The sequence below is a fragment of the Oryza brachyantha genome, chromosome 9 (genome assembly GCF_000231095.2).
Source record: "Oryza brachyantha chromosome 9, ObraRS2, whole genome shotgun sequence".
NCBI classification, from domain to species: Eukaryota; Viridiplantae; Streptophyta; class Magnoliopsida; order Poales; family Poaceae; genus Oryza; species Oryza brachyantha.
Window position 1 is genome coordinate 10,357,251 of NC_023171.2, and position 70,806 is coordinate 10,428,056.

Here is a 70,806-nt window from a genome sequence, read left to right on the forward strand (position 1 = left end):
TCAATATAACTATATTTAATATTCATATATTGAAGAAATCAGTTATATAACCTCTATTAATTGACTATTTCACTTATGTTATTTTTTGGCACTACAATATATGCTTCACTTTAATATAAAAAAAGTCACTTGCTTTTATAACCACCTATATGCTCTCACACCATGTTAGGTCAGATATTGTCTGCCCTATATTTCTTGATGTGGCTTTTCATTCGCAGTGATATACGTTTTTTCTCCTAGTGCTAATTAATTGCACACGATGATTCTGATGTAATCTAAGTGAAATTTTATTTAAGATCTTAACTGAATCTCAACCGTTCTAATTTAGGTTTAGGACAGTCAAATGGTGAACATATTTTTTTTCTCCAACTACTATTGTAGTTTGTGTCCCTGGTGAAGTGGTACTTTCTTTATCAGCTATCTTTGTGTTATAATAAAAGAGATAGACAGAAAATATATTATTGTATGTTCTCACAATTAAACAATATATTTTCTTTTTTATCAATTAAAATGATAATTTGTTGGCCAGGAGAGCGAATGAAACATTGAAAAAGTTAATAGTCCTACAAAATTTCATGAACAAACAAAAATGTTTAACAAAAATACATATACCATGTATTACTTGTTTTTTCACTACACCACAACACCATAGAGGAGGTCATGGTCTACCGGTAAAAAAACTATTTGGTGCCACTCAGTCTGCCAGTATAGGGAATGGCACACTATCTGCCGGTAGAAAAATAAATTTTCAGCACACTCTCTATCGACAAAGATTGATGACAAATTATCTGTAACTAATAGGATAATCATGTCAATTTGTGTGTCACTATGTCTATATACACTGAAAAAATATGGCGCCGAACTGCATATTCTAACTAAATATATTTCTATTTTTATTTTGTATGAACTTATTTTTTATGCGGGAATGCATCTTCTAATTAAATATATGGTCCCACATTGGGAAGTAGGTTAGCAGACAGAAATAGTTTTTATTTATTTTGCTATATTAATTGAATCTAATTATTCGTCTAGAATTAAATACCTCATAAAGTGCTCTTGCCTGAATGTCTGGTTGTCATGTTGCCCGTCTTATACTTCTACGTAGCTTTATGTGAACAATAATTCCTCAAGAGAAACACCAAATTGGACAGCTCAAGGCCAAGTCCAACTCATTCTCCTGTCTCATCCATCAAGCGTACCAATCAAAGATTCTAAAGGTTGTTTTCCTCTCTTAAAGTTACTACTATACTATTATATTTAGGACTTCAGAACAAGCCTTAATTTAAATCTATGCAATCAATCTACACCATTATACTCAGTGTTTTTCTCGTTTTGTTGCCATCTACCGTTTGAAGTTTTTTTTTATTGAATTAATGCGATAATTTCTAGCCTTAAGAAGAAACATGATGGCATCTTTTCAAGCTATATTTTTCAAATTTACAAGATTGATGTAAAAATGCACCCTAACAATTTTTGGTAGTTTTGTTTTGAAGATAAAGTAGGATTTGGCCGTATAACAGTTTGTTCTATATCAATAACAAACCAAACATAAACAATGTACCTACGAACATAAATTTGCCTAGGTTAAGAATTGTTACGTAGCGATCCAAACATACTTTGCAGGCCCCCACGTTTATAATCTCTTCGAAGAAAAATAAACTCTACAAGTGGTAACAGGATTGCCATGAATACATCTGTACATTGTTAATATACAATGCCGTCCAAATCACAAGATCATACAAATTGCGTCAGCTTCTACTGAATGAAAAAAAAATACATTACAATGTCGATTCAAAACTCAAAAAATTTTAGCCATGAAACAAATAATGCTTCTACAAAACTCCCATGCTTTTTTATAATTTCAATTTAATCCTATCAGACCATTTGAATATATCAGAATAAACCTGGTCACCGCCAAGTTCTTCACCAGTTGCCCCAGCAGCAATCCTGATAATATCCTCGATCAAAGCAAAATTGCCCATGATATCAACGTGCGCACCACTCTGGGTTCCCCTGCCTTCCAGGAGATTTGAAGGTGGAGAATGACTATATTCTCTCACGTACGTCTTGCTGCCAGAAGGGTTGAAGCGTGTTTTTCCTCGCCAGCCTTTTGCGCACATATATCCTGCACTAAGAACCGGTACGGTCTCATCACCATTAGCCAGGTAAACCCCGCCTTTCAGACAGCTATTCTCGTCGCCACCCTCCGCTGAAGTGTCTATCTGAAAAGGTATATAACATTCTGCTTGCGGGGCTAATTTATAGACATATGCTCTCTCTGTTGGAATGCCAACTCCATACATTGAAAATATTTCCATTTCAGGTGCATTCGGTAATCTGCAAATGAAAGGATTACAAGGCATAAGGTGAACAGAATGTGCAGATAGAAAAACTATACTTGATTCGCAATGAACTACATTACTAAATGTTCATCTTTTAGCTTGGTGGTGTAATGGATCTGTTCATCCTCAATTGGTGCAGAGGCCAGAAGTTATATACTCCCTATTCCAAAGCTACATGTTCTGCATAAATCTAAACCGCATGTTTCGCAAGAAACGAAACATACTAGAATAAGAAAGTTGGCAAAAGACTCTTACTTTGTCTCCAAGGGGTTTGACCAGTATTTGTAGTGGCCGTACTTTGGATCATCCAAGTTGTCAGCAATCCCATATGAGAAGTGAACACTTCCACGCTGCATCATCCTTGGAGCAACAAAGCGAAGAAGGTCTATAATGGAACCAGCAGTGTAAACTTTGTAGTCTGCAACTGCCTTTATTCCACCCCATCCTAATTCATGGTACTCTGTCCATATATCCCGGCATGATGTGTTGGAATGGGCAATATTATTACCTTTGACAGCATCCTGCAACAAGTATAGCATTAAGGTTCTAACTATAATCATAAACTTCTTACAACCCCATCTTTAGAAAATCAAAACACATTGAAGATAAACATAGAACACTACATAGCATGATGGAACTTAAAATTATTGAATGGTGAAATGAAACTATAAAAAATGGAGATGCATAAGTGTGTAAAACTAAGAGCATAAAAGCCTGTAATTACATAAACAAGTAAAAACTAGTAGAATCTTCTAATGCATGTGCGGACCGGAAGCGCAGTGTAAACACAGAATGGTGAGAGCAACTTTCTTTGGACTCATTTTCTAATAGCATGTAAGCAAAGAAATACCTGAACCATGGGTTGAGCAAGGTGAGTTAGCCATAATTACACAGGTAATTATCACTAAAGGAGGAGGGATGTTACAGAACGAATACAAAGGAAACACAAGATTTCTGGGATATCTAAAGCAAACTACTAGATGAATTGACAAGTAGCATGTGAAAATACTACAAACCTAGCAATATAGTGATCATAAGACTGATAGTCCTAATAAGCAAGAGATGGTAATATGCTTCTGAATACTCACGCGAAATTCTATCTGCTCAATTTCTGAAGATAGAGCTTCTGCTACATCTTTACCAAAAGAGACAATTCTTCCATAGTTAACAGGCTCTGGATGAACTTCGTTTTGCCCGTTAACATTCTTAGAAACCTCAGAATCATTGGTTTTCTGATTCTTAGCTTTACACTCAAAACCATCTTCTGGAGACCAATTCAAATCTCCCCAAATAGTGTCACCACCCTTAGGAATCATTGACATTGTTGAATCCCATGTCCGAGTCATACGCATCAAATGGCGTAAGGTCTGAAGTCCAAGGAAGTCAGAGTCTAGGACTTCTGGTGCAATAGCTCTGTGTGTGGATACTATAATATTAGATGAGGGGCAATAACCATTTCACGTAACGTAAAGGATAATATACCATGCACAGCAGAAAATTTGTTGTTTAAGTGAAGCCAGAAAAGTAAATACTACTCGTACTACAGCAATGGTATAAAATTTCACAATTTTGAATAAAGGACAATCTTCTATCTCAGATGGCACATTGTAAGTAATAATCTAGTGATATTTCATTTGAGCTAGAAAGAAATTACCTTATAGGATGATAAAGATGTAACCCTATCAAACTGGTCCTAAGGTAGTAACATGCTAAGTTGGGTTCCTGGACATTCATTGGCATAGGAACATATAACATGCAAACGATATGCATTGATGATTCATTCATACAATTGTAAAGCACATGGAGAAGATTTGAAAGGATGAATGGCACTGCTATAGAGAAACAGTTAAAACTGTGACCAGTTTAGAGAATAACAACATCAACCAAATTTCTTTAGATAAACACAAATGACCAATTGCAGCAGGTACTTCTCAAGCGCTTCCAATACTATTAGCATTAAGAAGGTTTCTAGTTTTATCATCTAGCATTTCATTGATATATAAAATGCTATCATGTCTTATTTATATTTCACCTCCAAGAAAGTATCAAGAAGGCAGCTAATCAATTACTCAAAAGATTTATGCAATGACATTTCTAAGCTAAATCAAGTACTTCAATGGCTCCTGCTAACTTTATCAGAGAGCACAGGTCATCATGGTTAAATCATACAGTATGCAAAGTGGAGTATTCAGTATTGAAAACTTCAGTACTTACTCAAATCTATTTCTTAACACAGTTAAATACTAATTATATCTGACTAAGGTTCGAGGAAAAAAAGCTTCACTCGATGGATAACTGGATGCTACAGGCAGAGTTGTTAACTGAGTTAAATTCAGGATTATCTCAGTTAAACTCAGATATTAATCAAACTAATGACAAAGCTAGAGGGTGTTGCATGTTAGCAGTTATGAATTGAATTCATAAGTATATAGTACTATAAACAACTGCATTATGAACTAATATGGTTTCAAGATAAAACCTCATAACTCCTGACAATTCTATGGCGGAGCTACAGACTTTTGATTACAATTACCTTGCAACAGCAACATCTTTAGCTTCAGACGAGAAAAGACCAGCAACAGCCTTAGGAACTCCTAAGAAAGGTCCACCAATATTCATTACAGCTTTGATGTGCTTTGCACACCAATTTGGACCACCACCACCACCCATGGGAGGAGGAGCCTCAACCCACTTCATAAAATGCAGAAAATAGAGAACCCCCATAGAATGTGGGATCACCACAACCCTATTTCCACCATTAGTCGCTACCAGGAGTTCAATGTTACTTTTTATCCTGCTCAGAGTTTGATCACGAACCTGCAGGCGGCAATTTATATTACAAATAAGTATCATCTAACCTAATCTTAAGCTCTATGGAAAACATAGCCAAGCATCAAAGGATATCCATGTTTTTAAGTGCACTAAAAATTGTTTACCTCAGTGTTCTGGAAAGATAACCTCCAATCATATGCAGCCATGTACATAGTCTTTTCTTCATATCCAATACGAGCTAAATTTGCAATCAAGACAGCCCAAACAAAATATCCAGGAACAAAATAGTCTGCTGCCACTAGGCCTGTGACAGGCCGAACTCTTATTCCCGGTTTGTCTAATCCGGTTTCATTGTCCAGTGACATATGTTCAACCCAGCATAAAGGCCTGAAAATGTTTCACAAGAACTATTGAGAAAGTGGGTGCATGACTATGCAGCCCAAGTAATAGTGCACAACAGCACATGTAGCTAACATGTGTTGCACTAACAGAACACAATAGGTCATTACACCATGCTAACTTCTAGAGTGAAAAACAAAGATTTGATGACTGAAGGCTGAAACACAAAATGGACAAATGAACTGAACAGTGCTATATGCAGCCGGCCCATGTGATGGGAGGAATAGAACAGTAGCTATGCCTTCTAGTGTTGGTGTTAATGTACCACATTTAAGTAACCACCACACAAAGATTAGGAACATATTATTCATTTAGAAATATGTCTATCAGGATATTTGGTATCTTCATTTTCCCATAACTAGACAGCAGGGCGGATCCAGGAAAAAATTATAGGGAGGGCTGAATAAACCGGCTGCCCTGTGCGGGTGCGCCCCTGTCGCCCTCCGCCGTGCCACGTGTGCCGGGTTCCCTGTCATGCCACGCGCCTCTGCCGACCCCTACCGCGTGCGTAAGCCACTCGCCGCTCGGCCCGCTCCTATGCGCTCGCCGTCGGCTGCCAGCTGACGACCGCCTCTGCCGCTCCGTGCATCCATCGTCCACCGCCAGCCGCCTAGAATTGGGTGGGTGTGAGTGAGGATTAGGGTACTGTGGTGGGAAGGGGGTGTGGATTGGGATGAGAATAAACGGTTTGGATGGAAACAGATGAAAATGGATGGCTGAATGTCGATGGTTGTGTTCTAAGTGGGCTAGGCCAAGGAAACAAACTTGCTAGGCTTCGTTTTATAACGGTCCAACTAACTTCATCTTCTACCTCCAACCACGAACTGAAGAACTTCATCCCCCATCCCATAAAACCATGGAGAAAATTTGTAGGGGGGGCTTAGGAGGGGGGCTAAGGGGGGTCTCCATGGGATAGGCGCCGGTAGTGGGGGCTGAAGACCCCCCAGCCCCCATGCCACCTCCGCCGCTGCTAGACAGGATATTACCCAAATCAATCTTATCTATATATGTTGGCCCACTATAAAGAAAAGTCTACTGTAACCGTTACTGGGCAAGCAGGAAATAAACAAGAGCACTTATTTCTCTCTTGGTTCATTGTCCATGAGGTGCAACTATCATGATGCCACTATCACACCACTTTGGGCAAGGAACACTTCATTTAGGCCTAGCATGCAAGCATTACAATGAGACAACTCATATCGTACATAGAGATTTTCCTTGAAGAATTGGCTGGGTAATAAAAAAACAAAACATCTAACAATCTTCAGAACTAACAGGTTGTATTGGAGAATGCAATACTGTATCAAATAAAGAAACAAATAATGATGCATAATTCCTTACCCAAATCATTATAGTTTATAACAATTATATTTTTGTGCTTAACCATCAACCAAAACATCAAAGCAACGAAAATTGCTGTCACAAAAACACAAGATAATTACAACAATAACACCACTTTAACGAGTCAGGTTGTGTTATTACACTACATAGTGCAGCATATTGTCCTCTATTGTCTATTCTTTTTATGGATGTTTTTAGGCAGAAGCTATGGCATAAACATTTAGGTGATGTTTTCAATATGTACAACTATGGCAAACAGTTGGGGACAGGGTATGGTTGCATTTATTGTAAAGAGTACACCAAGGTGCTAACAAACACTGTAACCACATGACTTTATCAAAGCTCACTGGTTAATCGTTCAAAGTTATATAGTTTCACAATCCCAAATTTTGCAAAACAGCAGTATCACCACCCCTAAAAAATAGATAACCAGTTTATGTAAGATTGTTTCTCTAGTTGCAGGTATACATGGACAGCTATAGCTCAACAACTCGAGGCTTAGAAGCAAGGACTGGAAGGTAAGTTATTCAGAAATCTTGTGAGTACTCTCAACAGAAAGTAGGCAAGATGGATCTTTCAAGAAAAGAATACTTGAATGATGGAACAGTCAAGGTCCCTTCAATCAAAACCTATAAGGCATGCCCATAAGAAATCATGCCAAAAGCTCCTTCTCATTCAAATTACAGTTCACTTCTAAAAACCCTATAAGTACACAGTACAGAAGCATTTTGTTTGTTTTGATCAAAACCGTTTCTACATCTGGTCAAATCATCGTCTAATTGATTTTGCTAGTAATAGTAAAAAGTGAAATCAAATAGTGAAAAAAGAGAGAGCATGGTTCAACCTCAGAAGTTTACCGTACGGCCCTAAAGGGAACCACTTGCCTATTCACAGTCACACTTTCCTGATACTGCCAAGAATCACAGAATTTCAAGACAAATGAAATAAATTGCTGTCCCAACATTTCAACTTTTTCCTGGTAAATCAAATTTGAGACATCTCAAGCAATTAGAAAGCTGACCATTGAGGAAACAAGGGCAAAAACTTTCTTATCAAGCACCATTCCAAATTTGTACTTACCAACAGAACCCCAATCCTTCAGCAGTAACAAAAAAGAATCACAATGAAAATGAATAGTTATTCTTTGTATTTAGCACCCGACCAATTTGGAATCATACAACGTAGTGATTTTTCCAAGGCATACTACAGAAACTTGAAAAAGGGTACCCCGAGACCAAGAAGGATTGAAATAAGCTAAGCCTCCTTCCGAAGTCCTAATTCACAACTCACAAAACAAAAGTCACCCAAAAAGGAACAAACACTTCTCAAATTGAAGCATCACGGCATTATAATTTCAAAAACCAACACTGAACCAATAGATACAACCAATGACAAACCAAAGATCAATGCTCTATAACTCGAAGAAGAATTCCAATGGTACTTGCGTAAATTAGTGTTATGGCCAATGGTAATTCGAGAGAGGGAGGGAGATCGATTGAGGGAGAGAGAAGGCGGAGGAGGAAGCAACCTCTTGTACACGTCGCCGAATGTGCCGCCCCAGAGGCGCTTGCGGAAGAGCCCCTCGGCGCAGTGGTGCCCCTCCCAGAGCTCGAGGCCGCCGGTGACGATGCCCGGCACGAACACGACGGGGTGCTTGGCGCGCAGCCCCTCCTTCTGCAGCTTGACCCCGGGCGGGTCCGGGAGCGGCCCCGTGATCGCCTCCGTGACGTACTGCGGGAACGACGCCGGCATCGCGTTGTAGAGGAAGAGCAGCAGCCACCACGCGGAGCACACGCACCCCACCAGCCAGCAGCAGCTGTCCACGCACGACCACTTGGCCTTCGTCCGCTTCGTCGCGTCCTTGGACGGCGGCCCCGGCGGCGGCGGGGGAGCACCCGCCGCCGCTGAGGAGGACGAGGACGACGGCTTCTTCCCCTTCTCGTCGTGGTCGGAGCCATTGCTGCCCTCATCGTCCTGCGCGGGTGACGGCCCCGGCGGCGGCGGCGGCTGCTGCTTCCGGCGCCGCAGGAGCGACATGGCTGCTGCTGCTGCGACGGGGAGAAGGGGGTGGGGGGATGGGGGAGACCTACCGGCGCGGGCGCACGCGCATCCCGGGCGGTGGAAACCCTAGGCGGCGCGGCGGAGGGAGCGAGGCGAGGGCGAGGCGGCTTCGCGGGGTTCGCGCGTGTGAGGTCGGGGAGGGAGAGAGGCCACCCGCCCGAATGCCACCGGCGCACCGGAGCTCCCGTGCACCCGGTGCACGTGGGGAGACTACTGTCGATGTGGGCCCCGGGGGCGGAAAGCTGAGGGAGCGGTGCAGAAAGACCCCGTGCAGGCAGGTACGCTTTGCGGGGGGGACTGCGAGCTTGGCTGGATCGGGAGGGATATCTGGGCCCGACCCGTCGTGGGGCCAGGTCGTCGGTCAGAGGCGGTGGTGGGCCAGCGTTGGCTGCTAGCGAAATAATGGCGATTCCGTCACCGAAGAATCCGACCCAAAAAGTAGAGTATTTTTTCTCTCTCATGCACCGGGCACTGACGTAACTACTCTCTCTGTCCCGATAAAAATAAATTATTTGGTTTTGATCGTAAGTCTTATTCGAAAAATTTTCGAAATTTAAAAAAAAAATAGTCACACCTAAATTACTAATCATAATTTATCATCTAACAAAAATAAAATATTAATCATAATTTTATTTTTAAATAAGACGAAAAGTCAAATATTATAAGTAAAAAGTGAAAGATAGATTTATTTTAGAAATACACTATTAGAGCAGTATAATTTTAAGGATATATAAGTCAACTGAAAATATATTTTAAGGAGATAAGAAAAAAGCAGCTAGCTATAGTAGCACATACTTCAAGATATAATATACATATGACAGGTGAGACGAGTATATATTTTATTAGTAACTATTGTATAAATTAGCTATTAGAATGACTATAGATAAATTAGAGTTAGCAGTTGACTATACTATTGAACTTGCTCTTAGCCTGAAATCCTGAATAATATCAAGATTTTATTGACCATTCCAGTGCATAAATACAGTGAGTGAACCAGCAGTCAATTCAACATCAGTGGTCAGTGCTCCTGTTTAGGGATGTAAGTCCGCGTTTGAAATATATTATTCGAAAAACACCCTAATTGAAAAAACACAGTATTTAGAATGTCATGCTAACTTGATTTTATAGAATGCCAAAACATAGAAATTGTTTCGGTTGCTTCACGCGAAAATCATACATGAATTTCGAGAAAGAGTGCCACAAAGAAAATTTTCTAATATGTTTGAGCTCACGTTAGATTTCCTGAAAATTTTCTATATTTTAGATCATTTCATAGGAATTTTTAAATGGTTCATAGATCCAAAGGAGCATATCTGATAATCTGAAAATTTTGTGGATTAAAATCAGCTATACCGGGATTTGTGGATTATCCCACTTGCATCCCTGCTCCCGTCTTTAGCTGAAGACTGATGATGCAGGTTGTATCTTGGCTGTTCATGTCATCAACTGTACTGAGTCTGACTGTACACAAATCATTTTCTGGGGAGCAAAATCGCAGTCGTAATCTCGCGACGTGAAAGTTCATTTTTTTTTTTTAATTTTAGTTGTTGCCTGTTCCACACGGGAAATGTGATGTCGCATTTACAAATGCGTCGGCAGTGGGCCTTGTAGCATCGATCCTAGTTCCAATATGATTATTAGAATATTAGGTGATACTCTTGTTTATTTGACACAGTGTCTGGAATAAATTCTTAGGCTGTCCGGGGAGTTTTAGATTATAAGAAACAGCTATAGATTAAACAGCTATTTAGCAGCTAGCTTTTGAAAATCTGAAAAAACTCATAAACCTAGTTTTTCTAGCTTCTGGATTTTTAGTTTATTTTTTTAAAATTTGTAATTATAGATTCTTAGACGCTATGAACCGTTTGAGGCAACTTATGACAGAAGCAGCTTCTGAAAAAAAAAAACAAGAGCTCTCCAAACATGCCCCTTACATGATTAAGCTAATCGAAGTTTTCTCCCGTTTCATTTTATCACGGTTGCTTGCAGATTTTGCTGTCTCGGTTTTCTTTCTAATTGTTTCCTGCACATTTTGTTATCGCTAGGAATGTATGGTGTGGGTAAGTAACTTGTTTAATCAAAATTTAATTTGAGCGTGCTCGCTATCAGTTAGATCAGGTTGCTATCTACTTAAATATGAAACAATTTAGTGTACGGTATACATCTGTTACTCCATTTACTTGTGGATACATATTACTTTTTTATAGGCCAACTCCGGTGCATATTATTTGTAGTGTAATTTAATTCAGGCTGCTGATCTAATTTTGTTGGACGGTTGTAATTAAATTATACTACAGTAGAATTCTGTGAGGTCAATATCGTCTTTTTACTATGATAGTAAGTGGGTCTTGCTGGGCATTTTTTGATCGTACATAATGTAATAAAAAATAATAAATACAAATCAAATATTAATCAAAGTACGAAAATACTCTTTTAAATCAATGAACAAGATTAGTTATACTGGTAGTATTATACTACAAGTAATATATACCGAAGTGTTGTGCTACTTTTTAACTTTAGTATTGTTTTTCTCATCTAATTCCACAGCAATAATGTCAATTCTACCAGGATTTCGCTCTCGTTAAATATATGGTCGCCTCAACATTTTTTATGATGTGATAAGGAGTTAATGATGAGAGGGATAAAATATGTTTCATCTAGATGAAACTCCGCTACACGTTTTCAATGTAACTTCTCTCTGTCATATATTACTTAGAAACAACAAAACGATATGCTTTCGACTTCTGTGCTTCTCAGTTTTAAAATAATCCAGACACATCCCTAGCTAGGTCATGACTTTGGACTTTTTGTAATGACAGAATATTAAGATATTGTGAAAATTTATGAAACATTCTGAAAAACATTCTCAACGTATTAGTAGCAACTAATTCTTTTTTGCAGAAAACAGACTATGTAATTTAGAGATTGTGTAAATTTATCAAATATTCAGAAAAACAAATGGAAATCGAGAGAAGAGCGGAGGTGTCATGGGCATTGGGCCGATATGCTGAGGCCAACATGCAACCCAATACCAAACAGTGAATAGTAGCACATAGGTTTAGGGTTTGGGATCAGATTCAAGTTATATAATATATATATAATGTGATTTTATTTCATTAGAAAGCAGTGAATCAAGATTAATCTAGTTTTTCCCTGATGTTTCTTCGCACCAATTTAAACCTACGTCACATTCCTAGCAGCTGAAAACGTCCGTATATATCATGTTTGAAATTCAAATGCCTAGATACTCGCCTTTGGAAAATCAAATGTGAAATACTGGTATCTGAAAGTCCGGATTCCGGCTATGGAGAGGACAATGAATCTATTAATCATATAAAACCCTCGTATTCTTGCTATTCATGGGATTTTGATCAACCTTAGCAAAATTGCAGTAGGCGATCAAAAGGTGATATCTTGACTCATTGCAAGAAGATCCAAAAGAAAAGGAAGGAAAAATAGAAAATAAACTCACACCACAGAGCTATTGGGGGAGTTAGCAGACATGTGCATAAAGTAAATATGAAATTAAATTACAGGATTTAAAGCACAAAGAAATCACTTGACATAAATTTGCTCCAAAATTTATTCTTAGATCAACTGAAGAGAGTTTACATTGAGAACAAATTCAAGTGAAGAGGAATGATAAAAAAACAACTTAGGAAAACTTAAATCTAACACGGACTACTCTCTCATCGAAAGCCCTATAGGCATCTATCTGTGTGCTTATCTCAAGGTGCAAGTGAAACCTAGACAACAGCCTCAGGTTTTAACAGGTGATTAGTTGTAGCACGGAGCAGGTTTTCACCTTGTAATTAATAACTTGGAGAGAGTGGTTGATCCAGATACGAAAGAAATTCAGGCTTTGTTTAGTTTCCAAAATTTTTTTCCAAAAACATCATATCAAATTTTTAAACATCTAAATAAAGCATTAAATATAGATAAACTAAAAAACTAATTACACAGTTACGGAAGAAATCTTGAGACGAATCTTTTGAGCTAAATTAGTTCATAATTAGTCATAAGTGCTACAGTAACTAATATGTGGTAATGATGGATTAATTAGGCTTAAAAGATTCGTCTCGCAGTTTCCAGGCTAGCCGTGAAATTCATTTTTTTTATTTGTGTCCGAAAATCCCGACCGACATCGAACCTACATTTGACATGACACACTCCTAAAAATTTTCTCAATCTAAACACCCCCGGCCACAATCTGAAACTACAGATGTCGTTGCCGCTATGGTCTCACGCGATGATGGGCCGAATCCGCCACAATCTGAACGCTGCCTGGACATGTGCCGATGTGCCGCGCATGGCCCATCCAAGCGTAGCCGTACATTCCGCTAAAAAACCAGAATCCAACGACCCTCCCCAAAATTCTCATAATTCACACACACGCCATGCACCCTTAGATATAACGAGTGTGTGGTGCACGCCAAGCTGCAGACAAGATGAGCTAAAAGTAGTTCCAATATAAGACTAGAAAGGCACACGAGCATGAGTGCATGACCACCATAACATAATAGCTGTTAGAGCAGCATTTAGCCACTCAATCAGCGACCTAACCCCACCCCCGGAAAAGAACCCGTTAACAAACTCATAATAAAGCTTTGTACGTAGCAGCAGGGGGGTGCTATCATTAGCGATGACAGTAGGGCGCATCAGTTTGTCACCACCCACTAGAGCCAGCCACCTGGCTGCTCGCTCGCTCGGCTTCGGCTCGATCATTCGCGGCGCGGCGCCCGGTGTGTCCTCCCGTCGGAAGGGTGGATTACGGCCGGTGTCACAGCCGCGAAGAGGAGGGCCAGGATTACGTACGGTGTGTCAAACCGCGTGGCCGAGGCGGCGCGCGGTTGGGTTTGTGACGCACGGCGCAGCGCGCGTTATTCGGTCGGTTTCCGCCGGGGGTGGGGGGGGGGGGGGGGGTGCGGGGGGGTCCCCGACCGGTAGCGTGGGCGTAGCGATGGCCGATGCCCCCATGGTGGGGGGGTCCGATGGAATGGACGTGCGTGGGCGTGCGCGAGACCTTCGAATGGGCGTGACGGCTGGCTGCCGCGCCGTCGGATGGATTGGGTTGCGCGTGCGACGGCGGGAGGGCGGGCGCGTGGTTGTGGTGTAGTCGTGCTAGCGGGAAGGGGTGGGAGGGGGGAGTCGGCGGCGACACGGTGCGTGCACGGACGGCCCGGGCCGGGACCGATGGCCCACGAGGGCGGCGGGAACGCGGGGATGCGAGATAGGAGCAGTAGTATCATACGAGTATATGAGATAAAAGAAAAAGACTAATATACTGTTTCACAACGGGATATATCTATACTTAGATATTAGGTCTGTTATATATGTATCAGACTATTGTGTTCTAACAGAATACCGCTTTATAACATTTTTTATAAAAGAAAAAAAACAGGCAGAAATAGCGTCTCCGACTTAACTGCATGACTCATACATTAATGACACAATTGCGTAATATTAAGTTAATTATTTTCTGATTTTATATCCCTCTTCAGTTAGACATCAATTCAAGACGACTATGTGAGCAAATTCAAACATACATATCCACCGATGATTTCAAAAAATTGAGCAAGTTCAAGGTTATGGTTGTGTTAGCTTTAAGTTAGAAAATCACCCATATTAATTTATTATCTAAGGTCACCCTTGCATGCATATGGTAGATGTTCTTACTCTTCTCAAGCCATTCGCAATGTGTATCTTTAAGATTTTGGCCTCATCTGCCTGCCACCTAGGCTCAAATACCACAATACAGGCAACAAGTTCCCCATATAGCGTCAGCATGCCAGCTACACTAAGAAGATAGACCCTATATTATTTGTCATTTTAGGCTCTTCAGTGTAAAATATTTGACTATTATATAAATTGAGAAACATATAAAATAAATTGAGAAACATATAAAGATCAATAAAAGTGTCACATACGACACTAGGATCACCCTAAAGCCACTTTATATTATGCTAGATTTTTTTTTTCTTTTTTACAGTTCGCCATAGCCTATGTAGCATTTGATGTTTTGCATTGTCCATGTCCTCTCTAGCCATGAAAAAGCCAAACAACGTATTTACAACTTAAAAAAAATATAAATAAAACTTTTATATACGTTATTTTTGAATCTAAAAATAAATACTAAAAAATAAAATTCAGTCAAAAACCCTAAAATAATCTTTAAATTTAAGATTAAAAACTTAAATTTAGGCTTATAAGTATAAGCTGAAAAAAAAGATAAGACTGGTTGACCGTCACTATTTCATTTTTACGTGGCGCTTTTATCCAGCCAGGCACATGTGCTAGGTACATAGATCCAATAAAAAAAGAACGGAAAAAAGAAGCACCGATCAGACAAATGGTTTCTGTATTTTCCCCCGTAGAATTGGCGTGGGAGAACCATTTCTTTGCTTTACTGAAATTGCCCCCACACTCCTTTTTCACTAACGTTCAGAGGATTCAAACGTGCAACGAGACGCCTGCGCCAGCAAAACACTGAAGAAAGGTTTTCTACCGCTGCTGCTGCTGCTGCGCTCCTCCTCACACCGCCCACACGGCCGCGGCACGTGGGACCCGGCGCGCGTCGGAGATGTGTCAGACAACCCTGCATCGATCCATTGATCGATCGATCGATCACTCTTGAGATTTTAATGGCGGCAGCAGTGGCGTGCAGCTGAGCGGAGCAGCCGCTGGCGCCGCTCGTAAATAACCCCCCACTTGGTGGCCATGGCCTCCCTCCCCGTCCCTGCCATTAAGCACCAGATCCTAACCCGCCATTAATGCCCTTAACTCGAGCTCGAGATCAGAGGAGGAGGTGCGCCGTGCGCGCCGCCGCCTGCTGCTGTGCTACGTGCCGTGCGACGAGAGCCGGCCGGCCGCCTCCACCGTTCTAGTAATTGATTGAAGCTCACGCGCCGCTCGGGCGATTGGTTCCACCTCCACCTGTTTTGTTGGCCGCCTCTCCGTGCGGTGTGGGGGTGGGGTGAGGTGAGGCGAGGCCGTGAACCTGTCGAGGCGGAGGGAGGAGGGATGCTGACGTGCATCGCGTGCTCGAAGCCGGCCTCCGGCGGCGGCCCGCTGCACGAGCCGCCGGAGGACGAGGACGCCGTCGACGGCGGCGGCGGGGGCGGCGCCGCGACGCCCAGCACGCGCCTGGCCATCAAGGCGCTCACTGCGCAGGTGGGTTCTCGAGACTGTCAGTGGGGGGAGTAGTTCTTGAACCTTTCCTTTTTCTCCTCCTCCCCCTGATTAATCGAAGGGGAAAAAAGATATATTTTTTTTGGTTACGAAGATTATTCTTTTTCTTTGTTCAATTCTGCTTCGTTTTGATCAATCCGTCGAAACATGTATGAATGTGGAGTCTTGGATTCGAGGTCGTAATCAACAGATCGGGTGGGTTTCGAAACTGGGAGTGATTTTGACGGGAGGTTTTGTTTGGGTTCCAGATCAAGGATATGGCGTTGAAGGCGTCGGGCGCGTACCGGCACTGCAAGCCCTGCGCCGGCTCGTCGGCGGGGGCTTCGCGGCGGCACCACCCGTACCACCACCGCGGCGGCAGCGGCTTCGGCGACTCCGACGCCGGCTCCGAACGGTTCCACTACGCGTACCGCCGCGCCGCGAGTTCGGCGGCCTCGACGCCCCGGTTGCGCGGCGGCGGCGGCGCCCTGTCGAGCGGGGACGCCACGCCGTCCATGAGCGCCCGCTCGGACTTCCCCATCGGCGACGAGGAGGAGGAGGAGGACGACGACGACGACGAGGAGATGGTGTCAACCGGCGGCGGCGGCAAGGAGGAAGACGCGAAGGAGTGGGTGGCGCAGGTGGAGCCCGGCGTGCTTATCACCTTCGTCTCACTGCCACAGGGTGGCAACGACCTCAAACGCATCCGGTTCAGGTGCGTTCTTGAGCCTACTCGAGCTAAAAATTTGCATTTCCAGTGCATAACTCGGTTCATTCATCAGTGAAATGCAGAAAATTCCTTTTGCATCTTGTCCTCAGCATAACATATGAATGTTTGAATTTTGAGTTGTCCTGCACCTGAAACATGCCAAAGTATGTATTGGATTGGGACTTGGGATAGTAACTTTGCAGAGTGATGGGGCAGAATGTAATGCTTAGGAGCTTGTCCTGAACCTGCCTATACATTTTCTTTTTGTAACAGTACGCTCCCACCTAAAATCCTTACAACCTGAACCTGCTTCTTTACTCAAGCAGCAAATGGAGAAAAGCGAGTAGTTTTGACTTCTGATAGCTAGTTAAAATTCCCCAAGTAGCTACGAATGAGGCAGTAATCTTTTTGATTGATCATTGCCTTCGTTCACTAGCAATAGGATTGTTAAATCTTCATACATTAACTGGTCTTCTTTTAGTTTTACTTCTGTTTGAATTGAAAGGAAATTTTCATTGTGAGTTAGATGATGGCAATAGATGAAAGTCAATTTGAAATTCTTGATTGTGGGTTGTGTGTTCTAAAATTCTTAAAGAAATAATTGTACACCTGGTTCTCACCTTGCCCGAATTCTAATTTTACTTAAGGGTGGATGAAAAGCACATCATACCATTGGATATGCTACCCTGTATATCAACGTCACTTTCCCCTCCTATGCAAACCTCATAGCTGTTACGTTTTCGCTAAATACCAAATCCCTCATTATTTTAAATTTTATGGCTGGTTATGCTCATAACTGGAACAATATGGTGTAGGGTTAATAGAGATTACTTTAGAAAAATGTACCTTGATTGTCAACTCTATGATAATGAACCTCATTTTTAACCCCTCATGTGCAGCAGCCAGGTCGAAGTCCAGATGTGTCGGCATGCATGTTATGTGCAGTCAGTAGGCTCAGAATTTTAAGCATGCATTATTAAAGTTAGGGGATCATGTCAGTTGTTCACCCTAGAGAGTGTATAAGGCTAAAAGATTCAGTGAACAATGGGTTCTATGATATTTGAATTTACAAGTACTATGTGGGCCAAGTCCAGCTTGCACATTTGTACTTTAGTCTATCTATATCATTCGTTTGCTGTAGAGGCCTACTTCTGCTCAAGGAAGAGGTAATATTAGTGTGGGATAGAGACAGGAAAGGCCCACAAGCCACATATCATCTAGGTAGTCAATAAAGAAGCTAAATGGAAAGAGAGCAATGGAACAAAGAAGTGTAACTTCTTCAGCTCTCTCTTCTTTGGCCGTTTGTTATTGAGGAATGGTAGGTGTTGGCTTGGGGTCTTATCAATATGTATAGGGTCCCTCCACACCGGCTTATCAGGGAAACCATCCAACCTGGACCTCTGGTTAGCAGCAGTTTTCCTAATCCATGGACCTTTAGCTCTTATGTTTCTGCATTTATAATTAGATCTTTAAAACTATCTTTGCAGACTTAATCTGGACACTATAAAAGAAAATGTGCATGTGAAAATATGCCCATAATAAATTTGTAGTGTTCAGATTGAGTTTATAACGATTGTTTTAGGATTTGTCTCTAAGCATGGTATATTGTTAAAATAATATTCTTGGGGGAGTTCCTCATGGCCAACTTGTTGATTGGCCCCCACTAGTATTAGATATAGAATACTAGTTTATAGATGGAACACAAGCTGGATCTTAAGATGGGTGCAGTGTTCTTGTTATTTAGTTTATTGGTTCTAGATCTAAGGCAAGTAGGGGATTTTAAAATTTGTTAATGAGTGGATCCATGGTTGGGTTTGGTAACATTGGTTTGGCTGCTAATGTTGTCATAGACGCTTAATCAGTTTATTAGTATGCTTTAGACTTACTGATCTACCTCTTGGGCATAGCCACGTGTGCTGTGCAGTTGATTGTGGATTTCTGTTGCAACTATGAGTCTGAGTTGAGTGGGTCATGGAATGTGAGCGGTTTTGTAGTGAACTATTGAAATGATTTCATTCTCTGATTGACCTACTTGGTTTATAATACCACATTCCTTCACTTAAGGACATAGAAGGCTCGTTCCTTGTAAATTAATCTCTGCATAAGTTCTTTCATGGGGAAACTATTGCAAGTGGTTAAGCTAATCATTGTCTCGTTGATGTACGTTAAAGGCTGATTGTGTATAATTTTCTTTGACTTGATTTTCATACAATTTTAACTCCTTGCAGCTAGCTACGTGTTGACAGATAACTCCTGTTTATCTGTTAATTACTCATTGTTTGGTTATGTGCACAGAAAGATTGCCATCACTCTATGGATCATCCTTTATTTACTTCATACAATACAGTGACTTGCACAAAGATACTAATCTAAATGAGCGAATGTATAACTAATTTTAGAATGTGAAAAACCGAAACACAAACAAGGTAGTCCATATTTGAATATGATTGTGCATTCTTTCTTATAATTATCAAAAAAAAATCTTTTTGCAGTTATAGTCTTACCTTGTGAATTTTGTTTGGTGATTAAAAATGTTTCATTACAGCCGTGAGATGTTCAACAAGTGGCAAGCACAAAGATGGTGGGCTGAAAATTATGACAAAGTTATGGAGCTTTATAATGTACAGAGATTTAATCATCAAGCTGTTCCTCTTCCTGCTACTCCAAAATCTGAAGATGAGGTGACGAGACTAGCACTCCCCCAAGTTCTCATTTCAGTTAATCGCAGTTAGTAATATGGCTTTGACATGGTTCCATGACTTCTTTCCTTTTCACCACAGAGCTCAAAGGAGGACAGCCCAGTGACACCACCCCTGGGCAAGGAACGGCTACCTCGTTCTTTACATAGACCAATGTCAGGTGGTGGTGCAGTGGGTTCATCTTCATCAGATTCTCTTGAGCATCATTCAAACCACTACTGTAATAGCGGCCGCCACCACCAACATGGACACCAGTGCTATGATTCAGTGGGGCTGGTTTCAACACCCAAGCTCTCAAGTATAAGTGGAGCCAAGACAGAAACCTCATCAATGGATGCATCAATGAGGACAAGTTCATCTCCTGAAGAGGTCGACAGATCTGGTGAGCTCTCTGTGTCCATCAGCAATGCAAGCGACCAGGAGAGGGAGTGGGTTGAGGAAGACGAACCTGGCGTATATATTACCATCCGGGCTCTGCCTGGCGGTATCAGAGAACTCCGGCGTGTTCGATTCAGGTTTTTCTTCCATCCTCCTTTATATTAGTAAATAATGTCTTGGTAGTGTTCCGGATCCCTGAATTCACATAGTAGAAAAAGGTTAGTCATCTGATAATTCTGAGCATGCACTAGGCTGCAAGTAAGAACAACAGCTTGATGCTAATCGCCCAGGTTGAATCCCTATGATCAAACAATTTGGAAGCAACTGAATTACTAGCTAGCAGGTGATCACGGCAAGAGACTTACCATCCCCTTTGCTTTGCAGCCGAGAGAGATTCAGCGAGATGCATGCCAGGCTATGGTGGGAAGAGAACCGAGCGAGGATACACGAGCAGTATCTCTAAGATGAAACGCTTGTCAAGCACAGGTGGTTCTTCAATGAGCAATGAATCCATGTTGTACATTTGGCGCTAACAGTACGCCCACTGTGGGCAGCAGCAGCAGCAGCAACAGCCGTCACAGTTGATACTAATTGTGCACTGCATGTGTGACTGTGAGCTTTAAAACTTTGTTACTACTAACCTACCTTAGGCTCTTGTTGTGGCAGAATTCACATTTTCTTTTTCATCGTTTTGGCTTTTGCTTTGAACAGGAAGCTTTGAGTTGAGAAACAGGAGGTATTTAGCCTAGAAAAAAAATAATCAGAAATTCCATATTCCCTGAACCTGTAGTCTGCACTCTGCTGAACCAAAGGTGTTTCTTCCAAGTTTCATATACCAGTACCTGATTTGTTCTCTTCTGCAGATAATTAAAATTGGTTTTGTGCCATGTCACGAGCTTATGTGAAATATGAAACGAGATATACGCACACCCAACACAAAGTTTCTAGATGGTACCAAAGGCAATGGTACAGGTATTTATACCGTCCTTGATCGAATTATTCTCTTTAAGAAACTGACCAATTACTCAAGCTCAGTGTGGCCTGGCCAACAGATAAAGAAGCAAGTTGGCACTCGAGTGGCTCGCAACCACTTCGTGATGTGTTGATGGCTACGTGAGTGAACAAAAGTTTCAGAAAAGCAAAGCAGCAGATAGCAATACGTCCATGTCACGCACATCTGGAGCCGGAGACCACATTATCAGCGTCTTCCCTCTGCTAATCCTGGTGACTGATGGACACTGGATTAGCCCTACACTGTTTCCTGAATTTTTCGGCGTTCTGAAACCCAGTGATACCCAGTGATTGTATGGGCAGAGGCTCAGAACCTAGACTCATCTGCTTTTGATCCAGGGAAGATGTGAAAAGAAAAGGCTCAGCAAAACTAACACTCTACCTTACGCTAATCAGTTGTCAGAATCAAACATATGTAAGCCAAATACCTATACCATAATTGCACGGACAGTGCACAGAGGGGACATTGGATTCCATTGAACGGCTCTTAGTGGTTGCAGTAGTACTAATTAAGTCCTGGCATTTCATGTCCTAATCTAGCTCACCTGGCGAATCACTTTGGGTAGTGTAATCCTCACTCCCAGCAAGGACGGTTGAGGTAGTGGTGTCACTGTTGGATTGGCGCTATTATTCTCTATCAGACTGATCCATTCTCACTTGCCAAGAACCACACATTTTCAGGTTTAGCAGATAGGCGGATTATGGTTCTGCACTTCAGCACCATATGAGTATATGGTGCCCGGAATGCTAGTGTTCTGCACTTTACAGAGTTGGGAGAAGTGGCAACATTCAAAACTGGTAGACACCTAGGTCATGGCAGAACTAGACATGAACAACACAAGCTTAGTCACTGTTTGATCACGTCCATTTCTGTCTCATACGAAAAATGTGTCAGAAATGAACAGGCAGTGGTACCAAGTACCAACGTAAAGTTCAAGAGTATCTTGTGATATTTAGAGTTTAGACTTGAGTAAAAGTAGAGGAAACAAGAGTGCAACTCATCCAAATCAAAGGCAACGATAAAGAAATAGGGTAATAGAAAAGAAGGCTACCTGATTTCAGCCAACCCATTGTAAAGAGAATGATTGCACAGACAATGGATAAACATAGGTCTCACTGTCATGGGCAAAAGTTTACAATTATTAATATGAGAGATTTGCTTGTAATTTCAAATCAACATTAAACTAAGATAGGTAGAGTGCAATTAGTTGGAACAACATCAACTAATGAGTATTTGTTAATTCGAAGAAAAGGCTTTTAAGCCACACTAACTTTACTATACTTATCAAATCACAAAAGGCATGAACTTCAATGGGAAACATGGAAAAAGGAAGCAGATCTTCCATGTTTCCAGGAGCAATAATGCACTAGCGCATATCAGAACACCTCTACCAATCCAATCCATGCTTACCTTGTGCCTGTTGTTCATGGCCATGGGTGGAATAGAGATCACCCGCAGTAAAGCATCTCCCCAAGATACAGTACATTAACTAGTCTAGGTGCCGATTAACATATTAAAACCCCCGGTGTGGCTTTTCACTCATGATCAAAGTCAGAATCAGAACAGAGATGAAAAGAGGATCAAATGAACTTTTGTCCATCTTGTAGTGGTATAACAGGTGTCCACAGGACATGTTTGGTTTTCAAAGCAGGAAATACGCAACATAGGCCATGCCACATTACCATAATTGATTCCAGTTTTGGAAGTAGAACATACAGAATCACAAGGATTCGATCTATCACCCTTAAGAAACTTGCCAATACAATATTTGTATTCAACAAACTTAAGTGCTTAACATGCAACATTGCTTATGGCTAAATCAGTGCTATCACAATCTCCAAATCTAACATGCAAGGTTGTTGGTATAATACAACGAGCATGATTCGTAAAGTAAAACATTGGCAGCATTGAGCAACTGTCATTTTTAAGATGACAGGGTATTTCAGTATACATGAAATTTTTTGGTCTCAAGGTTCAGAACATAAAAGTCAAAACTATTGATAGCATTGAAAACACTTTAACAGAGTGGATTGCACTGATTTGTTTAGCTTAACTAGAGGATCAAACAAAGACTATCTACAAACAACTTGATCACCATTCTCTTTGCAACACCTAAAAGAACAAACAAGCATTGCAACGGAACGAAAGAAACAAAGCAAAGTCACCTATTTTCATCATCTATTCTTGTCATCAAACATCAGGTGAGGCCGCTCTCATGCTCCTTCGCCGAGAGCCGCTTAAGGAACTCGTACGTGGTGATCATGGTGGTGGCAGACAGGGACATGGATGCCCACCTTGGACCAAGCCCCCTGTAACAAGCGCCCCACCCTCCCTCCTTGATCAACCTCCTCACCGTCCTCCCCACAGTAATCGGTTCGCCTTCCCCATCCATGACCTGCATCCTGGTCTTAATGGTGTCCAGAGGCATCGTCACAAGTGCGGCCGCGCCTCCAGCCATCGCCGCGCTCACTCCCTGCACTACCATGACAGTCTTGTAACCCGGCTGCAAGGAAGAATCCCCTTCTCCGGCATCAATTTCTTGGACACCAATACCATACTCGCACAGGTAGCAGCCGATTCCGCTCCAAATTGTCTTCTGCGACAGCGAGTAAGTTGCCCACCACACGGCATTGGAGGGGGCGTAGGTTAGGATGGACATGCCGAAGCCACGGTACAGGCCGCGTAGGCCGTCGGAAGCTACGATCTTGCGGAAGGCGTCGAGGCCGCCACGGTAGCGGGAGGCGGGGCACGGGTTGCCCTGCACCATGAGGCGCTGGCTGATGACGTCGACGGGGGTCCACACCACCTGCGCCGCGACGGCGGCGGCGAGGCCCGCCGCGGCGCCGGCGGAAGCGGACGCGACGGGCTCGGGCGCGCCGAGGCTGAGCGCGGCGGGGCCGACGGCCGAGCGCGTGGCCTCGAGCGCCCCCATGTAGAGCGCGCGCGCCGGGACGGTCCCGGCGAGGGAGGTGGCGAAGCCGCGGTAGAAGGCGAGGGGCCCCTCCCGCCGCAGGATGGCGGTGGCGGCCGCGGCGGCGGAGTGCGGGAGCGCCGCCCCCGACGACGCCGCCGCGTGCGCGGGCGGAGGCGGAGGCGGGGCCGTCGCGACCTGGAGCCGCGTCTTGAGCACGACGGCCGGGTAGAGCGCGGTGGAGACGGCGGAGAAGAGCCCAGCTCCGAGCACGAAGAACCTCCACTTGTCGAGCCGATCCCAGTCGATCTCCGGCGGGAGCCGCAGCTCCTGGGACCCATCCACCACCTTCTCCGCCGCCGCTTCCTCCGGCGGCGGAGGCGCCTCCCTCCGATCTATGGCCTCTCCTCCATGCCCCGCTCACCTAAGACACCACAGCAGCAGCAGCGCTCAGTTACCCCCGCCGGGCGTACCACACCGGTAAACGTAACGCACGCCCCGCTGCGCCCCCAGTACAGGCTCGATCAAACAGCTGCGGCGGCGGGGGCGGGGGCGGCGGCTAGGGTTTTGGGGGGAGGAAGGCAGGAGGCACCGAGGAGTGGTGGCGATAAAAGCGGGAGGGGAGGCGGCCGGGCCGGCGGAAGGGGGAAGCAAAGCGGTGAAGCGAAGGGTGTGGAACGGCGGCCGACGTGGCGCGCGCCGATTGGGGGCGAGGGGACTGTCCTCGAGATTCGTGCAGAGCGCGGCACACGAGCAATGGCGGGCCGCCCAGTGGTGCTGCGCGGAGATGTTTCGCGGCTTCGCATCGTGTGATACTGGGGTACTCGCGTGGGGGTGCAGGCGCCCCGGGCGAGCTGGACAGGTCACAAAGCAGATGGTAGTAACGGATACCGAATGATACTGATTTACATTATTTAATTGATATAATATGTTATTGTTATCCTCTAATGTAATTGGATTTTTTTATGTACAAATATGGCTTAAGTGGATAGGTATGTTCAAACTTGTTTAGGTGAAGGTGGAGAGGCTGCCACGCCCACGAGAAACTCGAGTAGATTCGTCCTATTTAACCTTTTCCGTCGTCAGACAGAATCCCGCTAGCTAGTTTTTCTTTTTTCGGTGAGTACATGAAAAATTTGTTTACTGCCGATTGCAAAAAAGATAGTGCCGATAGATGGTTGGCCAGATCACATACTACTATGAAATAGTGAGAGAAAATGATGGCACATTGCTTTTCAATCCTTTGGTGTATGCCTGGTTGGCAAAGTGAAACAGAGTTATTTCAGGGAAGAAGACCATATATAGGATGTAGTGAGTGAGTATGTTCACACTTATCTCGAGAAACTACGCTTCGAATGCATCAGCTGGTTATGCTGGTGTCAACAACAACTACAATATAAGATGGTTTGAATTGATACTATGTAACGGTTGCCGTCGTGGACATTTGATAAAAGTGGTCTATATATACTCCATGTTTTAGAGATGTTAGGAAATTTATCCAGAGTGAAACCAATCCAAGGTTGTAGCCTAATTAAACTCTCATAAGGTTAGCAGTGTTAGGAAATTCATTCAAAGCGCAATTCTTGTCCTATTGGTTTATTGACACCTTAAATTGTTATTCATCAATTGCATGAAATTTCTTCAATTTTCAGCTAAGTGATAAAAACTGTTTTCCTGATCCAATAACATGTTATTTATCTTTCACCTTTAGACCGAGGGAGGCAATAAGAGAGGAGAGGCATGGAGATGGCGGGCTAACTAATCTTTGACAACGACGAATCTCCCTGTCAATGATGTTGGACTCTAGCAGAGAATCTATGGATTAGAGTTTCTTGTCTTAGAGACAACTAAGGAAGGATAGAGTTTTAGGGGGGCGATGAGGGCGGCTATAACATAATGGTCGTATCGATGGAAATCAGTGGTGTGCGACAGAGTTGGATGGGCAGTGAGGTATCGACGACAACAGAAGAATTATAAAAGAAGTTCGGCTAACATAGAAAACGGAGACAGGCATCTTAGTTACGCAAGCCATCAAAGATAGGGATAAATGATGCGGTAGACACACCTCGCCCTGCTTGAAGACTAATATAATGGGTCTCACTAATATGGAGATAGGTAGGCAACACGCATGGGGAGAGGGCAACACCGGTTGTGACAAAGTGATCAAGAGATGACGACAGTATAATGGATCTAAAGGAGGAGGGTGATACACAATGCACCAGGAGTATGAGAGGAGAGGGAAGGGAAGAAGAGGGGTTTTTTTTTCATACTATGCTTGGTTATTTATATAATAGTTTTTTTTGGGCTAAATGGTTTTTATAAAATGGAAGAGTTTTTCAAACGAAGTGGTGGAAATAGGGATTTTTTAAATAGGTTTTTAGACTAGGCGATTTTCTAGAAGGAAAGAGCTTTAATTGGAATTGGTGATAAGTATGATGGAGGACAACCCACTCTTTTGAAGTAGCAGAGATTTTCAAATTGACTTATGGATATTATATCCCTCGGTTTACCATTTGGTGTATACTATTTACAACTAGGCATTTATATTAATTTAGTAGAAAACATCCACTAATTACGAGGCTAATTATAAAATTTTGAGTAAATTTCACAAAACTACATACACTTTGATCAAATTATCCCAAAAGTACATATTTAAAGTCATGTATCCCAAAACTACATATTTAGTACTAAATTTATTTTTTTCTAACTTAAACAGCTACATATCCCAAAACTACATATTTAAAGCCAAATATCCCAAAACCATAGATTTAGTATTGAAATTATCACAAAACTACGTAGTTTAGAGTTTAAATCCCTATCACTATGATAATTTTGCCACTAAATCGGTAGTTTTCTGATATTCAACATAAAATATGTAGTTTTATAATAAATTTGATACTAAATATGTAATTTTGTGATTCGACGGGTTTCAATATATTGTTTTCATTTGTCAAAAAAAATGTAGTTTTGCAATTGTTTTTTAAAAGCATTTGTATTTTTGTAAAAATTACTCTAAAATTTGAGTAAGAGATAAACCCATATATAGACGTTAACGCAATATGGAATGTCCGATCATAGGCCTCCCAACCACTATGGTGATCATTCATTATAGGACTTGGCTTGGGAGCAAGGCCACCTCCACGTTTCTAAGGGCACGTCATAATGATGAATATATATCAAATCCCATACAAACAATTCATCATCGTCTCAGCCCGACACCAAGACACTCACGTATACGTTTCCAACCATCTGAATTTCTTATGGGATCTGTTCACGACTCTTCAAATGAAATTCGTCAAACTTTGATTGATTCATACAAAACCTGTACATGTAGAAAAGAATATTTTTTTATCTTTAAGTAGGTATCATGAGATGTCATTATTTTTTATGTAAAATTTAGTAACTTATAGTATCTAAGATACCATGAGACACCAATTTTATATAAAAAACAATACTACTTTTTTAAGAGTGATAAAATTGTTTTGTAGAAAAACCCTGTGCTACCCTTTGCCCATTCATGACGAAGGTTTCAAACCTCTATCTCCAGAACCCCGCCCTTGCGCGCGTCCATGTCTTCGTCGTGTTCGTCGCCGGCTGTCTGCAGCGGCGCGTACGCCGCCGCCGCCGCCTCCCCGGCGGCGGGGTACCTGTTGCACACGTAGAGGTAGAGCGCGACGACGAACACCGTCATGAAGGAGAGGTACCACCCGAACTGCAGGTTGGCGAGCGCCAGGGCGCGGTGCAGGCTCTCCTTGCTGTGGCACCGCACGGTGTCGCGGCCGTCCTCGCGCACCGGCGAGCATCCCTTGGGCACGAGGCTCGGCACCCACACCATGGCGCCGATGACGATGAGCCACAGCCCGTGGAACGTGATGCAGGCCGACCTGGCCAGGCTGACGGCGAAGCTCCGGGGGAAGCCGATGCCCAGGAGCGCCGTGGCGAGGCAGGCGGCGACGACGAGCTGCAGGAGCCAGTGGAACTGCCCCTCGACGCCGGCGTGGTTGGTGGAGTGGAAGTGGAAGACGAGCAGCTCCTGCGCGAAGACGGCCGCCACGAGGAGGAGGCAGAGCGCGGCGCGGGCCGGGGCGCGGACGCGGTCGAGGTGGACGGCGGCGCCCGCGTAGACGACGAGCGCCAGGCAGATGATGGCGTGCTCGTGGTTGTGGAGGCGGTCGGAGGGGATGGACCCGTCGGCGGCGAACGGCAGGAGCGTCGAGTGGTCGACGAACATCTCCATGGCGAACTCCGCGGCGCTGCCGGCGATGATGAGGGCGAGCTCCAGGTAGCGCGCGCGGGGCACGGGGAACCACACCGGCGCGACGTAGGCGTCCGGGCGCAGGGCGAAGAGCTTCATGTGGTTGAACAGGTGCCACAGCCCGACGGCGACGAAGCCGGCGCCGGGCAGGATGTGGCCGATGCTGCTCCGCGGCGTGCCGCCCATGGCCGGCTCCGGCTGATCGATCGCTTGGTACGTGGATCCTACCTTTCTTGCGGTGCTCGCGACATGATCGATCGCAAGGTAGTTTAAAAGGTGGCGGTGCGCAGCGAGAGAGGACGTTGGTTGCGTTGATGGCGGGAGCTGATCAGGGCACGTTGAGTAAGTGATAAACATGCAGGAGGAGTTGCTTGTACGACAGTGCACAATATATTCTGTGAGATTTGCTATTGTAGCTTACTGTTTTCTCATCAAATCTAGTTAGTTCCCTATGTCACTTGGCAGCACCTCTCCATTTGCTTCGCCAACTGATAATTGCTTAGTGTTCACATCACATCAAGATCCAGGGGGTAGGTTGATCATCATCATGAGGGTCATTGTCTGTTTCGGAATAAAACTTACTTTTTTTATATACGTGTTATTAACAATAAAAATAAAGTCTAAAAAACTATAGCCGAAACTCTAAATTTAATTCTAAATTAATAAGGTTAAAAGTTTAAATTTTAATATATAAACATAAGCAGAAATAAAAAGACGAGGTGATCATTTTTTGCATCCTGCCGCGACATTGTTCGGTGTGTGCGGTGTACCATACTGTGTAGTGTCCTTGGGCTAGGGAGAGTAGAGACTGTTCCATGCATGCTGATACTAGCGTGCTTGCTACTGATAGCTACTGTCGCGCTGTTCATCGATTCGTTATGAGCTAGGCAGGATCATGCTTGCTTGCATTGCCTTCCTGCTGCGCTGCATATTTTTAGTTTCCAGCTAGCGTTGCATGCGTGCTGAATTTGTTTGTGTGTGTACTCAACATATTCGTTCTGTTGAGAACATATTAATTAATAGAGTAAATTGATTATTGACATATGAACTTATAAGTGGATGCGATAATACACCTACTTGTAAATTGATTATTGGAATGTAAACTGTTTCCTTATTTTGAGATCTTTCAATTTATTATAACTCTGTTAGACAAGACAACAAGAGAGAACACGTTAGAGACCAACATGGCGTGAGAATTCGAAGCAATAAGTTGAAAAAAGAGCAATCAATGAAAAGCAAGATGTGGGTGAAATTTAGATGAGAAATTGACTTATAAGGGATTTATGGACGAATTACAAAATAGAGTTATAGGGAGGAGGATAGATATATTCGTGATTTGTCGGGGGATATTTGATTTCCCGCTTGCTCTAAATAAGCCTAGCAAGGGAGCAGCAAGAGAGTGATTGTTTGGCTTTTAAAGAAAATAAACCAAATGACATATTTGTAAATAAAAAATAATTTATGAATGAAACTTATATATATATATATATATATATATGTTCTTAATTATCTAAAAGTTTCTAAAAAATAAACTATGATAAACAACCTAAAATCTACTATAAATTTAAGGTTAAAAATTAAAATTTTAGTTTATAAACAAAAACAAAAGTGAAAAGACATGGCTACAAATGCCCGCCGCTTGTTCCCATACCACCTACTTGCCAACTCGTTTATATTCGCTGTAACTTAAGAGCATGTTCACTGCCCGTTACTCCACTTCAAACCTTCTAATTTGCTGGTCTGCTATAGACGGCAGTTAATCAATGCTAGTTTGGCCTAACATGGGTGCTCCTCACCAACTAAAGTATATGCAAACAAGTACGTAAATAATCTAAAAATTATATTGCACACAGTGAAGAGTAGGATGCTATCGGTTTATTTAAAAAGTTTAAGTCCAATTTAATTCATGTTTTTGTGATGGTTACGAGGGTAAATCGATCTTAACCCCAAAAATAAAAACCAAACATTAGTAGAGGGAAAGAAACACAAATATCCTTCTATTTATCTTCATATGCCTTTTCAGTAAATAATTTATGAGGACATTGTGGTTTTGCCTATTTTCAGTTGCAATTACCACCGTAAGAGGACTTCGTAAAACAGGGTTAGAACTGAGCTTCAGTTCAAAAGGCTATGTCAAAATCATAAAGGCGAAATTGTAAATTTGTTATTGTTGCAAAACTATCACAATAAAATTATAAAAATATCACTGGAACTGTCATTCTTATTCTAGTGACATTCTTGCAATTTAGAAAAAAAACAGTAGCAAATTTACAAAAGACACAATAATAAAAGGTACAATTGCAACTGAAAAATTGAATAAAAGTACAATTGCCCCATAATTTTTCTTAGATGTGTGAAACCCAATCTATATAATATGTTTTTTTAAGTGAAGAATGGAGTCAATATACGGAGTCATGTTTGGTTTAGAACTGTTTTACTCGTACCTGAACATTGATGGGCCCTGTCCCCGCCCAAATTGTTTCCCCCCCTTAGTCTTCTGCCAGTCAAGCGGGCCTCCTTAATCGATCCATCTTTCCTCAACTTAATTCAAGCCTTTGACGTATTCAGATTAGATTAGACTCTGCGATCCTGGCGCCAGGCACAGTCACCCATAAAATGGTAATTATGTTGGATTCTTTTTTAAGCTAAAAATAAAAGATGCAATATTATTTAATTTTTGATAGGGTAAATGATGAAATTAACTATTTTATCAGATATGTATGTAAGATTATAATTTATTTTATATATGCTGCACCATACTGCATAGTACTTCACTCAAGAGTACTCTCTCCATTACAAAATAAATTTATTTTTTTAATATTTAGATATAATGTTTGACTCTTTATCTTATTTAAAATATTTTTATAATTACTATTATTATTACTAGATGATAAAATATAAATAATATTTTATACGTGACTATTTAAAAAATATAATATTTTCAAAAAGACACATGACCAAATACTGGACACATAAACCAAAAAATAAAGTCTTTTTTTACGGAAGGATTAGTATAATTCATAGACAGCCGCAACAACACCGCCATGAATCCATGATTGAGCTCCTGTATCAGAATTGAGCATTTTTTTCCATCGTTAGATATCATGAGGTATCACTATTTTCTATATAAAATTTGATACCTTCTAGTATCTAAGATATTAAGAGGTATTAAATTTTATATAGAAAATAATGGGGATTTTTTACCATTCTTAAAAAGTATCTCAAGATACCAATAATTTTAATATAAATTTTTGGTATCTCAAAGTACAAAGTATCAAGGTATCACACTTTTTACACTAGAAAGTGTGTACCTTGAGGACTTTTTCAAAAATAATAAAAAAACTCAAATAGTGGTACCTCGTGCCTTTCAGAACTAGGACACATCGACGACCTGCCTAACGAGTGGCATGAACTATCGCAACGTTATATCCTTTGATCTTAATTGCTGAGACTTGCACGTTTCAATTGACTAGTGTCAGTTGATTTGTCGGTGGACTGTACTTGCCATTTCACGTACATGAAGTTTGTAGATCACAATTGAATTTTGTACGTATGAAGTACAGTTAGGCAGCAGAAGAAATCAGGAGACCACAACGTGACAAGGGCCAATTTTTGGAATGCATTAATGAACTTAATTTTATTCTACAAATTCTGCAGATAATTTTGCTTGTGCCGATTTAGCGGATAATGAGTGTAAATGGAGTATGATGATATTGACATTTTATTATCAGTGTGAAAGAATATAATTGCTAAGAGTTCTGTAGGATCGAACAAGATCAAACAAACCTACCAGAGGGGGGTGAATGGTAGGAAAAACAAAACCCAAAAATCTTTCGCGGAATAAAGGATTACCTCTGTCGAAGAAATTGACGCAGGCTTGCTACCTTGATCGCGTCGCTCCTGTGTCGCCGCTATCTTGATCGCGCCGCTCATGTGCCGCCGAGCAGATCATCGAATCGCGCCACTCCTATGACGTCGATCGGATCGTCGGAATCCAAAAAATCACCAATAGATGAAAGCCGAAAACGTAGATTGAATGATCTTGACTTTATTGCATCAACTGGTATTTACAAAGTGCACCAACAGCACTCCTATCAAAATCATCGATCTAGAATCAACAACTAAGTCTCACAAAAAGCACACCGGGGGCATACCCCTCGGTCTCTATTTATATCGAAAAGTCTATCACCAAATAGGAGTAGGACTCTTTATACTAATATGGCTCATCTCTTAGTTTTCCTAATTAAATCCAACATGCCAAAATCAGGCGTGCTACAGTAGTCCGACTGCTACAGTACCGCCGCGCTACAGTAATCCGGGTCCGGTTGCTACAGTGCCGCGCGCTATAGTAACGACGCTTCTACAGTGTCCGAACCTGTAGCAAATTCCTTTCCATTTCTCATCCAGTTTTGATCCGATTTACTTCCCGATTTTTCCGGCGCTTACACACACAACATGTGAAGCCCGTTACGATTCCATCCCACACGGTGTTGCTCCACCATGTGCCAACTCGTATTCAATATCGTCATCTGGCATCCTCGATCGTTCGGACCTCAGCTCCTCCCTGAGCCTAGTCACGATCCCACCGCCATTGATCGATATTGACCTCAAGTCACCTGCACAACTAGAGACAAACCAACCGTTTCCGAGCATAGATATCGCAACCTGACTCACATTAGTTACACACACTCGCACCAACACCTTAATTGTTTCCAAACCAAATTCAATTTATAAACCAAATCGCAAGCCAATTGTTCATCAGAAAATATTAATCATGCTTATGATCTTACAAGTTCTTGATCCATTCTTATAGGTAAAATGATCTTTTTAGAATACTTAATGGAGGTTTAAAATAGAACCTAATGGCAGTGATAAAAAAGGGACAAAACATTCATAGGATGACATTTCGTAAAACTCGAGTTTTATCTATAATAATTTGTAGAACTGGTTGTTTGTTAAATAGTAAAACATAGAATTTCTCAATATATTAAGATTGAAAGAAGATACTATCAACTTATATTTTGGATAGAGGAAGTAATACAGTACGTATTTCACCACTAAATTTATTGACATAAATGGCAAACGAAGTTCATTGGAATTCAGGACATATCGCAGTGTTTGATAAAAAGGGTGTAGTTGTTCACATTCTCCGTTGAGCAACCTTGGAGGTGATTGTTTACGAACCAAAAATAATTTATGAATAAAAATTTTATATACGTATTTTTAGCGATCTATAAATTAAAGCTAAAAAATAAACTTCGGTAAAAAATCCAAAATCAACTTTAAATTTAAAGCTAAAAATTTTAACTTATAAAAGATGTCGCTTGTTGTTGGTTACTGTAATGTTCACCATCAAATCGTAATAAATTTGGGCGGCGTCCTTCCACCGGCTCAACGAAAACCAGTGCTTGTAATGTTTTGTTGTACTTCCGTCCTAAGAAAGCGTATAATGCCTGAAATGGGGCTTCACAAGTCTCTCAGAATTTCTTGAAAATTCAGGCCTGTTTAGTTGCCAAAATTTTTTGGGAGAGTGGTTACGTCAGCGCGTACGGTCACACGTTTAAAGTATTAAATGTAGTTTAATTGTAAAGTAAATTTCAGATTCGCCTCGAAACCACGAGACAAATCTTTTGAGTCTAATTAATCCATCATTAGTATATTTGGTTACTGTAGCACTTATGGCTAATCATACACTAATTAAGCTCAAAAGATTCATCTCACGATTTCACCCATAACTTGGTGCAATTAATTTTAATTTTCATCAATATTTAATGCTTTATTTAGATGTCTAAAGCTTCGATGTGATGTTTTTAAAAATGATTTTGGGAGTCTAAAAAGATTTGATTTCCCCCATAACAAGGCTAGTCATGACTCATGAAGTCACCATCCATCAGTGGAGTTGAAAACAAGCCATGCTGAAAATTCTCTGAACACAACAGCTCTGCTAGCCTTTTGCTGACGTCCTGTCCTTACATATTTTTACCGTCAACTTCAAACGAGAGAACATTCTTCTCCTCTGCAAATTATCAGAGAATTGTCTGAGATCTCTGCCCCAAGATATGGCTGACACGAGCAGATAAATATGATACGTCCTGTTTGGTACATGCCAATCCTGATGCTGGTTTGGTTACGCTTAGCAGGCAATCTCCCGTAATCACCTGACCAGTATTTCCAACCAATCTGTTTTTTTTTCTTCTTTTTTTTTAAAAAAAAATTGTTTGGAAGAAGGCAAGATGGTCAAGCTATCTGAATTGACTCCGGCAGCAGTCGCGGTCCCATTCAGAAAGAGACCTGAAATGCGATATTGATCGGCTTGATTAATTAGCACGTCTCTACGGAATTAATTAGCACGTTCTCTGATTAGTGATTAGCAGCTGAGTTGGTGCAGCAAAGACACTGACGTTATTGTTCCATTGTCTTTGCACGGAACAGAGAAGATTCAGAGGACCAAAAGATTTTCAGTTGTGCACAAAACCTCCACTCATATGGCTACGAGTACTGACATAAACCAACCAAATGACATCCATGGATCAATTTAACCCTGGTGATCAGACACTCTTGACTAAAAACAAATTTAAGTGATCCGAGCATGAAATTAACCCAAATTTATATGGGTTGATCAGCTTGGCAGACAAACACAAATCTTGTATAGTAATTCACAAATCAATAATTCCCTAGGGTGCTAAGAGATTGTAGTAAAAAAGGACTATTATTTACAAATAGGCCCCCGTATTCCATTTTAATCACACAGCCGTCCTAACCTTTGTTTAATTTGACACGGAATTGCGTTACCGCTCGATTTCAATGGCCTTCCCGCCACCGACCACGTGTCCGAAGCCACCTTTCGCGGCCTCGAGGTCGTCCTCCTCGTCGTCTCCGATGCTGAACCTGCCGCCGTCGCTGTCGCCGTCGCCGCCGGCGCCGCCGCCCTTGACAAGCGGCACGTACCGCGGCTCCTCGGGGTAGGCCTTCCTCAGCTGGAGGTAGAACACGACGACGAACACCACGGTGGCGGTGAGGTACCAGCTGAACTGCAGGTTGACGAGCGACTTGGCGCGGTGGAGCGCCTCGTCGGTGCGGCACCGGACGACGTCGTGGCCTTCCTCGAAGTTGAGGAAGCACCCCTTGGGGATGAGCGCCGGGGTCCAGAGCATGACGCCCATGACGATGAACCAGACGCCCTGGAACACGAGGCTCGCCGACCGGACCAGGCTGACGGCGAAGCTCCGCGGGCAGGGGATCCCGAGCACGGTGGTGGCGAGCGTGACGGCGATGACCGTCTGCAGCAGCCAGTGGAACTGCCCCTCGACGCCCATGTGGTCGGCGGAGTGGAGGTGGAAGATGAGCAGCTGCTGCGCGAACGCCGCGGCGGCGACCAGCTGCGAGACGGCGTCGCGCATGGGCGCCCCGACCCTGTCCATGTGGATGGTCACCGCGGCGTAGACGAGCAGCGCGAGAGAGATGGACGCGTGCTCGAAGTTGTGGAGGTGGTCGGAGGGGATGGTCCCGTCCTCGTCGAACGGCTGGTGCTTGGCCGGCCCGATGACGAGCTCCATGAGGATGGAGATCACCGTGCCGACGATCACCAGTACGAGCTCGAGGTGGCGCGCCCCGCGCACCGGGAACCACACCGGCGCTGAGTACGAGCTCGGCCGCAGCGCGAACAGCCGGATGTGGTTGAACAGCTGCCACAGGCCGATGACGAGGAAGCCGGCGCCCGGCGCGACGTGGCCAACCATGGTGCCCATGGCCGCCTGCTCCTCCTTGCCGTGTCTCGCCGCGAGGAAGAAGAAGAAGAGGAGGTTGGAAGCTGCAGGTGGTGATGGGAATGGGCGGGGGGTTTTAAGAAGCTAGGTTTGGAGGGTCTAGAGGGTTCCGAGGGCTTGGAAGGTTTGAAAAGTTCTCGTGTTGGACGCTGGGCTGGGACGAGGTTGCATGCTCAGATTGATCAGCAGTGATGTGTAGTAATGTGTTGCTGCTGAAAGCTCAGTTGGAACTCGTTGGTGTAGCTTGTTTCTCATTTTTGTTTTGCTTACTTGTGGGCCGGGGCTGATCTTATGGTTTTTTTCTGTGGAAAAGTTAAATGATATATTTGTAAGTGAAAAATAATTTGTGAATAAAACTTTTGAATATGTATTATTAGTGATCTAAACATAAAAACTAAAAACTAAATGACGATAAAAACATCATAGTCAACTCTAAATTAAGATTTAAATTTTAAATATTGGGTTATAAACATAAGTAAAGTGGAAAGAGGCGTTGTTTAATGTTTATTGGTCTTGGCGTTGAACACGGTTAGCTAGTTCTTAATTTGCTTCTTGTCGGAATGACTGAATTGAATATTCTATGGCCGTGTTCGGTCTATTCAAGTGTACAATACGATAGTACTATTTTAGTGAGATTGTTTTTATGCTATTATACGATCAAATAATAAAATTGAAATCCATATGGCTAGCTTCCATTAGAAGGCAGTGATTTGTAGGATTTCCTAGGAATCAGTTTTATTTTGTCTTGCCAATGAAACCTATATATGTTTCGTTTTTTTATTTAATGACGTTAACTTTTGGTTCTAACCATTCATCTTATTTAGTTTTTAATAAAAATATATAAAATTATAATTTATTCTTAAAGTCTCTCTAATAATAAATTAAATTATAATAAAATAATTAATAATTAAATATACTTTTTTAATATGAATAATTAAGTGTAAATCTAAAAGTCAACTAAACCAATTTTTAAAACGGATGTAGTATCAGCACAGACGACACCCATCTATCGCCGCGTAGAGGCACGGATGATGCCCTCCACGCTATTCAGGAGAGCTGCAGGAGATGACATGAAAGTATCATACCTCTCGTTTCATTCTGCTTATACCAAATTTAAATGTAAATCCTAAATTTAGAGTTAATTTTAGAATTTTTTTTATCATAATTTATTTTTTAACCTTGACTTTCAGATCACTAACATACAAAACTTATTTTTTATTTACAAATATATCGTTTAGAACAATAACCCCAGTAAACGCCAGTTTAGTTCCTTGTCACGCAAGAATGCAGCTTAATTGCCACGACAGGTAACTCATTACCAGTCGAGGTCACAAGTGCAAGTCAGCACGATGCATGGAATCACGTTAAAATCGGGCATCTCATCTCCAAGATAATCAATTCAGATTACTTGCTCTCCTCCCTCCGTTCCACAACAAATTAATTTCACAAATTAATTTTTCGGTTTTTAGATATATTATTTGACTCTTTGTCTTATTTAAAAAATTTACAATTAATATTTTTATTTTTATTAGATAATAAAACGTGAATAATATTTTATATGTGACTATTTTTTAAAAATTAAGATTGACGGTCAAACATGATTGAAAGATTGTTTTTTTGAAGACGGATGCAGTAAACCGGAGGCACTGCAACCGATGAGAGGCTCACGCAGAGCCAGCTCAGCGAGGTAATTTCCGCTCATGCACAGCTTATCCAGACATTCACGGCTTCTTGAGCCGCCGGAGATCGAAGAGAAGAAAATGAACCGGCCGTTAATTTGGTCCGGGAAGCAGTGGCAGAAAATTGACCGAGACTGGGACAGATACAGTTGCACCGATCGAAATTGACCAAGGGGGTGATCTTTAAGCTTTTTCAGCAAAATGAGACAACCAATATATTTACAAACAAAAAGGATATTAATAAAATTTTTATATACGTATTTTTTATCTAAGAGTTCAGATTAAAACATAAACTATAATAAGAAACCTAAATTCAACTCTAAATTTAGTGTTATATTTTAAATTTTAGCCTATAACTGCAAACATAACTTACTGAAAAGACGAGCCTGCGAGCATCTATCTAGAAAAGGCCAGGTGAAGTTGGTGAGAGCGCACTCGGCGACAGCGGCCGGTAGCTAGTCAGGCAAGCATGAGTCACTATCATTGGGTGTTAATTTAATCTCATGGGCTGCTTAGCAAGCTAGGGTCATGCAAATATGTGTGCCCGGGCTCTGAAATAGGTTCATGCCCACGGTTTCTTTCCCAGCTGTTCGTCGTTCTTTCCGTGGTCTGTCTCTTTATTCTCGAAGCGACTTTTGCCTCTGCTTTTTTGTTCTTGCTGATCGGAATAGAAATGCAGTGAAATACCCCTTTTTTTCTGTGAGGCGTTTACACGGGTAAATGTTTGAAAATTCCCAGCAAGAATGGTATCACCTGTGATCTAGATCTTTTAAAAAAGCTGTAGTAGCAGAGTAGCCATAACATCTCTTCCTATGTTCGAAAACATAGGCATTTCTGTAGTTCAAAGTTTGTATCATGGCATCATCATTATGTGTTGTATGATGTGGTTTCAATTATTCAATAACTCCATAGCTAATTTGTTGTGTGTTGTCTGATGTGCTTAATTAGAAAAGGAACCCCAAACAATTTAAAATTCAAAAACTTACTACTGAAATGACTAGGAGAAAAACCTTTTTACTTAATTTAGTATTTGCTACATAACTTGAAAATACCTATGTTTTGGAATGGATGTACCAATGTCACACACAGTACACAAATAGCATATGAAAAAAACTGAAAATTCCTGAATAGTACTAAAACTGTGCCGCTGCACTTTCTTAAACAAAAAGGAACATGTTACTTACTGGTTTCGGTAACGCTTCTAAACGGCTAAAAGATGTTGACACGACTGATCTAATGGGGGCGTGCAGAGCCAATCTAGACTTATGCCTTGTTTAGTTTCTAATTTTTTTTTCAAAAACATCACATCGAATTTTTGGACACCTAAATAGAGCATTAAATATAGATGAACCAAAAAACTAATTGCACAGTTATGGAAGAAATCTTGAGACGAATCTTTTGAGCCTAATTAATACATGATTAGTCATAAGTGCTACAGTAACCAATATGTGGTACTGACGGATTAATTAGGCTCAAAAGATTCGTCTCGCGGTTTCTAAGCTAGCCGTGAAATTCGTTTTTTCATTCGTGTCCGAAAACCCCTTCCGACATCCGGTCAAACGTTCGATGTGATGTTTTTGTCAAAAAATTTTAGCAACTAAACATCACCTTATAGTACTTATCTTTACGCTTATGATATACTTATAACCAAAATATTGTACTTTCAACCTTAAATTTAGAGTTGATTTAAGAGTTTTTTTTATCCGAGTTTATTTTTCAGCATTGACTTTTAAATCGCTAAGAATACACGTATAAAAGTTTTATTCTAAAATTATTTTTCGCTTATAAATATGTTGTGTGGCTTTTTCAAAGATCACCCAGTGGAGTCCGATCCAGAACATGGATTCTAGAATTCAGAATAAATGCACGCAGAGTGGTAGGCTTCAACCTTTTCGTGCTCCCGTGGAAATTTCCTTTGCATCTGCGGTGAATTCGGACGAATTTTCGCGGTCATGTCGTCGCTGAAAAGGCCGGGAATAATCAGCTCTCAAGCCAGCGCTTCGTTGGCCAGATGAGTCGCATCATATCCATCACCCTATGATCATGGCACTCGATCAGATCGTCACACGCGAGATGGCTGAGAGCCTTCGTCTGTGGTGAGTCGAATCAATTCGGGGTTGCGTCCAGGGTTTATTTTGTTCTAGAAATGTTGACGCGCGACTGAAAATGGAGTTACCCGGCGGCCAAGCTTTGCTTGTGCGTCATGCATGGACTCATCACTTAGTCATCAAAATCTGTCACTTGATTAATTTATTCTTGCTGATAGCTAACTTGGCTGCCTGCACTCTCCCTCTCTCTCTCTCTCTCTCTCTCTCTCTTTTTTCTTTTGAAACACAGTGTAATCACACGTGCTCGTATCGGGTTGTCAAAACCGTGATAATCACGATTATTCCGAAAGGGAACGGAATCGGTTTTGGACAGGTTGCTCCCGAAAAAGCCGTCCGGATTTTTAAAAGAATAAAAAATGGTGTAAATTAGAAAAATATGATGATAGTTATGTAATGATGAAGAGCATTTTCAAAATAACAACACAAATCAATCCAAACATGACGCAAGTAAAGGCTACTGTTCATTTGGCCCAAGGGTTTTGCGGCGATAACCACAGAGAAGGGCACGATAATCGCTATATCAAATTGTAATTATCTCCAAAATCACCGCTGTTTCGACTGCGTTCTTCTACACGTATTATTCTTAGATTTTTTTTCTAGGCTTTTGCGCGTATGCTTTCTAAACTACTAAAATGGTACTCCCTCCGTCCCTAAATGTATGTTTGACGCCGTTGACTTTTTTATACACATTTGACCATTCTTCTTATTTAATTTTTTTTTAAAATATGTAAAACTATATATATGCATAAAAATATACTTAACAATAAATGAAATGATATAAAAATAATTAATGATTTTAAAACTTTTTTGAATAAGACGAATGGTCAAACGTGTATAAAAAAATCAAACATTTTAGGATGGAGGTAGTATATTTTTTCATCAATTGTCACACCTCCTCTAGGTCACGGTTTTAAATGTTGAATTCAATTTTTTACTGTTTTATCGGAATAATAACGATTTTGCAAACCTGGCTCATCTATGTCCGCACACACTCATCTCTACAAACTGGTACATACACTCGATTCATATGCACCTCCAAAAGTCTGGATTAGCATATGTTAAAATTGATAAAGCCAATAAGTACGTCGCTTATCATAAAAAATAAGTAACTGTAAATACGAGTATTCATGACAAATCTAGAACGTACATCTGGTAGAAAAATTCTACCACAGTCAACATAACCAATTGAGTTACGTTCACTTCGCCACACTAAATTAATTAACTTGCGAGAAGCGGAGAATTAATATAGACATGCATTTTTGTATGTAAACTTGTATGACAGTCCAGCGGACTCTGCAGGGTGCACACGGTCCCGAGTCTAAACGACATGATGTGGACAAACCTCTTATAAGCAAAAAAAAAAATCAACAAATAAATCGATTACTCTTGTACTTCTATCTTTAACGGTTTGAAATCCAAGCCTAAACATAAATAAAATAAAAATAAATACTACATGAATTTGAATTACATTGTACAATTTAAAATTTACATGTGTTTTATAAGTTGAGAGCTGCAAGCGAAGAATATGAAATTTCATATGAACATTTTTATAGATTAGGATCCTGTTTGGTGGAGTTTATGATAGCTGCAATTCTCTTATACATACTCTATTCATCCCATAAATAAGACATAAATATTTTTTTCTCTGTCCAATAATATAAGACGTGTATGCAAGCATGTATTAACTAGCAGATATCTTTTCTCTAAATTTGATTTATTTTCTTCACCATTAAAATATCCAACCACATTACATGCATGCATACATGCATCTATATAATCTAAATGAGTAGGTGATTATAACTTGTTGTTGGTCTTTGTTTTAGCAGTAGTCACGTCTTATATTATGGGATGAAGGTGCTATAGAAAGGCAATGCAAATGGCAGTAAATCTGTTACCCTACCTACTCTCATCATAATAATTGGTAAACTACCCCTAAAGTTCTTAGTATTAAGAAACCATCAAATCTAAATGACCTCGTATAAAATCAAATGTGGGGAACATAGAAAAATTTCATGGAGAATATATTTTATTTATTTTATGCATGCCAAAGCATGGGTATTTGACTAGTAATTTTTAATTCTATTAAATATTTCATATTTTCACCTAGATTTTGAGAATATATAGCTATAGAATCCAGAGAACAAAATAGAAGGTAGAATAAACTATGTAAATCTATGTAACTCATTGCATCTTTATAACCTTTCACTAAGCCCTTGCACGAGATTAAATAATTGAATTCGTTTGAGAATATAAATGAATGATTCAACTAATACAAATTCGACAGTTTTGCACATGAAAAATCAAATGAGAAACTTTTACCTAGCAATCTTGTACGCAAAACGCATCCTTGAGAAGTCTGAAAAGCGCATCCACGAAAATCCAAAATCCAAAATCCATCCTACAAAAGGAACCGGCTCCCACGGCCTCTCAGCGCGTGGGCCGCGGGGGAATCCAGCGGCGGACAGGAAAGGGAAATCAATTCGCTAAAATCAAGCCCAAATGACGTCCACAGCCCCCCATATGCGTGGACGGGCCACGATTTCAGCCCACCCAGCCGAGGACCACAGGAGTGAGTAAATCTCCCCTCGCGCGCCCCCAGCTGCTGCTGCTGCTGCACGCTGTAACCAACCAACGACGCCGGCGGCGGCGTGGTCAGCCACGCATCCGTCCATGAGAGCAGGTACAATAGCATATAAGCTAGCTATAAGTATATTTTAAATAGATAAAAGGGGAGAGAAGAGATATAGGCTACTAATTTATAGTCAGCTGTACATGGACTCTAAGATATAGTGTGTATATGATATGTAATGCTATGTATTGATGTTTTGTAGATAACTATTATATGAATTGACTATTAAATTGACTATAGATGAATTAGAGCTAGTAACGACTATACCATTGAACTTGCTCTTAAAGTCGTCACTGATACATAGGTACGACGGGCCGTGGATATATATGTCACTGACAAGATTAGTGCGTGCGTATGCACGCGAGCGAGCGAGAGAGAGAGCGCTAGCTCAGCTGGTCATGATGCAGAGAGGCACGCACGCACGCACGCCGCATGGTCCCGCCGTCCCCGGCGGAATTAGCCGGCTGGATCGGTGGAACGGCCGGTGGCCAGGAGGCGCTCCGTGAACCGTGATCAGATCGATCCAGCTGCCATCTGCGTCGTCGTCGTCGTCGTCCATCCCCACTCTCCTGCTGCTGCTGCACCTGCACGGCGTCTGGGCTGCGCTAGCTGCTAGATGAGCTAAGCTTAGGCTTCTCCTCCTCCTGCTGCTGCTGCTGCATCATGCCATTGCCGGCCGAATGGCTCAGCTCAGCTAGTCAGCTGAGCCCTGCGTTTGCCAAGTATGCGGACGTAGAGTAATAATAGTCAGGGGCCGGATGCATGCATGCCATGACTGGAAGCAGGCAGAGAGATGAGGTAGTCCCCCTGCTGAGTGCTGACTCTTGTGCATGTCTTGGTCTCCTACCCATCCATCAGGCTCTCATGCATGATCAGTGTTGATCTGAAAAACACCACCACCACTTCAGAGTTCAGACTTATTCAGACTTCAGAAGGCGCACCCCACGCCATCGTTCGTCTTGGCTTGCTACCCCAGCCCACTGCATGCATTCATGCCCATCTTTAAACGATGCAGTCCATTGACGTACCTGTGGTCCTCGATCTAGCAGTATACTATATGCTCTCTCCCCGGAAATGAAACAGTAGTAACTTGACACACGAGACATCAGTGATCCTTAAATTTAATCTGATTATCTGATCGTCAATCACAAGCTAGGCTAGCTTCTAGGTCTGGTCACTCCGATGGATTTTTTTTATCCATTAATTAGTATACTTTAGGTCTATATACTCTGATAAGTTTCAGTAAAAGATTAAGACTACGTTCTTAAGAGTTTACATTATTTAGAAGGTGTTTTTTTACTGAGAAGTATCTCAAGCTAACATACCATAAATTTTAGGGTTTTTTTACCATCCTTAAAAAGTACCTCAAGGTACCATCCATTTTAGTATAAAAAGTGTGGTACCTTGAGATACCAAAAATTTATACTAAAATTCTTGGTATTTTGATGTACTTTTCAAGAATGATAAAAAAATTCTAAATTTTAGAGCAATTTTACCATCCTTGAGGAGGTACCAAGAGATACCACTATTTTCTATGTAAATTTAGTATCTCTTGATATCTTAGGTACTAGAAGGTACCAAATTTTACATAGAAAAGAGTGGTACCTCTTCAAGGATGGAAAAAAAAACTCTAAATTTTAGTACTAAATTTGGTATATTGTACCTTGAGGTATTGGACTTTTACACTAAAAAGTATGGTAAAAAGACTCTATTTAGAAAGATCATACCCTCAAACATGCAACAATAAATACATAAGAGCTAGCTAGAAATGTTTACATTTGTCGATGAATTTCAAACGCTATTATTTTTAAATGAGCAATTTTACGATTCTTGAGTAGGTACTATGAGATACCAAAATTTTAGTGGCAAATTTGGTACTCCTAGTACCTAGGTACCAAGAGGTACCAAAATTTTACACTGAAATTTTGGTACCTTCTCAAGGACTAATTTTTAAATGAGCAATTTTACAGTTCTTGAGTAGGTACCAAGAGGTACCAAAATTTTACACTGAAATTTTGGTACCTTCTTAAGGACTATAAAATTACTCGTTTAAAATATTGAGTAATTTTATAGTCCTTGAGTAGGTACTGAGAGGTACCACCTTTACACTGAAATTTTGGTACCTCATGGTATCTTCTCAAGGACTGTAAAATTGCTCTAAAATATTTGTGGCTTTAGGGGTAGCTAGTAATTAGCAGAAACAAAAAAAATCGTCGTGTACAACGTACGGCTGCAAACTGGACAAGAAAGCAGGTCCTATCTCTGTCTCCGGCTAGCGAACAGGTCGCACGTCCTCCATCCATCAACCGCTTACCTACATCAGCTACAGCACAAAACCGATCGAGCGAATTGAACTGCGCTGCCTGTCGCTCGCTCGCGCGCCACCGCCACCACACGCTCATCCTCCCCGGCTGCAGGTTGCGCGAGCCGAGCCAATCGCCGTGACACTACTCCCGGCCGGCGACGGCGACGTGCTCCTGCATGCACTGACGACCAACCGGAGATGGATGGATCGGTTGGTCTCTCGATCGGTCTGCTGATACATGCTCGCGCGCGCTTCGATCCGTTGATTTGAATGCCGCGCGGTTGGGGCTGAACCATCCATCGCGGAGAGGGACCGCGCGAAGGGAAGGGAAGGGAAGAAGGGAAGCACACGTGTTTCCTGATGAGCTCGCATCCGTTCCGGCCGTTCGATCGCGGCAGCCATGACAGCCACCAGCAGCGCAGCGCATTAATGAATTAATGGTGTACGTACTGTGTGCCTGATGAGCCACACGTACGCGTACATGTAGTAGCTGCCTGCCACATCCTGCCAAGAGAGAGAGAGAGAGAGAGAGAGAGAGAGAGAGAGAGAGAGATTGCACGTTCTTGGCCATGCCATAGAAACGGGAGGACGAGGGCTGTACATATCCGGCTACACATTGTACTCACATGCATGCTCGTGCGCACGAATATCTGGATATGTGTACACCGGTTCAATTTACGAATTCAATTCAATTGTCAAAGCCAAAATGTACTGAGAATGACGCATCATGGTTTCATAAGATCAAACCTAATGCAAGACACCTATCATGATTTCGATATCCTCTGTATATCATAAAAAACCATTCTTACCACATCCCTCTCATACAATATAAACACTAATAATTTATATTTAAATCTAATATTACTTATCTCTCATTATATCTGTAGATATCATGTCTCATATAAGATATGTTTTTCTTCGTTTTTTTTATTTACTCACATACCATGCTATTTTTTATCTTTTTATCATAGTTCATGACAATCAAAAGCCGAAGACTTTTCTCCCGGCCCATGCTCCCAATTGGCTGCTCAGTTGTGAAGAAGAACACAATCAAAAGCTGGAGACTTTTCTCTCTAGGACCAGTGCACCGGTGAAGATCCATCGATCAAGGAGAAGAGTTCATCGATGCACGCCGTACATTGCTGGAAGGAGCAGGCCGGGAAGGCTGGCAGGGTCGCAGTCTCGCAGGCAGGCTGCAGGGATGAAGAGTAGAACGATTCGAAGCAGACAGGCGCGCCAGCTAGCTCAGCTCGTCGCTCCACCTCGATCTGCCGGCCGCGCGCGGTCGCTTTCGATCGGCGACCTGCGCCGGCCGGCCGGGGGAGAGAGAGATCGTGGCCGCCACAGGTGCCATGGAGCCATGGGCCGGCCGGGGACGAAGAGCTCGTGCGTGGGTAGCTCGACGGCTCGATCTGATCGCCCGAGGTTGCCACAACTGGCGAGTTGATCATCAGGGAGGGAGGGAGGGAGGAGCATCTGGTCGCTCACGTAGCCATCTGCATGCAGGTAGACGATAAGTCCATACACAGTGCAATGACATGGCACGTAGCTCCAACCTAGATTCCTTTTCAGCTCGGACATGGCGTGCCTCAACCGAGCTTCTCGCGTCTTCTGCAGGGACGGGCTCCCCTTCAGAGCTTTTGCAAAAAGCTGGCGAATATGTCAGACAAACAGTGCAGAGAGGCGAGGTGAGGGGAGAGCGTATGGCGGTCGAGCTCCTTCGCCATCGGGACGGCGTGACCTCGAGCCGCCTCCGCCGATGAGCTCCACCGCCGCCGTACCACCGTGACCTCGAGCCAACTCCGTCGCGCCGCTGTGCCCTCGGGTCGCCTCCGCCGTGCGGCTGCGGCACCCTCGAGCACTGTCACGCCCTCGAGCCGCCTCCGCCATGCGCCAGCTCTGCCGCGCCGCCGTGCCCTCGGGCCGCCTCCGCTGCCGAGCTCCTCCGCCACCACGCCGCCGTGACCTCGAGCCGCCTTCGCGGCGCGCCGGCTCTGCCGCACCGCCGAGCACCGCCGCGTCCTTGAGCAGCCTCCGCCGCGCTGCTGTGCCCTCGGGTCGCCTCCGTCGCGCGGCCGCACCGTCGAGCCGCCTCCGCCATGCGCCAGCTCCGCCGCGTCGCCGTGCCCTCGGGCCACCTCCGCCGCGCCGCCGTCAGAATGTGCCGAGCTGAGCTGGGGGCCGCCTCCGCCGCGACGTCGAGCCCTCGAACTCCGCCGCTGGGGGCCGCCTCTGCCGCGCGCCGTGCTCCCCTGCGCCGTCGAACTCCGCCACGCGCTAGGTCCGGTGCGCCGCCGCCGTGGAGAGCCACCGCCGGCTATCGGAGAGGGAGAGGGAGAGGAGACAGAGAGACAGAGAGGGGAGAGTAGAGAGAGGAGAGAACAGAGAAAAAGTAAAAAAAAAAAGTAAAGTGTACAGTTTTGTGGGACCCACCTAGGCACCTAGAGGTCCGTGCACTATGGTATATGTGGCTTATGTGTAGTTTTGTCCTAAGTGGCATGTCTTTTTTGTTTAGGGGTACTCAATTGAGTAGCTCTGACTGTGCATTGTGCATGCCCTAAGGTCTCTTCTGCAGTGCAGTTGTGCCTCCTGTCAGCTGTTGGGCTCCAGAGCTTTTTGGCAAACCGGTGCACATGACCGTGTTACTGGTAGATCTTAGTTTGTCTTTCTTTGGAAGTACTAGCTACTTCTTGTATTAATTCGTCTCAGCCTAGAAGATTTAGGAGAGTAAATTTAATAGATGTTTACTAAAATTATCACAAAACCATATAATTAAGCCGTATCATAGTATCGCAAAATTACATATTCGATCACGAGACTTTATGGCAAGATAACCTGTTGGAGCTACTGTATCTCAAAAGTACATATGTGGTGTCATTTTTCACAAAACTACAAATAGAGTATCGATTTTATCACAAAACTATACATTTTAGACATTTACAAAGTATTTTTAGTGTACTCCAAGTTTTTTGCGCCGTTGGTTTGGCATGGATCTAACGGTTTATATGTGTATTACTTATTGGAGGTAAGACCTCATTATAATGAGATAAACAATACATATGCATGTCATTAAAACATCATTTTGAATTTGCATGGTAACATGATATATATACTCTGTTATATAATTTAAACATTAACATGCAAAAAACATATTTATGCAAAAAAATCTTACATATCATTTTGCATAAACATGTTCAAAAACCAGCATAATTGTCTTGTGATAAAATTTCAAATTTGACATTGAAAGAAAATTTTCCAAATGCTAAAACCAAGCTTTCTAATTTAAAAACTACACAATAAATGTTGAAAAACTTGTGTATTTAAATCATATCTATTTCAATCCTGCACGTTACGAGTTTAATAATTCAAATTGATATGCAAAACAATTAATGATAGGCTAGATACGACTAAATTGGTTGCCCTTAATTTTTGTCGTGCGTAATTATTTTTGTTAATGGCATTCTTGTGTCTCAATCCTTCCTATTTATTAATTGAGGCATATAAATATATTGTTGCTATAAAAATATCATTAATAATCAATAGTCCATATTTGTTGAAGCGAGGTAAGATGGGCGCTTTAAAGGAGCTTAATTTACAATTGTAACAAGTGTATGATATCTCATCTAAAATTTATATAGTTTTGTAAAAAAATGACACTAATTAAATATGATGTTTGGAGATAAACTGGTTTAAATATGTAATTTTGTGAAAACGGCATTCCTAATTTGTAATTTTGTGATACTATGACTTAATTATATAGTTTTATGATAATTCTATCAAGTATTTATAGTTTGCTGAAATTTACTTTAAAAAAAAAGGAAACTGGGAGCATCTCTTGATCGATTTTGGAATCGAGGATGTCGATTAGGGTAGATTCTGGAATTTGACTAGAACAGTTCAATTCTTTCTTTTTTTTTTCTTTGAAGGGAACAGAACAGTTCAATTCTAGGACTGGCGATTCAGAACAGTTGAATTCTAGCAAGCCTGATTTACCGGATCATATACTGAAATTTTACTATTTGATTGCATGCTACCGCGCGTGTTCACGAATTAGAATCGCCTTGCCGCGATTTAGCGGTTTCAGCAGTCGATTGGGTGAAAATGGGTCGGCTCCAGTGTATTTTACTAGCAGTATAATTTAATTTATACTGCTGATCTATTTTTATCGGACGACCGTAATTAAATTATATTACCAATAATATTAGATGTTGTAGAAACTTGGAGAAGTAATATCATCATTTTTATTGTGATCTTTATTGCAAAAAGTTACAAAATTCTGTTAATCAAGTAATTAATAAAGTACAAAATACCATTTTAATACTACCAGTAAAATATGGACCGGAGATTTGTCCGGTGAAATATATATGGTCCCAGGAAAACACCAGGGCCCATTACTCTCTATCCGAACTAATCTGAATACTGATGAACGAATGTAATAACTGATGGGAACGAAATTAAGCGGAGAGGGCATGTACGCAGGTAGCTAGACAAATGCAGCTGCTTGCTTTCCTCAACATTTATGACAATGCTAGCACACGATTAGTAGCTACACCCCTCAACTAGTACTCCTCGTACCGCTGCTGCTACTTACATGTCTTATCCGGTAATCTATTCGACGTGACATACAAAATTTTAATAATTATGTTAAAATTTTGATATTTAAAAGACTAACTATTTGACTTGGCAGGTCATTTAAATAGCTAAATATGCTTTCTCAATGGCTAAATTGAGCAAGTCATTCTTTCACACAACAAGGTTGTTATTTCTCGGTCCCACATGGTTGGGCCTACAAGTAGTCCTCCCGACCGATCGGATTTTTGAGAGTAGAGATACAGAGTCTGTTAGAGTGCATATCAATTTAGAGATGTAATCTTTTGATATGTATGGCTAAATTAAGATTTAGATAGTCAAATTTTAGTCATTCTTTTGGATATGTTTTTAGGCCCTGTCCAACAGTGAGACAACGATCGATGCATCTATGTCAAATTAATCATTATACATGACATCGTTTTACTTAGGAAAAACTTGGTCTCTATTATTCTTTCATCTACTCTTTGTGCTCGTACTCTCAAACTGCATGCGACCTGTTTTATAAAAAAATTATGCATTTATTATATGCACATAAAAAATAATATATATACTAAATATGATATAAATTACCAAATAGATGATCTATTATACAATTTATATGTGTTTAGCTATTGCGCTGCCAAGTAGACAACCATTAACTAGACTATTCTACGTGCCTTTAGAGTACCCCCAACAGCTCATCTAAATTTAGTTATTTATATCTTCATTTGGATGATCATCTAAAACACTTTCATCCTTCATATCTCTTTGTACTCCAGCAGATCATCTATATATGGCATCCTCTGTATCTATTTGGAGAATTGGAGAGAGAACATCTACACATAGAATTTCTCTCCTAATATGAATGACATAAAAAATAGATGATAAGATAAATGTTCTGCTGGAGCTCAACTTTTACTCTTTATTCTCTATTTCTAGGATAGAGAATGGGATGACCAGCTGTTGGATGCTCTTAGGCCAGAAATGCGCCATGCCGGTGTAGCTCACGGCCATAGGACGACGAACGGGACCGTGCATCTACAAAGGAGAAGGACAGTTATGGCGGCAGCGACGCTCATGTGAATCCTTAAACTGATTCACCTACCCTGAGTTAGTGCTAGCTCCTTCGATCCCGTAGAAGCAGCATCTGCAGCAGCTGCTCGTGTGCGTTCTCTCGTTGCTGCGTCGTACGTCCATCAATCCATCCATCCGCCGGTTGATGGAATGATGGCTCCTCGGATTGCAACAGTTTGTCGTCGCGTGCCTACGTGAATACTAGCGATCGATCTCTCTAACTCCAGCTGAAATCTCGCCCGCTGTAGCTGTACTTTGCTATGCACACACGCCCTGTCCATGAACTGATCCAGTATATGTGATTGATGGTTTCAGGGAACAGATCGATCCAGATGTAGGAGCAATAGTTCAGCTACGCCCTGACAAATTCAGAAGCCATGCATGCTTTGCTCGATCACGCCAAGGATAGATGCAATGTAGTACAATGGTTGTGTCGCAAAAAAGGGGATGAAACAGTAGCGCCACTGGATCTGAAGAAGTACAGCACGACGGCATAGACTGGTACACATTTGATTCTCTGTTGCCGATCGAGAGTTGTAAAAATACAGTGGGTTTCAGTCCTGTTGGAGTGGTGTCCTAATCATGGCGAGACGTGGCAAAACGCTGAGATATAGGAGTATATTGAATGGTTGTTTTCATCTGGAACATAATGTTGAGTGGATACCTGGCCCGCATTTTTTTTATACCTTCTCATAGCTGCCTTTTATTATTGATCGTCAGGTTATAAGGAATCAACAGATGTAAAACTTTCCAAGTAGGTACTACTTGCGATGCAAATTCTGGTCAGCTTTCTTTGCAGTCTTATAACCACTCCCTCCTCCGGGTTGGTAATATTTATCGTTTTGAATAAGAACATGATTTTTAAAAAATAACTTTGGTCACTAATTTGTATCACAATATATAAATATCAATATACGTAGACTTCATGTTTATAAAATAAATATTTTAAAAGTTTTTAAAATCAAATTTCTATAATATTGATATTAGTCTAGCTTATCCAAAATGACCGATATAGTAGAATTGAAGAGCATATAGAAGAGCGTATATAAGTATGGCAATAAAAAAGGAAGTTCAAGGTATGTATACTACTTCCCTCAAAGACTACTAGCAGCTGATGTTAGTTTGCTACTGCCGATAGGTGAGAACTTCCATTATTCCATACAGCATATGTAGTGGGTTTTTTCCCATTTTTGAAAAGTACCAATAATTTTAGTATAAATTTTTAATACCTCAAGGTACAAAGTACCTAAAAAGTGTGCTACCTTTAGATACTTTTTTAAGGATGATAAAAAAAGCTCATATGTAGCCGGTTTGTTAATGGGCACAAATCTTTCAACATCGTTCGTAATATTTTCGCCGGTTCAATTACTTCTTTGCTTGACTATTAATGTTACAGCCTGTGCGGCCCGTCGGATGGATGGATGCGAGTGTCCCAAGACTGTGACTGACAGCAGCTAGAACAAGGCAGCAGCTTACCAACGTTAACGACCAACCACATATATGCTCACTTACAATCAAAGGCCTGAACCGTTTAATTTGCACGTATGAACTGTGAACGAAACAGTCGAGAAATCAGTATGACGGCCGCAGACAGCTTACGACGGCCGTCGATCGTCTGAAACTCTGAATTGAAGCTGCCAGTATGATTCTGCAACGACGACGACTTCTCCGGCTGGCTGGCCGGCGAGACGTCGATCCTTCTCGGCCATTAATTAGGATTACTGGATATATAGATTGCTGTCATCCTCGTCGCCAACCGATTCTCAACTACCTGAAAATTCAGGGCCTGTCCGTTTAGCTAACTAGATAGCTAGCTAGCTACTACTCCTATCTCAGTTGCGGTCGATGTGGCGAGTGTTTTGACAGTTACCTGCCATGCCAGTAAGCAGCAGCGGCAGCAGCAGGGGTTGGAGTTTTTGACAGTTACCTGTCGCCTGTGCCGTGGGTGCCGTGCAGTCCACTTCGGCCAGGATCGCCGGTATCCATGGCGATGGCGAAGACACCCCCACGAGTCGGCCTCCTCGACGGCGACCCGACTTGGACGCGCCTGACGGCGGCGTGCACCCACTTTGGGCGGATCCGAGGCCGACCGATGCTTTGCCTGCCCCCGCCCCGCCGGAGCATTCGGATTCCTCTCGTCGGCTAGCTAGCCGATCGATCGATCGATACAAACCAATACCACTGAATCCTACGTGCCAGAGCTAGGTTTGCTATATGAGATTTTGCTTCAGTCTAACAAAAAGTATCTTGAGATACCGTTAACTCGTGGTACCAAATTATTTCTTATCATTGGATCTAACAATATATATTTTACTCAGTTAGATCCAATGATAAAAAACGATTTAATACCTCAAGATACTTTTTGTTACACCGGAGCAAATCTCTTGCTATATATGCCAATCTAAGAACTCCTTTTTAAACTAGCCAGTCCTTTTTTAAAATAACTATACGTGAGTACAGTGACATGCATCTCTGATTAATAATAGCCCTATATTAATTTTGGTGTGTACTAATTATCACCACAGCCGGAAGACGTTGATCTCTCCAGCTATCTGAAGTTCTGAACCTTGAACAGTCAAACAGCTATCTGTTATATATAGGGATGAAACGGTCAGAGAAGTATTTAGTTTCAAAAGGGGGGGAAAGAAACGGTTAGATAAACGATTTACTATATTTTTCTCATAAATATTATCGGGACATTAATTTTGAAAGCGATAATGATATTGGTACTATTGGAATACCGAAGAATACCAGAAATGAAATTATTGAAATAAATCCTTGAAAACGACTTGTCACAACTCACAAGGATAAGCAAGTCACATATACACGTTTATGTTAGTATAAACTAGTGTCATAGACATATATTATTAGTGAAGATTCAAATCAATAACTGACTAGTTAATTTTAATACTTCATAGCAATATTGGAATATATATCATCAATCCAAAATAGAGGTGTTGATTATGCTTTTGTTATTCTTATGGGTTTTCAAAATTATATGATGATTTTTTTTCGGAAATTCCGCATGAATACAGTGCATACCGCTAAAACGGTCAGAGCAAATCCTATCACTAGTTCTAGACACTATACTGAACCGGAATCAACAACAACCGGTACGATTTGAAATTTCTACACCGTTTTCATCCGCTGTTATACTGAGAATACAATTGGTCAAAAAGCGGCATATATAAACTTACCAATTAGGGCTGGTTTAGTTTGCAAAAACATCCAATCAAGTTTTCGGACATCCATTTAAAATATTAAACATACTCTTGTTACAAAATAAATTTTAGATTTCACCTGGAAACCACGAGACGAATCTTTTAAGTCTAATTAATCCGTCATTAGTACATATTGGTTACTGTAGCACTTATAGTTAATTACGTCCTAATTAGACTTAAAAAGATTCGTCTCACTATTTCCCGCATAACTGTGTAATTAGTTTAATTGTTCATGTATATTTAATGATTTATTTAGGTGTCTAAAGATTCGATGTGATGTTTTTTAAAAAAGTTTTTAAAAACTAAACAGGACCTTAATCTTTTAACTCTATCTCCTTGTGTTCATTTGTGATACTTAGAGTTAAAAGGGATGGAATTTAAAGCAGGTCGCCATTTAAATGGGAAAGTGTGCTTTTCGCGTTCGATCCATCGTCTTCGTCAATCAATCAGCCTGTTGCCTTCGGCCGGCTGGTGAGTAGCTGCTACTGCTGCTAATTAGCTGAACGTACGTACTACCTCCTCCTTACTTAAAAAAAAAACTTTACTTTCTAGTTTCTATGTCCATATTTTGACTATCCGATTTATTTAATAATTTATTTATAAAAAAACTCAAAAAAATTTAATTACGTATAAAATATTATTCATGTTTTATTATTTAATAATAATAAAAATATTAATCGTAAAATATCTTATCAAATAAGATGAAGAGTCAAATATTATATAAAAATAAAAAATAAATTTATTTTGAGACGGAGGACGTTCGTCCGGGCTGTGTGTGATGCAACAGTTCCTGCCGGTATTTAATAACCTGATAATCGCATATACCAAAGGGGTTTTTAAAACGGTACGGATCATGCCGTGCATGCATCATGATAGATAGCCACATTTATCTTGGCTTTAGGCCTTGTGCCACAACCACTAACACGTACGGCAAGTTCGTTTTCAGTTGATGAACTAACATCTAGTTGAACAGCACTAGTAAGTACGAACTCGCAGTAGTATACTAGTTCAGTTGATTTCCATAAACTGATAAACACATCAAGATGTAAGCAAGGATCAAGATGCAATTTGCACATCATTTTTTCAGCTGTCACACACACGTTTGATATATAAATATATGGACCAAAAAAATACCTTATTTTACAGTAGTTAGCTCTCATTCTCTAGCTTCCCCTGTTTATCTGAACCCTTCATTTTCCCGTTATATATCTTCAATCAAAATCAAGAACTGATCAAGACTTTCCATCCGCACTAAAATGGGGAAATTAAGTCTCTCTTTCCTTCCTCTCTTTTGTCACACCATGGATTGATGGAGTCCAAGGAAGTAGCTTCGTTCTGTCAAAATCCAAATTTTGATGTAGTTTTCGAAACATCCTCGTCAGAAGAAAAAGGAAATCCTAAATGCACATTTCTGAAAACCTACCTGTCTTTCGTGCTTACGGGTCAGTTCAACTAAAGACATGAGAAACCTACACATCTGCCGCATTATCACCTCTATATTTTTACTTGTGTTTATGCTTATAATTAAATTTTATATTTTTAATCTTAAATTTAAAGTTAATTTTAAGGTTTTTCATCGAACTTTATTTTTCAGCCTTAAATTTTAGATCGCTAAAAATACATATATAATTTTTTATTAATAAATTATTTTTCATTTGCAAATATGTTGTTTGACTTTTTTTTTCATGAAACTCCTAAAAAATCACTCCTATGTATCATTTTCGTTTCGTGTTAATAACCCACATGAATAGCAACAACTTGTGCAAATCTTAAGAAAGACCCTGGGGATATGCATTTGATTCATGTGACGTTTCTAGTTTGACAACAAACTAATGTCCTTTTGTTTCATTGCCAAAAAAAAATGTCCTTTTTTTTCTGATTATAGATTTTTGGGTTATTATTTGTATCTTCCTAAAATTCTAAATGATGTGCTTCATGTAAAAAGATTTCTATAATCCTCTTAGAATATTTTTGTAGAATAAATTTTTGACTTAACAGAAAGTTAATTTATTCATTTAGAACATATATTAAATAGCTACTGCAAAATTCAGATAACTCATCACTACATTAATTCCAGCCATCTTAAATGGACCTTAAGGGGTGATTACTTTAGGTATATTTGTAAATAAAAAATTTATGAATAAAACTTTTATATACATGTTTTTATTAATCTAATAATTAAGGTTGTAAAATAAACCACAATAAAAAAACTCCAAATTTAACGCTTAAGATTTAAATTTTACTTATAAATATAAGCGGAAAAACCGGCGTGGGGGTAAGTAGTCCCACTACCATTGCAAGATTCAAAATGAAAGACACAGATTCTTCTTTATACGGTAGCAAACTATTGTGCTTGGTTTGCTGTAGGACAAAGTAACGTATAAGTCACAAATGTACGTAGAACGACCGAACCGAAAAATTGGAGGTAGATTACGTACGGTTGCTATCATGCATTGGGTCTGAATTATTATTTTGCATGTGGTTCAATGATTATGATTTATGAATAATTCGATCTAGACAAGAGATTTGGACTTTCTGCATATATATATAGTTTGACCTCAGATGCGAAAATGTAAGTGTGATTTTATTTTTTTTACTTTTTTTGAAATTAAACATAAGTAAAATGACTTATTAATGATTAAAAAATATGTGTATAACAATCAATGTAAAAGCAATGGCTGAAAATTAAACTATGAATAAAATACTCAAAATGAACTCCAAATTTAAGTATTAACATTTCAATAAGCATAGTCATAAGTGAAAAGATGGAGGCTAGCCTTTAACTTAATTATAAGCATAAGCATAAATTTAAATTTTAGAACTCAACTTTGAAGTTGATTTTGGGTGTTTTCCATTGTAGTTTACTTTTCACTATTTGTTTTTAAATTGCTAAGGACAGATATACAAAAGTTTATCCATAAATTAATTTTTGATCACTAAATAAATATAAGCATAACAATAAGACACGTGATTTTGTCACTGACACGTGTGAATCCGAAAAAAACTATACCCATATGTTAATGATAATGTCAATGTGATTTTAGACTTAGAAAATGCTCGTCCTGTGTACATAAGTCCCACCATAAATATTCAATTCTTTAGGCTTGTTTTTTAGTTATGTTTATATTTATAAGCCAAATTTTGAATATCTAGCATTAAATTTATAGTTAATTCTGGGGATTTTTATCGTGATTTATTTTTCAACCTTTACATTTAGGTAGCTAAGAATACAAATGTAAAAGTTTTATTCATAAATATTTTTTATTTGTAAATATGTCGTTTGGTTTTTTTGGAAGAGTCAAACGATCACCCCTTGATAGGATACATAAGACAATCATTTATTATGAAATTTAAAACAGAACTTGCAGCCTAGAAATTTAAAACAGTTTACAAATTGTGTCATTACAGATGCAGCAAACATAAACACACGGATGCATGATCAAAACGCATCAAGATTAGAGGAGCCAATCGCCCTGCATTAAACACACTCGTTGTCAACCCTACCTCCCCAACCTGGTCCCGTTCCACTCCCACACCGAGCTTAACCCCAACCCGTTTGTTTCTTAGAGCCACCACCACCATTGCCACCACCCATGGCCATCACCCCTGCAGGGAGGGAGGGAGAGTTAATCTCCTCTAGCTGAGTAGCTAGCTAGCCTAGCTTGCTTGTCCTAGCTAGCTAGCTAGCTCGGTTGGTGACTTGGTGGCGGTGCTCGTAGCTTCCTTGCCGGTGCGGCGGTGGGCGGCCGGCCGGCGACCGATCGATGAGCGAGCACGACACGAAGCACGTCGGAGACCTGCCGGCCACGGGCATCGAGTCGTTCTCGCAGCTGCCGTTCGTGCGCCCGAGGCCGGCGGCGGCGGGGGCCGCCATGACGACCGGCTCGAGCCCCACGTCCATCCGGCTGTTTGGGTTCGAGCTCCCGCCCGACGGCGTCGGCGCCACGTCCTCCGCCGCCAACAGCGACGCTACCGCCGCAAGCACCACTGCTGCTGCGCCCGGCCATGTGACGGTGTCCGGAGTAGTCGGTGGCGGTGGCGGCGGCGGTGGCCGTAAGTTCGAGTGCCACTACTGCTGCCGGAACTTCCCGACGTCGCAGGCGCTGGGCGGGCACCAGAACGCGCACAAGCGGGAGCGGCAGCACGCGAAGCGCGCGCAGTTCCAGAGCGCCATGGCCATGCAGGCGCACTACCCGGCCTACCCGGCCTACGCCAGCTACTACAGCTCGCACCGCTTCGCGCCGGCGCCGCCGCACATGGCGGGACGCTGCGAGCCTCCGCCGCCGTACCCCTCGTGGTCCAACCACCACCACCACCACCACCTCGCGCCTTCCCCTGCACCCATGGTGGCCAGGTACTACGGGCAGGCCGGCTCCGTCTCGCACCCGATCAACGGCAGCCCGGTGCCAGCCACCGCGCTGTGGCGTGTCCCCGCCATCACCGTGGCCGCGCCACTGGCCCGCCGAGAACGGCCCGCGCCGCTGTCGCTGGCCGCCGGACGTGAGGAAGATGCAATGGTGGAGGTAAGGAGAGGGAACGTAGTAGGCGCCGCGGCGGTGCAACCTGGCTCGCGGCTGTCGCGGTCGTCGTCTTCGTCGTCGTCGGCGTCGTCGTCCTCACAGCATCACCACGAGCCGCGGCTGGGAGACATCGCAGAGATTAACAGAGAAAATGTGAGTCTGGATCTCACCTTGTAATTCACCATGAGAAATGGGTGCGCCGATTAATTAGTGAGTTCTTGCCTTCTCGGTAAGTGCGAATTAAGAAAAAAATAATTCTTTTTTTCTTTAGTTCGTGAATTTGTTTAGCTAGCGATGCTCACAAGAGACCATTTTTTTTCTTCTTCAGTGCCCTTTTTTTTGCAGTCCTTTTTCACCGCTGCACTCATTCGACCTCGTTCTGTAACTTCTGTTCATCACATTAGATTTCTTTGTAGAAATAGAGGTAAATTCAAGATGGAAAGCAGATGGAGCATGAAAAATTGTGGTCTCTCTCTCTCCCCCTCTCATTTGTCTTACTAATTTTCCACCTCAAATTAATTAATTGTTACTTTATTCTGATCAATTGGAATTAATGGACTGATACTTCTTCTGTTCCATTGGAATACTAATTTTCCTTGTCTGTTGTCAAGTTCTATCGAGGGCCAGCATCTGTCAAGTCAAACCAAATTATTATCATTATTTCATTTTCTTTCAAAGGTGTCACTGTCCCATGATGCTATTCATCCACTACTTGAACTGACATGTCAAATTTCTGTATTTGACACAACTGACCCTCCCAAGATGCATGACATGTTAAGATATGAATGAACAGTGCTAAAGCACATATGGCTGCTTACTCCCAATTAGTTCTGCAAATTCTGAACTCTTTCATATTTCTAGCTTCCATTTCAATCCTACTACTGTTTGTACAGTGAAAATTAGGATGTACTGTTGGGTTCTAGTTTCTATTTTGGCAAAATATATAGTTGGTTGCATATACATCCACTGCAATATTCTGTACTTCATCAGAAAGTATCTAGAAATCTGAAGGAGCATAAGAACATGTCAGTACAAGGACCTGGCCATGTACATCGTTTATGCGTGAGTAAGAGCAGCGTTTCATAACCTTCATTCTCGATATGTACTATGCCTTCTCATGTACTGATGTACAATTGTACATCACTGGTGTACTGACTTTCTAATTTATTGACAGCAAGAGTGTGGTTGAGAACAGTGATGGACATTCATGCTATCATTTTCTCCCATTATATTGGAAAAGGTTACAAAAGATAATTGGTGTAGAAAACTGGCTTCAGTTGTTTTTTTTTTGTGCAGAAATCTTTCTTTTATAAACTTGGCACCAATAATAATCCACAAAGAACGGGTCGCTGGGCCCTGGATGGTTTATGGTTTCATCCACTGCATGTCGTCCTAAAACTTAATTGCTTGCATCACTGTCATAATTGTACAGCAATAATGTTCACTGCAAAGCAGATTCAACCTTTTTTTTAAAAATGAAAATGGGTTTTTCTTTGCGACAGCAAATGAAATAATTGGTGATGTGCTTGAGAAAAAAAATGAAGTTGGGATCCCCTTTTCATATGCCGGCCCATAATTCGATGCATCAAAACTTGTTCCAAAACGGTGGCCCATTAGGTTTGATCAACAGTAGTAAAGCTAATTGGGCCAAGTTTCTTGATTTGAGGATATATATATATATATGGAATAAGTTCAGGTCTCTCAACTTAACATCGAGTTTATTTAAAGTCCCTTAACCCCAAAACCAGAAATGTGTACCCCTAAATTTTTATAAACCGTTAAAAAACGTCCCCAGCAGTATTGACTCATCATTTTGACCGATTTTGCTGAGTGGACTTCGGTGGGCCCCACGTGTCAGAAGGTTTTTCTTTTTTTTCCTTTTTTTCATTCTTTTCTTTCACTCTCTCTTCTTCTTTGCTTCATCGGCACGACCGGCGGGGAGCTCGGCGCGCCACCGCCGCCCAGGCATCCGTGCCCTATCCCACCGCCCGCGGACGTACCATCTAGAACACCCGAAAATGCCGACGTCGGCTTCCCAGGATGAGAGTGAGCCTCGCACCATTAGCTGCTCTTGCGGGACTCCACGAGGTAGCTAATTAATCGATCCATACATGCATGCAGCCACTAACTCAATGCATGCATGCATTGAGTTAATCGATTCATGCATGTATGCTTAATGCAAAACCATCACATTTTCATCTACTACATGTATGCTCAATTGCTCATGCTAACACACAGCCCCTCGATATCCGGCCGAAGTGCTTCATGCCCGGCGGCGCCACCGCAAGTGTCGACCCGCTCGGCAACTACTTCGAGCTCATCCCCTTCGGCGCCGGCACGCTTGCCGGCATAGTGTTCGTCCAGTACTTCCTCAGCACGCTGCTCCACTCCTTCGATTGGAGGCTCTCCGACGGAGAGGAGAAGCTCGATATGTCCGAGACGTTCGGCCTCGCGCTGCCCAAGGCCGTCCCACTCAGCGCCATCGTCACGCCGCGCCTCGTGCCGGCCGCCCGGCGACGCTGTGTATGCATCAATATGTGTCGGCCCGTACGCCGCTCACTCGCCACCCGCGGCCGGTGGCGATCTGACGTTGTACGTAAATATTTTTGTTGGATCATTTCGAAAGCAAAACGAGACCTCAAATATTGCGAGCAAATACGCCTTAATTTCTTTTCTTCTCTGGCTTTTCATCATCATATCATAATTTAACGTGTTTCGTCGTCGCATAATTTCGGTTCTTCAGGGAGGCTTGGACGGAACGCGTGTCGCGCACAGGACGCCGCGTCCCAAAAAATTTAGAAGACCTAGGCACCATTGAACGAGCCAAAATAGCGCGTCGTGAATGCGTCCTCCACCTGCGGCCCAGCCCACCGACGGCCGCCGCTCGCACCCCAGCCGCTCGCCGCTGCCGGTGCCCCAACCGCCTGGGAGCTAGAAGCACAGGACAGAGGAAGAAGAGAGAGAGAGGAGAGGGGAGGAAGAGAGAAGGAAGAGAATTGAGAAAGGAGCAAAAAATAAAACCTAACATGTAAGGCCACTCTAAGCCACGTCAGCAAAACCGGAGAAAATAAGTCAATACTGTTGAAGTATGTTTTTTAAACAGTTTATACAAGTTCAGATATTCACATTTCCGGTATTGAGTTTAAGGGACCTTAGATAGACTCAGCGTTAAGTTAAGGAACCTATTGTGAACTTATTCCTATATATATATATATATGGGCTTTGCTTCTCTTCCCATTATTTTCTGAAGTTGCTGTTGCACATTTGATTTTTTATGTAAATGTTGTTGACAATCACAACTAGCCGCGTAAACAAATTATTCTTGTTATTTTTGACGTGCTAATGGTTCTAAATTGTAACTTACCTATTGTCAACAATTTCCAACCAATTGCGACTTGATATGATTATTTATCCTTCACATAACTTGATTGTCAGCAACAAAATGGTTTGACGTATAGGGTTGAGGAGGGGATCAGAAGATATAGGTTTAAGATTTTTGGCAGAATGTCACCTTCACATCACTCATATTCATTTATTTCGATGTTTACTGGCAGCTAATCATAATAGCTACTTCGTCCGCCTCAAAGTTCATCTTTCTGTCTCAAATTTAAATTAAAAGATAAAATCATTTGGAACAGAGTGAGTATCAACCTAACCATTTTAGCAATTTGCCTGTGTGATACAAGTTTCTAAACTAGAACATGCATTTTAGTTAGAAGTTGTATATTATCCTTGTGTGCGCCCACAAGCAAATTTGTACATTGGTGCAATTACTTCATCTTTCTCGATGAAAATACTGCACGATTTTCACCGACCACAGCCAAACAGAGAAGGAACAAGATGGGTTTGACGACATTGCACGTGATCGATCACAAGTCCACAACCCCGGTAAATACACTGGTCATAGTAACATAGTATTTTGGACCGGAGGTGAGTAGATCTTTATCTTGAGCAGCGACAAAGTGATAAAAATAGTCACTAATACGATTCTACAAACCACTACATGACACACGCATTTGCTGTCCTGTCCCCGATTAAACAGTGTACTAAACATTTTTATAGTCGTTAAGTAATCAGAGGCTGCAGATCTTGCTTGGGCTATAAAAAGAGGGCAGCAAAGGCACTGACGAAAAAATGTACAGATCCAGACACCGGCCAGCTCAGACACCTCGGTGGGCCCCACGGCTCACGCTGCTCCCACTGACGCGTGGGCCCGCCACCTGGCCGGCGCGCTTTGTTTGCCGCCGAAGCAAAGCCGTCCTCCTCCTCTTCCCGCGGAGCCGTCCCCACGTGCGCCCACGAGCGCACGTGCCTACGTGTCAGCGCGCCAGTGGCCCCCCGGCGGCGTGGTCGGCCGCCGGAGACGCGGCTGCCACGTGGCACATGGGCGCTGCTGTATAAATGAGCGGCGAGCTGAGCCTGCCCCCTCCATTGCCAGCTCTCTCTCTCTCCTCTCACCTCGCAAACACACACGCGCGCGCAGAACAGTTTCGTCGATCGATCGATGGGGAACTCGTACAGCAGCAACGGCGGCTCGCCGGCGGCGGCGGGGCATATGCAGGCGCCGGAGCTGCCGCTGCACCTGTGCTTCTTCCTGGTGGTGCTGCTGGCCTTCCTCGGCTTCTCGTGGTACACGAGCTACGAGTCGGCGGCGGAGCGGTTCGCCGACCAGGCGCGGCTGCTGCTGCTGGCGTCGCCGCTCGCGCTGCTGCTTGCCGTGCGGCTGCTGTCGGGCGCGGGCGGCGGCTGCGGCGAGGGCGGCGGGGGCCGGCGCGGGGTGGAGCAGCTGCTGTCGCTGCCGATGCCCGAGCGGGACTCCATCCACCGCGCCGGCGGCTCGCCGTGGGGCGTCGGCGTGCTGCTCGCGCTGCTCGTCGTCATGGTGTCCTACCACTCCAGCTTCCGCGACAGGTGGTTCCCCCTCGTCAGCCGGTGACGGACCAACGTGTTCATCACCATCCAATCGGAGACTGCTTCGTCTGCTAATCGATTGGTGTTCTTGATGATGGTTTTTTTTTCTTTTTTTGTTTCTTCTTCATTGTCCATGTAAAAGTGTAATATTTTCTCCTCTTGAAAATACAGCTGCGTGCCATGCCACGTTGTTTGCCAGTCGAAACGAATCAGTGGTGTCAGATTAAATTTTAAGAAACCGAACTGAAATTCAAAATTTCAGCAAATTGTGCCCAAGTTTCATTGGTTTCGTTGGTACTAACTCGGACAAACGGTCTTCTAACCCCCGGATCCCGTGGGGCTTGCTAACCGGTCCAAAAACTGTGTGGCCCAAAATTTCAGAAAGGCATAAACTGTATGACCCAATATTCCAGAAAAGGCCTAAACTGTGTGGCCCAATAGTCCAGAAAGGCCTAAACTGTTTAGCCCAATACCAGAAAGGCCTAAATTGTGTGGTCCAATATTCTAGAAAAGGCCTAAACTGTGTGGCCCGATATTCTAGAAAAGGCCTAAACTGCGTGGCCCAATACTACAGAAAGGCCTAAACTATGTGGCCCAATATTCCAGAAAGGCTTAAACTGTTTGGCCCAATAATCCAGAAAGGCCTAAAGTGTGTGGCCCAATAGTCCAGAAAGGCCTAAAGAGTGTGGCCCAATAGTCCAGAAAGGCCTAAAGTGTGTGGCCCAATAGTCCAGAAAGGCCTAAAGTGTGTGGCCCAATAGTCCAGAAAGGCCTTCCAGAAAGGGCCTAAGGAGGCCCATTTACTCAATGTGCTAGAGAATGAATGATATTCGGGCCCATCTAGGCCCAGAATGAGGCCATACTCTACGACTCTACGTTGAAACTGGAAAGGCGTCAAGACGAAGAATTTAATCGTGGGCGAAAGTAACGTGACGAAATGCACTTGAAATAAAGGATAAAAGAAAAGCCCTCCACAAAAGACGAAATGCAAAAAATAAAGCTAGAAAGCTCCCTCCCTCTCTCCAAGGGTAAAGAAGAAAAAGTTTGCACGCTCAAAAAAAAGGTGTGTTTTTTTTGGGACTCAAAATCAGATTCCCGGCACCATGTGTAGGAGGGAATACCAGAGGTATAGTAGATGCCAAATGCAGGGGAAACCGCTTTTGACAAAAGTACAATGTATGTTATACTAATTTATTTTCCAAATAAAGGTAGAACAAAAGGAAAAGTATCGTAGGTCTACTAGGATTTTACTCATTCATTTCCAAAATAAATCAACTACTAGAGTTTTAGCTTTGTCTTAAAATAAATCAATTTCTCCACTCTTACCTACCCTTGGTTTACAGATACAGAATTTTATCCCTTCAATATCTCGCGCCTACCTATACACCAACATTATTTGTTATTAATAATGGGTATTTTGGTTATTTGGCTAACTCCTTAATTCTTTTCTGGAAAGCTAGGAGGTGATTTTTTTTGGGGGGGGGGGGAGGGGGGGAGAAAGGGAGTGGTCTCTTAGATATATAGCTAGAACCCCTAACAAAACTTAATTATTCATCCCGCTCGAGGGAGGGATTACTCGGTTTGAAGAAATTTCACGTGAATTTTGGAGGAATTGACCCTATTTTCTATAAAAATCCTAAATCCCGACGGGTCCCTATCCGGTGCATTTTACTGATAGTATTATACTATCAGTGGAACTAATCCCACCTGTTGATTTAAAAGGGTATTTTGGCACTTTGTTAATTGATTTATTAGTAGTATTTTGTAATTTTGTTTTTTGACAATAAAGATTACAATAAAAAGGATAATATTACCCATTTAAATTTCTACTCACCTAATATTATTGGTAGTATAATTTAATCATAGCCGTCCGATAAAAATAGATAACGGTATGGATTAAATTCTACTACCAGGTAGAATGCACCAGAGTCAGCCTCAATCCCAACGCTCCGAGTTAGCCATGAATTTCTTGATTTGGACGTTGAATTCTAGAAGAAATATTTTCAATAAATAGAAAACTTACCACATAACAAATGATTACATTCAAACATGTACACATCATAAAGCTCCGGTTCTTTCACATGGATGTCAACCACCGAACTCAGCCTCATTTTTGGCCCATGTCACGAAAGAGAAGCTCGCACGCACTTGCACGCAGGGGAAAGGCCCGTCCCGTAATGATGGTTTTTTTGTTTTGGCATATATTCCCGACAAAAGGCAGCCTAACACTCAGGTGGTGTTTGGGACAAGGGGCTAAACGCCTCTTGTCCCATTGGATGTATGGACACGTATTATAAATAGTAAACGTAGACTATTAATAAAATCCATCTATAATTTTAAGCTAATTCGCGAGACGAATCTAATGAGCCTAATTAATCCATAATTAGTCTATGTGATGCTACAGTAAACATTTGCTAACTATGGATTAATTAGGCTTAAAAAATTCGTCTCGCGGATTAGCTCTCATTTATGAAATTAGTTTTTTTATTAGTCTGTGTTTAATACTTCAAATTAGTATCCAAACATCCGATTTGACATGGGCTAATCTAAACAACCCCTCAGTCTCTCTCACTCTCTCAGCTGGGCTGCAAAGGACAATTAGGGCCTTTAATCCCAGCCTTTGGTAAAACTAATCCTCCCTGCTTTGATGCAAAAAAAAAAAAGATGGGGGAATGCAAACTGGTCTTTTGTCTGGATGGATGGGAGAATCCTATGCTTCCTCAGTTCTTGCTTCAAGATTGATTCCCATGTGGCTGCCACATGTAGGAGTAGAAGGTAGCAGTACTGTTTCATAGATTTCTATGCACTCGTGTTCAGTGACATCAGCTCATCAAGCATGGATATCCACACTGTTAGCAACCGTGGTGTAAAACTGTAAACCTGCATCATCTGAAACTCAGGAACTGGGTAGAGATTTTGCCAGCTGATGTACGTAGAACTCCACATCTGTCAAGAGAATTCTTCAATTGTAACTCCAGACTCCAGTGGCAGTGTAGCCAGTGACACTGGCTGAGTGACTGAGAATTGTGTCAGCTATCGGTTCAGGTCGGCGACGCAGGAGAACATTCCATGCGCGAGGTGGATCATCCATCCCCTCCTCGTGCTGCCAGCGGTGGTGGTAGCCTTTGCTTTTCCTGCGTGTGAGCGCACGGCCGGCAGCCCGGCACGGCGGCTCCGGCCGGCAGCAGGCGGCGCCACCACGTCGGTCCCGGCTTCCGAGGCGCGCGCCACCGTCCACCCTGTCCTAAAGACGAGAAGAAAAAAAGAAGAATAGGAGAACGTGTGCAAAAAGAGAAGCCGCAGCTTACCCTCTCCTCCTCCACGGCGCTTTCTCATGCAAAGCTGAGCATGAGCGCAGCCGTAGACGAAATATTCTTCTTCTTGAGCTGAAGAACTGTTGCAGATAGACCACCAGCACTGCACTGATACTGCACATGAGAAGAAAAGGAAATGACTGGCCCTCCTTTTGTGAGTTGATGCTGCGTAGTGCAGACGTAAGGGGACACAATGTCATTTGAGCCTCCAGAGATAACTAGTGTTTATGCACTGCTCCCTCTGTCTCTACATGAGTTTTTCTTTCTGATTCAAAATTAAGCTTAGAAAGATGAGTTTATTTTGGAAAGAAAGTAGCAATGTGGCCTTCTGGCACATGAATTGATAGCCTGATACTACCTGGACAAAATGACTCTGAAGACTGCAAAACGTTTGTCAGTCTGATGATTCTTGGTATTATTTATCACTCTGTTTTCGGTTACGGATCACTAGACCATGTTCAATTGCACTATCTTCATGATGTGCATCAGAGAACACGTGTTGTTGAGTTGTTTGGCGTGCTGTTCTGAGTAATGCCTGCACTTAAGGGGTTGTTCAAATGGGGCTAAACTTTTTAGCCCCATGTCACGTTGGATGTTTAAACATTAATTTGAAGTATTAAATATAGACTAATTAAAAAACTAATTTCATAAATGAGAGCTAATCCGCGAGACGAATCTTTTGAGCCTAATTAATCAATAATTAGCAAATGTTTACTGTAGTATCACATAGACTAATCATGTATTAATTAGGCTCATTAGATTCGTCTCATAAATTAGTGCAAGATTATGCATGAGTTTTATTTATAGACTACGTTTACTATTTATAATAAGTGTCCAAATATTCGATATGACTAGGGGCTAAAGTTTAGCCCCTAGAAACAAACACCCCCTATGAACTGCTCGGAGGGCCTGTGGTGACATGGGACTGAAATGACACACTTTGATAAATGTTGGAATCTAGATATGCATTTTAATAGTTTAGAAATCTAGATAACACCCTCCTAGTACAAGCTTAAGCACCATCCATATACTTTGCTCTTTAAAAAATATATAAATAGGAGGACTATGGAAGTGATCAAGACATTGTCAAATTCACGCATGAATTCGATGATAAGTTAGTATTGCCACTACATTGTTACGAATAAGGATTCTAGTTTATTATCAGTACCGTTAAGTTTGGCAAATAATATTCTTTTCCATCTTATCTACTATTTTAAGCAGCAAAGCATGCATGCTGATGCTGTCATCAATGCTGCTAATAAACAATTTGTAACAGTAGCACTAACAGTAGACAGCTCCTTTATCTCCTCTTTATATCTGGCGTTCCCTCCATACAAACTCAAAACTGCACCACACCACACTACACCGCACTGAACTGCTCTCCAGCTTAGCAGCTCCAAGCAGTAGCTAAGCAAGAATCTAGCTGAGCTCACTCGCTGCAGCTCGGAGCTCCATTTGGGCAGGCAGCAATGGAGTTCTTGTCGCAGATGTGGTCGCTGCTGGGACTCCTCACCATCCTGCAGAACGTGCTCCCGACGCAGCTGCTCTCGCTCCTCCACTCGCTGTGGCAGTCGCTCCAGGACTCGCTCACGCCCTACTCCTACTTCGACGTGCCGGAGTTCCTCGGCTCCGCCGCCGTCGAGCCCAACGCGCTGTACCGCCACGTCCAGCTCTACCTCCACCGCTCCCTCCTCCTCTCCTCGCCGCCGCCTCCGCGCCTCACGCTGTCCCTGCCGCGCTCCGTCGCGGTCTCTGACGCGGGTGGTGGTGCGGCGGCGGCGGCGACGCCGTCCGTGTCGCTCTCCCCGAACCACTCGGTGGCCGACGCCTTCGACGGCCACCGCGCCGTGTGGACGCACCACGCCGACACGCTCCAGGACTCGCTCGAGGAGCGGAGGTCGTTCTCGCTGCGGCTGCCCAAGCGGCACGCCGCGGCGGTGCTCCCGGCGTACCTGGCCCACCTCGCTGCCGCGGCGGACCACCTGGAGCGCTCGTCGCGGGCCCGGAGGCTGCACACGAACGCGGCGTCCCCGCGCGGCGCCGCGACGTGGTCGTCGGTGCCGTTCTGCCACCCGTCCACGTTCGACACGATCGCGCTCGACCCGGACCTCAAGGCGCGCCTCCTCGCAGACCTCACGGCGTTCGCCGACGGAAGGGAGTTCTACCGCCGGACAGGGCGGCCGTGGAAGCGCGGGTACCTCCTCCACGGCCCGCCCGGCTCGGGCAAGTCTTCGCTCATCGCTGCCATGGCGAACCACCTCCGATACGACGTGTTCGACCTCGAGCTCACCCGCGTCGCCACGAACGCCGACCTCCGGGCGCTCCTCATCCAGACCACCAACCGCTCGCTCATTGTCATCGAGGACATAGACTGCTCCCTGCACCTCACCGGCGACCGCGGCCTCGCTTCCAAGAGACGGAACAAAAGACGCCGGCTTCACGCCACTTCCTCCGACGACTCGTCGGACTCTGACTCCGACGGCGGCGACAACCACCGCGCCAGGGTGACGCTGTCCGGGCTTCTCAACTTCACCGACGGCCTATGGTCGTGCTGCGGCGAGGAGCGCATCATCGTGTTCACGACGAACCACGTGGACGGCATCGACCCGGCGCTGCTCCGCCCGGGGAGGATGGACGTGCACGTGCGCCTCGGCGCGTGCGGCGCGCACGCCATGCGCGAGCTGGTCGACCGGTACGTCGGCGTGGAGGACCACGAGATGCTGGACGCGGCGGAGGGCTGCATACGCGACGGCGCGGAGATGACGCCGGCCGAGGTGGGAGAAGTGCTGCTGAGGAACAGGGACGACCCGGACGCCGCGGTGACGGAGCTCGCCGTGGAGCTGAAGGCGAGGCAGAGCGCTGCCGACGAGCTCCAGTGGGAGGACTCGGCGGCGGAGCTCTCCGACGAGTCGCCGAGGAAGAAAGGGAGGAAAGGGTTGGGGTGGGAGGGCAAGGTTAGGATCCTCGGACGGCTCAGGAGCCTCACCAAGTCGGAGTCCGGCCGGAGAGGCGTTTAGTTTGACTTTTGTTGACTAGATGTTTTATGTCAGGTATTGGTCAAACCAGTTTGACATTGTTGTCAAATCTCAAATTTGTCTCCGTTTTGGTAAGCTAATGGATGGATTTTCTGTGTACTTTCAACATTATATTTTTATTTTTATTTATATTTATAAACTAAAATTAAAACTTTTAGCCTTAAATTTAAAATTAATTTTAAAGTTTTTTCATCGTAATTTTTTATATCGACTTCTAAAAATATGAATATAAAACTTTTATTATAAATTTTTTATTTACAAATATATCATTTTATTGTTTTCTCGAAACAATCACCACCTTACTAATTTGCCGCATACCCAAAACTGTTTTGTGAATTGTTGTAATCCAAATCGAACTAAAATTGTATCGACGCCATTGGAACTCTAAATCGGATTAGCATTCAGTTGCATTCTTGGCCCGATTGCGTCCATCGCCGGTTGCAGCTTGCAAACACCTGCACCGCGCTCTTCTGCATGGCCGCTATGGGAGACGGCAACGTGCGCATCGTCGCCGACGAGCCGGTCGGCGACGGGGACGAAGAGGTAGTAGAGATCATGAAGGCCAGTCGACGACAGGCTTCGCGAGCTCTTCACGGAGAAGCTGCCGTCGCACGACGGATCGATTCAGCGTCTTGAAGGAAGGGGGCACCTCACATCCAATCCCAACAAGAGGCCGGCCGGCCGGCCGCAGCCGCCGCGCTCAGTCATCCGTGGTTCGCCGGAGCTGCCGTTGATGGACGCCTCCGGCCAGGTGTGGTGCCACCCCCATTGCTCAGCAAGACGACGAGCTTCAAGCCTGCCGCCGCCGCGCTGCTTAGGAAGGCAGCATCGATAGTGGTCTGGCGTGGTGATCGATCAGTGCTTGCCCGCTTGGGCATTTGTTAGGTCATCCATTTGTGATGCGACAGCATTAGCAGGCTGGCGTTGAATCACGCATGATCAGGGTCCGTAAATCACGACTATTATCGCGATAATCGGCCATACCGTCGTGACACGATATTGATAAACCGTAGTTTGGTTCGAAAAACATCTCAATAATTCAAAAGTTTTTTATAAATAAATGGAATAAAAATCCAAAAAAAAATCATAGTGATATATCGTGATAATTATGACATATATCAAAGACATGGAACCGATTTTCAAGTTGTGGCCGCAGCGGGACAATTTGAATTTTTTTCACCGGCTGACTTACAACTTATCAACAAGAAATTTAGCCCAAATATGAAAAGTCCGAATAAATTGTCTAGAGAAACTTTAAAAATTTGAACTCAAATTAGAAAGACTCAATTCAAGTTTTGAAACTTTCGACTCCAAATTTGAATCTTTCAACTCAAATATCAAAACATTTGGAACTTTCAACTCCAAAGTTCAAACGTTCAGCTCAAACTAAAACCTATCAATTCAAAATTTGAAACTTCTAACTCAACTATATCTTTAATAGTTTATTATCGATCATGGACCTGACATCTATTTCATGGAATTTTCTTTTGATGGGTTGATTCCACTTAAATGGGCTTCAAATGGGCCGTAGGATGCACCGGAAGCAAACAACGTGGCTTCTGTCGGAGTCTTTTCCAATTTTTCACTTGATTGGAGGAGCGCACGACTTAGGCCTAACTTGGATTGATA

The 70,806-nt window shown here is 42.7% G+C and overlaps 8 protein-coding genes and 1 long non-coding RNA gene across 10 annotated transcripts in view; 4 read left to right on the forward strand and 5 right to left on the reverse strand.

Annotated features, from left to right (window-relative positions):
- Positions 1-1,643: 1,643 nt before the first annotated feature.
- Positions 1,644-9,081, reverse strand: LOC102703714 (phospholipid:diacylglycerol acyltransferase 1). The gene is made up of 6 exons (XM_006660606.3): positions 8,383-9,081; positions 5,279-5,501; positions 4,876-5,159; positions 3,431-3,755; positions 2,598-2,863; positions 1,644-2,337 (listed from the first exon to the last, which is right to left on the reverse strand). The coding sequence occupies exons 1-6, from the start codon at positions 8,889-8,891 to the stop codon at positions 1,854-1,856; spliced, it is 2,091 nt and encodes a 696-aa protein (XP_006660669.2). The 5' UTR covers positions 8,892-9,081; the 3' UTR covers positions 1,644-1,853.
- A 6,486-nt stretch (positions 9,082-15,567) lies between these two features.
- LOC102703996 (protein Brevis radix-like 1) lies at positions 15,568-20,722 on the forward strand. Of its 2 annotated transcripts, none has more exons than XM_040527718.1 (5): positions 15,568-16,085; positions 16,352-16,797; positions 19,337-19,472; positions 19,572-20,005; positions 20,253-20,722. In XM_040527718.1, exons 1-5 carry the CDS (start codon positions 15,936-15,938, stop codon positions 20,329-20,331), a joined length of 1,245 nt encoding a protein of 414 aa, XP_040383652.1. In that variant the 5' UTR covers positions 15,568-15,935; the 3' UTR covers positions 20,332-20,722. The 2 variants fall into 2 exon arrangements, with proteins under 2 accessions (XP_040383652.1, XP_040383653.1); XM_040527719.1 differs by lacking the exon at positions 15,568-16,085 and adding an exon at positions 16,208-16,279.
- Positions 19,761-20,310, reverse strand: LOC121055348. Its single transcript, XR_005812485.1, has 3 exons — positions 20,234-20,310; positions 19,939-20,063; positions 19,761-19,851 (listed from the first exon to the last, which is right to left on the reverse strand). It is a non-coding gene; the product is annotated as an uncharacterized LOC121055348 (long non-coding RNA).
- A 1,771-nt stretch (positions 20,723-22,493) lies between the features above and the next one.
- LOC102699897 (solute carrier family 25 member 44-like) lies at positions 22,494-24,597 on the reverse strand. The gene is made up of 2 exons (XM_006661223.3): positions 24,543-24,597; positions 22,494-24,210 (listed from the first exon to the last, which is right to left on the reverse strand). Exons 1-2 carry the CDS (start codon positions 24,595-24,597, stop codon positions 23,078-23,080), a joined length of 1,188 nt encoding a protein of 395 aa, XP_006661286.3. The 3' UTR covers positions 22,494-23,077.
- A 2,602-nt stretch (positions 24,598-27,199) lies between these two features.
- On the reverse strand, positions 27,200-28,365 carry LOC102700179. The gene has a single exon (XM_006661224.3). It carries the CDS (start codon positions 28,230-28,232, stop codon positions 27,321-27,323), a length of 912 nt encoding a protein of 303 aa, XP_006661287.2. The 5' UTR covers positions 28,233-28,365; the 3' UTR covers positions 27,200-27,320.
- A 6,378-nt stretch (positions 28,366-34,743) lies between these two features.
- LOC102704275 (transmembrane protein 45B-like) lies at positions 34,744-35,831 on the reverse strand. The gene has a single exon (XM_006660607.2). It carries the CDS (start codon positions 35,792-35,794, stop codon positions 34,835-34,837), a length of 960 nt encoding a protein of 319 aa, XP_006660670.1. The 5' UTR covers positions 35,795-35,831; the 3' UTR covers positions 34,744-34,834.
- A 21,277-nt stretch (positions 35,832-57,108) lies between these two features.
- On the forward strand, positions 57,109-58,420 carry LOC102700459 (zinc finger protein 8-like). Its single transcript, XM_040527794.1, has one exon. The coding sequence runs from the start codon at positions 57,162-57,164 to the stop codon at positions 58,092-58,094; it is 933 nt and encodes a 310-aa protein (XP_040383728.1). The 5' UTR covers positions 57,109-57,161; the 3' UTR covers positions 58,095-58,420.
- Positions 58,421-62,365: 3,945 nt separating this feature from the next.
- On the forward strand, positions 62,366-63,064 carry LOC121055385. Its single transcript, XM_040527862.1, has one exon. It carries the CDS (start codon positions 62,422-62,424, stop codon positions 62,851-62,853), a length of 432 nt encoding a protein of 143 aa, XP_040383796.1. The 5' UTR covers positions 62,366-62,421; the 3' UTR covers positions 62,854-63,064.
- A 4,531-nt stretch (positions 63,065-67,595) lies between these two features.
- Positions 67,596-70,806, forward strand: part of LOC102700738 — a 6,080-nt gene continuing 2,869 nt past the window's right edge. Inside the window, exon 1 of the mRNA XM_040527336.1 lies at positions 67,596-69,151. Within this exon, the coding sequence (XP_040383270.1) occupies positions 67,612-69,151 (1,540 nt within the window). The 5' untranslated portion in view covers positions 67,596-67,611. The remainder of the gene's footprint in view (positions 69,152-70,806) is intronic.

What these genes read in the sequence shown, in the direction of transcription:
- LOC102703714 (XM_006660606.3), bottom strand. Translation starts at nt 8,891, where the DNA reads ATGTCGCTCCTGCGGCGCCGGAAGCAGCAGCCGCCGCCGCCGCCGGGG. An exon ending in TATCTTTCCAGAACACTGAG is followed by an intron (nt 5,160 to 5,278) that starts GTAAACAATTTT and finishes TGCCGCCTGCAG; the next exon opens with GTTCGTGATCAAACTCTGAG. An exon ending in TCAAACCCCTTGGAGACAAA is followed by an intron (nt 2,338 to 2,597) that starts GTAAGAGTCTTT and finishes TTTCATTTGCAG; the next exon opens with ATTACCGAATGCACCTGAAA.
- LOC102703996 (XM_040527718.1), top strand. Translation starts at nt 15,936, where the DNA reads ATGCTGACGTGCATCGCGTGCTCGAAGCCGGCCTCCGGCGGCGGCCCG. An exon ending in TCAAGGCGCTCACTGCGCAG is followed by an intron (nt 16,086 to 16,351) that starts GTGGGTTCTCGA and finishes TTTGGGTTCCAG; the next exon opens with ATCAAGGATATGGCGTTGAA. An exon ending in CTCAAACGCATCCGGTTCAG is followed by an intron (nt 16,798 to 19,336) that starts GTGCGTTCTTGA and finishes GTTTCATTACAG; the next exon opens with CCGTGAGATGTTCAACAAGT.
- LOC102699897 (XM_006661223.3), bottom strand. Translation starts at nt 24,597, where the DNA reads ATGCGAAGCCGCGAAACATCTCCGCGCAGCACCACTGGGCGGCCCGCC. An exon ending in TGGGCGGCCCGCCATTGCTC is followed by an intron (nt 24,211 to 24,542) that starts GTGTGCCGCGCT and finishes GTCTTAGGTGAG; the next exon opens with CGGGGCATGGAGGAGAGGCC.
- LOC102700179 (XM_006661224.3), bottom strand. Translation starts at nt 28,232, where the DNA reads ATGGGCGGCACGCCGCGGAGCAGCATCGGCCACATCCTGCCCGGCGCC.
- LOC102704275 (XM_006660607.2), bottom strand. Translation starts at nt 35,794, where the DNA reads ATGGGCACCATGGTTGGCCACGTCGCGCCGGGCGCCGGCTTCCTCGTC.
- LOC102700459 (XM_040527794.1), top strand. Translation starts at nt 57,162, where the DNA reads ATGAGCGAGCACGACACGAAGCACGTCGGAGACCTGCCGGCCACGGGC.
- LOC121055385 (XM_040527862.1), top strand. Translation starts at nt 62,422, where the DNA reads ATGGGGAACTCGTACAGCAGCAACGGCGGCTCGCCGGCGGCGGCGGGG.